The sequence below is a fragment of the Erigeron canadensis genome, chromosome 3, assembly GCF_010389155.1.
Source record: "Erigeron canadensis isolate Cc75 chromosome 3, C_canadensis_v1, whole genome shotgun sequence".
In the NCBI taxonomy this organism is placed as follows: Eukaryota; Viridiplantae; Streptophyta; class Magnoliopsida; order Asterales; family Asteraceae; genus Erigeron; species Erigeron canadensis.
The window spans coordinates 14,065,518-14,137,606 of NC_057763.1; the positions used below are offsets into that span (position 1 = coordinate 14,065,518).

The 72,089-nt window shown below is 34.2% G+C and overlaps 7 protein-coding genes across 8 annotated transcripts; 1 reads left to right on the top strand and 6 right to left on the bottom strand.

Annotated features, from left to right (window-relative positions):
* Nucleotides 1–1,015: 1,015 nt before the first annotated feature.
* On the bottom strand, nucleotides 1,016–3,113 carry LOC122591530 (protein FAR1-RELATED SEQUENCE 5-like). Its single transcript, XM_043763794.1, has 5 exons — nucleotides 2,862–3,113; nucleotides 2,516–2,760; nucleotides 2,159–2,415; nucleotides 1,422–1,845; nucleotides 1,016–1,136 (listed from the first exon to the last, which is right to left on the bottom strand). Exons 1-5 carry the CDS (start codon nucleotides 3,111–3,113, stop codon nucleotides 1,016–1,018), a joined length of 1,299 nt encoding a protein of 432 aa, XP_043619729.1.
* Nucleotides 3,114–11,393: 8,280 nt separating this feature from the next.
* LOC122591531 lies at nucleotides 11,394–13,172 on the bottom strand. The gene has a single exon (XM_043763795.1). It carries the CDS (start codon nucleotides 13,170–13,172, stop codon nucleotides 11,394–11,396), a length of 1,779 nt encoding a protein of 592 aa, XP_043619730.1.
* Nucleotides 13,173–16,637: 3,465 nt separating this feature from the next.
* LOC122593954 lies at nucleotides 16,638–17,387 on the bottom strand. Its single transcript, XM_043766428.1, has one exon. It carries the CDS (start codon nucleotides 17,296–17,298, stop codon nucleotides 16,798–16,800), a length of 501 nt encoding a protein of 166 aa, XP_043622363.1. The 5' UTR covers nucleotides 17,299–17,387; the 3' UTR covers nucleotides 16,638–16,797.
* Nucleotides 17,388–23,232: 5,845 nt separating this feature from the next.
* LOC122590679 lies at nucleotides 23,233–31,598 on the bottom strand. Of its 2 annotated transcripts, none has more exons than XM_043762862.1 (9): nucleotides 28,662–31,598; nucleotides 28,138–28,316; nucleotides 27,573–27,644; nucleotides 27,344–27,487; nucleotides 27,095–27,258; nucleotides 26,849–26,996; nucleotides 24,428–24,550; nucleotides 23,656–23,743; nucleotides 23,233–23,566 (listed from the first exon to the last, which is right to left on the bottom strand). In XM_043762862.1, the coding sequence occupies exons 1-9, from the start codon at nucleotides 31,519–31,521 to the stop codon at nucleotides 23,385–23,387; spliced, it is 3,960 nt and encodes a 1,319-aa protein (XP_043618797.1). In that variant the 5' UTR covers nucleotides 31,522–31,598; the 3' UTR covers nucleotides 23,233–23,384. The 2 variants fall into 2 exon arrangements, with proteins under 2 accessions (XP_043618797.1, XP_043618796.1); XM_043762861.1 differs by having other exon boundaries at nucleotides 27,344–27,496; nucleotides 28,662–31,597.
* A 3,736-nt stretch (nucleotides 31,599–35,334) lies between these two features.
* On the bottom strand, nucleotides 35,335–37,382 carry LOC122592411 (probable E3 ubiquitin-protein ligase RHY1A). The gene is made up of 3 exons (XM_043764627.1): nucleotides 36,975–37,382; nucleotides 36,093–36,208; nucleotides 35,335–35,757 (listed from the first exon to the last, which is right to left on the bottom strand). The coding sequence occupies exons 1-3, from the start codon at nucleotides 37,128–37,130 to the stop codon at nucleotides 35,457–35,459; spliced, it is 573 nt and encodes a 190-aa protein (XP_043620562.1). The 5' UTR covers nucleotides 37,131–37,382; the 3' UTR covers nucleotides 35,335–35,456.
* A 15,462-nt stretch (nucleotides 37,383–52,844) lies between these two features.
* LOC122591532 (protein phosphatase 1 regulatory subunit 37-like) lies at nucleotides 52,845–53,276 on the bottom strand. The gene has a single exon (XM_043763796.1). The coding sequence runs from the start codon at nucleotides 53,274–53,276 to the stop codon at nucleotides 52,845–52,847; it is 432 nt and encodes a 143-aa protein (XP_043619731.1).
* Nucleotides 53,277–64,149: 10,873 nt separating this feature from the next.
* On the top strand, nucleotides 64,150–64,735 carry LOC122593946. The gene has a single exon (XM_043766418.1). The coding sequence runs from the start codon at nucleotides 64,208–64,210 to the stop codon at nucleotides 64,652–64,654; it is 447 nt and encodes a 148-aa protein (XP_043622353.1). The 5' UTR covers nucleotides 64,150–64,207; the 3' UTR covers nucleotides 64,655–64,735.
* Nucleotides 64,736–72,089: the final 7,354 nt, after the last annotated feature.

Here is a 72,089-nt window from a genome sequence, read left to right on the forward strand (position 1 = left end):
AGACTTTACCTTTATCATACAAACAGGTGTTTATCCCTCTCTGTCATTCATCACATTTCTATTTGTTGGTTTATGATCTAAGGAAAGAACCAGCATTCCACATAATCGACAATATGATTCCTGGAAATGTCAGAAACTTCAAAGGAAAATATAAGAAGGTGACAACTTCTGTGGTAAGTATAAATCAACCCTCGTCTTTGTTATATCTGACATTAACCCTAATCTGTGGTTAGCGATATAATAGCCTTTGGGTCTGATTTAAGAATGTATTAGGTTCAATAATTGCCACAACAGTTTTATGTTTAAGTTTAGTGGCTGAATTTTGATATGGCATACACTTCTTTTGGTAATACCCAATATAGGCTGTACTTTCATTTTGATAGTTTTCAAAAAATTGTTGTATACAACATAAACTGTTCTCGACTCACTTAATGAATGTGAAAAATCCTTCTGCTCAAGTTGTTAAAGGTCTTAAGGCTACACAATTTAGAGTCACATGGAGTACAAAAGATAACTTTGTGGATTGTGGCGTGTTTCTCATGCGCCACATGGAGTCATTTAAGGGACAATCTGAGGATACATGGAACTGTGGACTTCCGGTTGAGTCTAAAGACCAGAAATATGTCTTGTTGAAGTTGAGGGTAAGGTGCACTGCCAATCTGAGGATACAAGATACTGACACATGAGATTAACAAACATGTTGCATTGATACTACAAGATGCTAGAGTGTTTTTAGAAAAATATTCTCGGGCAGCAATAACACAACTTTTTCTAGGAGGTGGGGAGGAAAGGAAGCGTAGAAACTCTGCATTGTCTCAGGAAATTGGTGCTTAAACTTTTTAGATTAATGTGTTTAAAAACTTTCTAGGAATCATGTTAAACTGTTAGCTTTTGTCGTTGAATCGTGTTCACTAGACTTGTGTATTTGGATGCGTTTAATAGACTTGTGTATTTTGAATGTGTTCAAAAGTAGTCGAATGTGATAGACTTTATGCAGTTGAATGATTATTACAATTTAATGTTGTACGATGTCTATATACTGAATTTGTGTGAAATCAAAGTTGATTGTCCAAAACCTTTGTTTCAGACCAGGTGTGGAATTTATGTGCAAACCAACAGCCCAGCAAGGGGTGGTCCTGCCAAAATATGACAAAATTTGACAACATTACAGAAATGTAACACATTATACACATATTCAAGCATGTCACATTTTGCAATATAGAAACAAATACACATTTTCAATCACTTTTGATTGGATATAGAAAATCATGTTTGATTGGTGAGTACAAATATTTAACCAAGTATAAATTTGTAAATTGTAAAAATTCTATCAACCAAGTATAAAATCTGCATAATAAAAAAATAATAGCAATAAAAAATAGTGGCTTGCTAGTTGAACGAGGACATATGAGAAGTCATACTCCAATTCGCTTTTTGTTTCTTTCTTCCACAAGTCCTCATGTTGTGATCTGTCCCTCCACATGCTGCAATTACTCTTTCTTTTGTTGCTTTCTTTAAGCCCCTTTTCTTTCCCACCCATCAAACGTTTGTCTCTGTAGCACCCCTTGTATGTGTCTACTGGTGGGTTTTTTATTCTATTTGTATCCGGCTTTGAAACACCTGTCATTTTTTCTATGATGTCATCTTTTTTCTTTGAGGGTTGTTTTGGCATTTCATCCTCAACTTTTTTCTTCAAGTCTTTCACTTGTTCCAGAAATTCTTCGAGCTTCTTTTCACCATTAACAAGTAGATGCAAGCAATCTTCAACAACCGAGGTTACATCAGTAACCAACCTTTGAGTACCCATATTTGCATTGTCGAATCTGTTTTGTCTCGATCTCAAATCTGTGGTATGATGCCTTTCATCCATCGCCTCATTATATACTGTGTAGGTATCTCTTCTACATTATTGTTGTTCAAACCCACAAAACGATGTCGGCATAGGATACCGTAACGAAGGTAGTGTCTACAAGTACACATAATCGATCCATCCTGCCGGTTATAAAGTACCTTCATGGGCAGAAAATTATTTCAAATATTTTTTTTTATTAACTAATCATATTTGATTGACTAATCATATAGCATGAATCTGTTTGTGTTCAATCATATCTATACATATATTATTCCGTTTTTAATTGTGCATAGAGCAGAAACATACCTTGTATTTGTATCACATTTTTTCTAGTATCTAATGCTTTCTTCTCCAATTTTTCATTAACAAGATAAACTTTACAATCGCCCTCGATAGTCATCTGATCAACTGAACATGCATACAATGAAGCTTCTATCTCTTTCTGAACAATCTCGAAAACTGTTTTTGTGTATATTTTTGAAGCATGCTTTTCAATTTTCAGTTTGGTGCACAATGTTCGGCTTTTTTTGATGTCATCGGCATCCAACTTCTCTTGTGTCGACCTTTGCTTCAACATTGCAGATTCAAAACCACTCATAAAGTGTACCAAATTTGCTCCTTGCCTTGTGAAATGTGAAAAAAAAAGCATTTTCACTTTCTGACCTTGAGGTTGTTCTCATCAGACCGAACATTGGAGTTTCTGTAAAGTAAGCAGGTATCCATTTTGATCTAATTTGGAACATATACTTGAACCATGTATCATTCTTCAACGAAAAATCACTCTTCAATTTATCCCACTGTTCCTCAAAAACATGTGGCTCAATGTACATATTCCACACTATATTGTCAAACCTCCTCTTAAAGTCTCTTTCTGATTCTTCTTCAATACTTGGAATTGCCTCTTTAACCTGTATCCAATCACATTTGATTGGTCATTACAAAAGCATATTTTACAGAGATCCAAACATTAATCACTACTCAATCATCTTTGATTGTTAAAGTAATTTACCTTTATTTGCAACTTCTGAGTTATGTGCCACCTACACAACCTATGCTTTGTTGTCTTAAACACACTTTTTATTGCAATTTCCATCGATTTATCCTGATCGGTTACCATCATTGTTGGATCTTTATTAAATGACCTCATGAAACAGTTTAAGAGCCATGTGTAGGTCTCCGCCTTTTCATCTCTAATCAACCCAGCAGCAAAGGTTACACACCTACCATGGTTGTCGATTCCAGTAAACGGAACGAACATCATGTTGTACCTTTTGACAACAACAAAAATACAATCATATCTGATTTTTATTTTAAGCCCTAATGAAACTTTTATTTTCCAATCACATTTGATTGATCAATATGTTCATAAAAAATAATACCTGTTTGTTCGGTATGTCGCATCAAACGACAAGTTGCATAGAATCAACTTTTATTTGATTAGTCAGGTTATTTCAAGCACAAAAGCTATATTCCTATATAAAATAAACTTTGATTGCAAGCGTAAAAGGTATATTCCTATGTACAATCAACTTTGATTGGATTAAGCATGTTATTTCAAGCACAAAATTTACATTCCTATGTACAATCAACTTCGATCTGATTAGACAGGTTATTTCAAGCACAAAATTTACATTCCTATGTTGAATCAACTTTGATTGTAAGCGTAAAAGCTATATTCCTGTGTATAATCAACTTTGATTGGATTAGGCATGTTATTTAAAGCACAAAATTTACATTCCTATGTACAATCAACTTTGATTGTAAGCGTAAAAGCTATATTCATGTGTATAATCAACTTTGATTGGATTAGGCATGTTATTTCAAGCACAAAAGCTATATTCATATGTACAATCAACTTTGATTGTAAGCGTAAAAGCTATATTCCTGTGTATAATCAACTTTGATTGGATTACACATGTTATTTCAAGCATGGAATTTACATTCCTATGTACGATCAACTTTTATTGGATCTATGCAGGTTATTTCAAGCACAAAATATACATTCCTATGTACAATCAACTTCGATTTTATATACAATCAACTTTGATTTATTATGTACCTGTATTGTCTTCTTCCTCCTCGGCAAATATCCCTTCTTCATCTTCAATAATCTCATGTCGGAAACATCATGTTCTTTTGATTCCAAAACTGATTCTTCTTTTGATTCCATCACTTATTTATTGAAGATTATCAACAACGATTATGTCAATACTATAGATGTAGCAACCGTCGGAGAAATCTCCAGGTTTTGAAATATGACCGCCGGCCGGAGTTTCTATTGCCGGAGGTGTGTGTCGCAACTGGTTTTGATTTGATTTCATGATTGATTTGATTTTTAGGGTTTGATTGGGGCTTGTGTATGCTTTATATAGTGTTGGCGAATATAGCAGGTTAATTTACCACGGTATCCCTCCCCGTGTTTTTTCTAATTCTAATCTGGACCTTATATTTTTGTTGATCTAACGGTTGTAAAGAAGCCCTTGATTTCCAGACATTTTAGTGGATCCCTTTGATCACAACCCTATATACCATATATATATATATATATATTTACAAACCAGAAAAAAATAAATGAAAACATCTATGTGGCCCCACCTTTCCTCCGTCCTCCAACTTCTTGGTGGAACATTTTTGCTCGGACACTGGACGCGGGACGATGGGTGTCCATAGCTGGTCCGCGTCTTCAGGCCTAGGGACGCTTTGGATGACTCCCTATAAGCACCGGCCTTACTGCCCATTTGTTTCCAATTATATTCTTCTTAAATACGTGTTTTTTCATTTATAATATCATGTAGTTGTGGATATAGTTGGGGTTTGTTGATCGAAACCATGGATACCATGATGGCATGATATCTTCTTGAGATTGAGTTTCGTTGTTGCTCTTTGTCTTCTCACAATGAAAATATATATCCACTCGTAATTCTATTAGAGATTGGACACAACTATATGTATATAATCATTTCATGATTATTACTAATAGGAAATAACTAGTTGATTGCCATATTCCAAATTTGGATGAAAAGATAAGTAAAAACCTATATCTTCTGGGTTATATTTTAGAATCATATCGAATCATACATGGTGAAAAATAAAAAGATTATCGATAAGGATACATTTTATACATAACATGATCGTTCAGGTCATCGCATTAATAAACATCATATATATTCTCCCTTACAATTGGTCTCTAGTAGAGAACCAAATTTTGATGGAACTTAAAGGATGACTGGGTATTTATATACTAATACTTATGTTGATTGTCAGTTTGATGAGAAAGTATTCTCAGTCTTAAGGGGAGAGACAAGAAAAAGAAAGACTGGTAATACATCAAATAAATTAATAATGCATCACGATTATCAAATATTGACCCCAAAAGTGGTCACATATGAAGTCCAAAATATTATAAATTACTAGATGCATTCAAAGATACAAATAGAGTGACAAAGTCACATAAACCAGCATCAAATACGCCTGCTCAAATTAAACGTGGGAGGCCAATCGATTCCAGAGACAAGAACCCACGAAAAGAAATTAGCAAAAACATAGTTGTGAAATTCTCAAACATTAATGAAACCTCTTATTCCAAGGACATACATAATACCAGAGGAAAACATAGTCCTTGATGAAATAACAATTCCAAAAATGAAAAAATGAGATCTCCATACATATTGGTGCACTTTGGAACTGAACAACACATGCATGTTGACAATATATATTTTCATATGCTATAGCAACAAACATAATAAATACGTATATAAAACTCTGGACATATGCATGCACAGAGATGATTGGCCCAAAATGGCAATAAGCCATAAAATTCGCTCAAAAAGCGAAGTATCTTTCGGACCTATATGTCGCACACCCACAGACGTCGAACCAGTAGGTTATAAATGAGTGATTGAATTAAAAAGAATGAGATTATATAAGGCACGATTAGTTGCACAAAGTTTCTCTCAAATCCTGGGTAATGAGGAAACATATTCTCCTGTAATATATGCAACAATAAATAGATTTTAATCGGCCTTACAATCTCTGAAGGACTTCATATGAAACTACTTAGTGTCATTACTACATATTTATACGGGAATGTAGAAAATGAAAATTATATAACATGCCTTGGAAGTGCACGGACTCATACTTTGATCCAGTTCGAACCTGTCTTTTTAACTGACAGTAGTATAACTGTTTTGGCGTGAGTTGAAACATGAAAGAGGTGCATGTGATCAATATAAAGCTTTTATATTATTATTGGACACAAGAGTTAGGTCTACTCTATCAAAATAACAAGTCCCAACTAATCTAATAAAACACATATTCGATAAGTGTTTGATGATAAATCACATATTCGATACATGCAAAATTGAATCAATTAAGAAGACCCCAAAGACCATTTATGAAGACAACGCTGCTGGTTGCACGAATCATATTAGAGAAAGCTACAGAAAGAACAAACTCTAGCAAGCTACATCAAATGAGGGACAAATATACAATATCTCAAGTCAAGTGAGAACCTAACTGGCTATTAACAAAGTCAGTAGCTACAAGCAGTTTCAAGCAGTTGTCACATAAGATCGAGCTTCGAAGATTGAAAGACCTTTGCTGAGTTTAGGGGGAGCATTATACACGTTGTACTCTTTTTCCCTTAACTAAGTTTTATCCCATTGGGTTTTCTTAGTAAGGTTTCTTAATGAGGCAACACAACTATGTAGTGATATATATTTGAGGGGGAGTGTTAGATACAAATATATATTATGTAATGACTAATCTACCCTTAGCTTACTCCATAAGCTTTATGTACACTATATAAGGGTATTAAGATACACATAAACATAAGGCTTTCTATGCCACCATTGTCTTCCCTATCTTCTATATTTTATTATCTTGCCTTACTATCATATTGTATTGGTGTGTTTATGATAACATTATTGATCCAAGATCATATATTTCCTAACAATGTTTTTTTTTTAAATTAATGAGCAAATTTTCTTTTGTCGAAGAGGTCTATCAATACAAACATTGGTTTCTTAAAATCCATTGTCTCCTTATTCCTTGTATCCCTCTCTTCTTTCACTTTCAGGTTTCTTGTTTGAGGAAGAGGTTCCTATTTACTACGAGTACTATTCTTATTACAAATTATAAATATAATCTTGTATTGTAATCAATAGAATTTTGTATTAACATATAATAAGATGAATTGAAAATCCACAAAGAAAAAAAAAAATTTTGAACGGCAAATTTGGATCACCGACGGACCATTGAAATTTGATCGTGCCACATGGGTACCACCCGATCATATCATCATTAGGCAATAATGTCAATACAACAATTTAGAAGAAAACTCATTAAATATGAGAAAACCCTCTACATGAGATTCGAACCTATGACCTTTTAGTCTCTAGGTCTTATCCCACCACCAAGAGCCATTAGGTTATTAAGCCATGGAGAAATCCACCAGTAATGTATGGAAAAAATTGATTGAAATGAAAACTCTAAAACAAATGTTAAAAAGATATGGATTAAACTTGTGTCTAACACAGTAACACGACCTCTTAGAAAAACGGATTAATGGATGACAACATCGGAGATATATAGTAGATAACCTTTGATAACCTTTTAATGTGGATTAAACGTTAATGGATTACTTTTTGTGTAGTACTTCCACCAGCACAATCACCATCCACTGCAGTAACAACAACTCCACTATTTTGGGTTTTCAAGGATTTTTCACGGTCTTTTGTATGGAAACGATAACCTTTGACAAGGTAGCCCGAATATCTTTTCACAAAACTTTGGGGACCACGAGCAAGCTGTTGGTGCATTTCCAGGTGACAACATCATTATAGAAGTTTGTCTTGAGTCTATTGAATATGTACTTGTAATAAACGTTAAGTTTTCGCGTATTATAAAGTCAACCTTGACTGTTGACCAAGTCGAGCTTGACCTTTGACCAGGTCGAGGTCAAGGTCAAGTCAAGGCTTTGGCCCGGTCCATGTTTAAGCCTATATATATAGATGTAAGGTTTAGGTTTCAAATTAGAGAAAGAGAGAGAGGGAGAGAGTTTGAGTTGCAACTCAAAAATCTTCTAGTTTTGTTTTCTCTCATACTCTTGCACTTAGGAACTTGGTATATACTTGTAACTGCATTTACTGAAGTAATATACGGTTCCAGTTTATTCATATTCGTGTTCGTATTGATATATTGTTGTTGATTGCTTTTGTATAAGATTTTCCGCACTTATACATTAGATACTTAATCTTGTTAGATCCGGTGGCAAAGGGACTTACAAGTGGTATCAAAGCCAACGGAGTTATTCTTTTGGTTCGGGATTAAGGTATCAACAACAATAAAGGTGGTTCATTTCGATTCTTCAAAGTTTTTTGATGAAAACAAGCTTGATACGTCCATTCGCTCAAGAACAAGCCAAACTCGACCTCGAACACGCTCCAAGGTCGAGCTCGACCTCACTCCAAGCTCGACCTCTCTCTAAGCTCAACCTCGACCTAACCCTAGCTCGTCCAAACACTAGCTAGACCTCCCAAGCTCGACCTCGACAACCTAAGCTCGACCTCGACCCTTTTTCTAGCTCGAGCTCGAACACCCTCCTAGCTTGAGCTCGACCTCCTAGCTCGACCACCATTCTCCTAGCTTGACCACGCTCCTTCCAGCAGACTCGACCTCCTAGCTCGAGCTCGACTCGACCTCACCCAAACTCGACCTCAAGCTCGACCAATACTAGTCAAACTCGACCTAATTTTGTTTTGACCATAACTTTCAAACCGTAACTCCGTTTTTGACGATTCAAGCGGCCACGAATTCGTAAATGAGTCTAATTTCCAATGGTTATGGGAACATCACTTGACCTTGACCAGGTCGAGCTCGACCTCAAGCTCGACCTTGACCTCCTACTAGCTCGACCAACCTTCTGGTATTTTGTGTTCGAAGAACTTGTAATTTTGATTTAGTTTTGGTCTAAGCTTGTTGGAATATTGAACTTGTAAACTCTTTGAGTTTTGGTTCGAATTCTGTAATAAAGCAGTAGACTTGAAAACTTGATCAACTTTAGGTTCTAAATTTAGACAACTCGAATCAATGGTGGCTAGAGTTCTATCCTTTATAGAAGATTCTTAGAAATCTTAGAAGGAATTCAAGACCAGGCCAAAAAGGTTGTTTTGGCAAGGAGCTACTGTGTTATCTCTTGAACAATTGTGTCATGATGTTGTTTTGGAAATGAGCTACTGTGTTATCTCTGGATAGCATATGTGAACAACCGTGGGATGAAGATGAGATTGGGAGATGTGTTGAAACCAAAAACAAACATATAGGCTGTTTTAAGAATTTTGTAGAGAAAAAGGAGGGATAAAAATTTAAAGCTTCCATGTTTTCTATGCAAAATTCTTGGATGTTCGTAGCAATGAAGATCATGGTGTTTCGACAGGGTTTAGTCATGGTATCTTTTTGGCTTTGAATCTGTGTGACATGTGTCCGACCTAGTTTTTGGATCAAAGGCGCATGATTTAAGATTAGGTGATTCAAATGAATCAGATGAAGATTGAAGACCGTGATTGAAAATCCGAGTAAACTGTTTATGATCTTTGCTTAACATGTGTTTGGGATTTTGTCGAAAAGCTTTTGTGATAAAGTTAATCATTTGTAGCCGAGTAATTGAAAATCAAACCTTTATTTAATGCTAATGATGTAGAGATGATTAATCCGGTGACTAGTGAAGAGGTTGCAGATTAAGTGGTTCTCTATGTATTTTGGAGATGCTTACCTTGAGGGGGAGAGTTGATATGAAAGACTTCAGGTGATTGGTGGATTCATGAAGATAAGACAAAGTCAGACACTATTGGTTGAAGACAGATCTTGTGAGTGCTACATATCTGAAATTCAAGTTACAGAATTTCTTATCGTTGTGAGAGCTGATTAAATTCGATGCTGATTGTTGGAGATTCAACTTCTTTATCATATGCCGGTTAAGCTTGAAGATCAAAATAGATTGAGCGATGTTATTTTGCATAATGTCCGGAGTGATGATATCCAAGTTGCATGAGGAAGCAATGATGTTTGTATTACTTTGAAGTGATGATGTTTGACATGATAATATTGCTTGGAGCTTAATTTGGATGTTATTGTTCAGCGGGAGAATTACAATCTGAGTATTGGATTTGTTAATTGTCATTAGGATACAGAGATTTTGCAGTTTGAAGATCAGTATGCAGCGCATAAAGATCAAGTCTTACCAAAAGAAGACATAATATTATTAGTTAACGAAAGTTTGTTGATTGCAGATTTTTTAACTAATGATTGTCATAAGTGATTGCAATAGTCAAGGACTGCTTGATTGGGCATTTCTGTTACTATTTCCATGCATTACAAGTGAAGACTTTGAAGATCGATGAAAACTTCTAAATGTTGATGTCAAGGGGGAGTCTGTTGGTGCATTTCCGGGTGACAACATCATTATAGAAGTTTGTCTTGAGTCTATTGAATATGTACTTGTAATAAACGTTAAGTTTTCGCGTATTATAAAGTCAACCTTGACTGTTGACCAAGTCAAGCTCGACCTTTGACCAGGTCGAGCTCGACCTTTGACCAGGTCGAGGTCAAGGTCAAGTCAAGGCTTTGGCCTGGTCCATGTTTAAGCCTATATATATAGATGTAAGGTTTAGGTTTCAAATTAGAGAAAGAGAGAGAGGGAGAGAGTTTGAGTTGCAACTCAAAAATCTTCTAGTTTTGTTTTCTCTCATACTCTTGCACTTAGGAACTTGGTATTTACTTGTAATTGCATTTACTGAAGTAATATACGGTTCCATTTTATTCAAATTCATGTTCGTATTGATATATTGTTGTTGATTGCTTTTGTATAAGATTTTCCGCACTTATACATTAGATACTTAATCTTGTTAGATCCGGTGGCAAAGGGACTTACACAAGCCACTTAATTTCTTCTGTGACCCTTGAATCCTTTTGATCTTCTAAGCGTGCAACCTATGGAGGGTTATCAAAAAGCACCTTAAGTGATCATAAAAAGGTACCAGATATTTTACAGGTCAGAATATTTAGGCCTTGACAAACAGGTCGGAATATTCAGGCATTAACAAACAGATCGGTTGGGTTATGGGTCAGAATGACACTAACAATAGTGTACGGTATGGTTGAATTACCCGTTTTTGAAACCATTCACTAAAGTTTTCACAATGAATCTTTTGGAGTTGATTTTCATTTAGTCTTCGTGCACGATTCTGCCCCTTAATGAAACTTTTGTGTTCCCTTAAAATAAAAGAAAAACAATTTAACATATAATAAAATCTCAAGAAAAAACTGAAATAATTAAGATATAAAAGTGACTTACTCTCGAAAAGGTGTGATTGAGTTAACATTAAATAACACATAACGATGTGCTTGTTTAAGGGACCTCTCATCGATATCAGATTTAGGGAATATTTTCCTCTTAAAAACTGATTGAGAATTCTCACGTTGCCCCAACGGTCGTCCAGGCCTAAGGAAGTTGGATTCCTCTATCTCATTTTGATTGTCATCATCATCGTTCCTTACTGGTCTGGAAAATAAGGTCTCTAACTCCAGACAGATATCTTGAGCAGAAAGTTAAGCTTTCTCTAGCTAAGTACCCTTCCGCTATTGAACCTTCTGGGTAAGCTTTATTGTTTACATAAGATTTAAGAGTTGAAAGGTCCCTTTCAATAGGGTACATCCACCAAAACGTCATAGGTCCTCCAAGTCTTACTTCTCTAACCAGATGGATCACCAGATGAACCATGACAGTAAAGAACGAGGGAGGAAAAACTTGTTCCATCTTGCATAATGTTATAGCAGCTCGAGATTCAAGAAACTTCAGATCATCTTCACTTAGGTCCTTTAGACAAATGCGCTTGAAAAAGTCACATAAGTCGATGAGAATCATGCTAACATGGTCGGGCAAAGTTCCACGTAATGTTATTGGCAAATATTCTTGCATCAGCATGTGGCAATCATAACTTTTCATCCCCGTTAGCTTCCTATCTTTTAATTGCACGCAACGAGAAATATTAGAGGAATATTCATCGGGAGGTTTAATAGACTTCGGAAGTTCTAAGAACAAATCTTTCTCGCCTCGTGTCATTTCATAACATGCTTTTGGTAGATAAATATTATTGCTTCGAGGATTCTTTTTAGGGTGAAGCTCCTCTCTAATGCCCCATTTCTCTAGGTCTAGACGAGCTTTCATATTGTCTTTTGACTTCCCCACTTGTCCAAGCAAAGTCCCGACAATGTTGTCACATACATTTTTTTCAATATGCATGACATCCAAATTATGACGCAACAACAAGTTCTTCCAGTAAGGTAACTTAAAGAATATGCTCTTCCTTTTCCACGGACTCTTTTCAGCATTGTCAACAAGAAACTCAACACAGTCTAACTGATTGAGACAAATAACCCCAGATGGTGGGATGGGAGGATCTCTTAACTCCTCATATCCATCAAAGGATTGAGTATCTTTACGTGAACAATGATTTTTATGCAAATATCTTCGATGACCCATGTAACACCACTTCTGCCCGTGATCTAGCCATCTTGATGACTTATCAAAAGCACATAGAGGACATGCATATTCTCCCTTGGTGCTCCACCCAGAAAGGTTGGCATATCCTGGAAAATCGGAGATTGTAGAAAGAACTGCTGCCTTTAAATAAAAGTTCTCCTTCATAGAGGCATCATAAGTTTTAACACCGACATCCCACAACTCTTCTAATTCCTTGATCAGAGGTTGCATGTAAACATCTATTTTATTCCCAGGTCCTTTCGGACCGGGAATTATCAAAGAAAGAATGAAGTTCGGTTGTTTCATCACATACCATGGAGGTAGGTTATATGGAATGAGAAAGACAGGCCAAATACTATAGGCTACATTCATCGTCCTATATGGATTAAAACCATCACTTGCTAGGGCCAAACGAACATTACGAGGATCATTTGCGAATTCAGGATATTTCTTATCAAAGTCTTTCCATGCTAATGCATCAGCCGGATGTCGCAACTTACCATCTTGCACTCGCTCAAAATGATGCCATTTCATGAGATCAGACGTCTTTGAGGACATGAACAATCTTTGAAGCCTCGATTTTATGGGAAACCAACGCAAAATGTTCATAGCCTTCTTCTTTTGTAAACCTATTCCATCTTCTGGCATATCTTCCATGGTTTTCCATCTAGAAGTTCCACAAATAGTGCACGTCTCTTTGTCAACGTTATCATCCCAAAACAACATACAACCCTTAGGACATGCATGAAATTTTTCATAGCCTAATCCTAACTTGGCCATGATTATTTTCACAACATGGACTTTTTTAGGTAAAAGGTTTCCTTCGGGCAACAGATCTTGAAGAAACTCCAGGATCACGAATTAGGGATCGAGAGTTTCTTATTTAGATAGTTTCTTTCATGACTCCTTTGAGATTTGAGAAATATATTATAAATTAGTCTTTTATGCTTTTGGGATTTTTTTGTTTACGTATGGTATAAAAAAGGTTTGAAGGGAAATTACTTTTCCTGACTGTATTGAGGTAAAGTCATAAAAGGTAAGAGTCACTAATTGTCATGTTTATGTGGAGAGTTATGAGCTCAGATTTATCTATTAAAGCTGTAAAGGAATTCATTATGACCTCTCGTGACTTCTGTAACAGGTATGTCTTTCGTTGTTCTAAATGGATGCCCTTAAAGGTGAATATATTTATGTGGAGAGTTAGTATGAACCGGATTCCAACTTTTGAGGCTCTTAAAAATCGAAACTGTGTTTTTGGCAATGGTCTTTGTGTTTTATGCGGGGATTATGAGGAGTCAGTGGAGCATCTGTTTTGTGGGTGTGAATTGGCTAATATGGTTTGGACGTTCATTAGCTCCTGGTGCAAGGTATCTTCCTTCTTCGTGTTTTCGATAAAAGATCTCATTGAAATACATGAGAACGCGGGTCTTGGAAAGAAAGAACAAAAAGTGTTTAAAGGTATAATCATGGTAGCGTGTTGGTGCATTTGGAAGGCAAGAAATGATAGAATGTTCTCGAACACCCAAATCAAGATTGAGAAAGTTGTACAAGATATTAAATCTTTGGCCTTTCTTTGGTATAGATATAAAAAGAAAAATGTAAATATTAGCTGGAATAGTTGGAGTAGATTTAGCTTGATGTAATTTTGTTTACTTGATGTATTGTTTGGTATCGCCACTTGGGTTGATACTTGGTTAATGAAGTTTACTTTTCAAAAAAAACAATGCAATAAATTTTTGCTTTTAGGTGGCTGGACTTTCTTTTCGATCTATGAAATTCCTCTGGCCAATCCAGCTTTTAAGTTTACACCCAGTCGATACTCGATAGGCTCGTGGAAAGTGACTCAATGAATTTTCATAATTACGCTATAGATACTAAACCATTTGAGATATCATACAAATTAACGTACAAGTGAAAAATTTTTGTTGATATAACTTTTAATAGTGAGATGATTAAAGCTAGGCTCCAAATCGAGAGATAATGGAACTATATGTATGTTGCAGTGCCACATTGATATTATAACGATATTTGCAAAAAGTGAAATGTTCTCAAAGAATTGATACAAATATAACTTAAAGCTATATCTATTTATCCAAATCCAGTACTTGTACAAGTATAACTTAAAACTGAAATGTTTTCTTCGTAGAAAAAAGATTCTTCCTACATGTATATATAGAAATGATGATGATCAAATCTGTACTAAGTTGTCCACATGGGACCCCGATTTGAGGTAGTCAATCAAACCGTTGGCAACTTTATGTTAACAAGTTAACGTTAAGTTGTTTCTTCCAACTCATAGACTTCGTGTATTAGAAACTCATTTAATTGTTTTGTATGACCTGCATATCTTTCTATATAATAAAGTAGAATTGTTTTTTAAAAGTATTTTTAGAAAAATTATTATGTGTCAATATCACATATTGTTTAAAAAGGTCTTTTTTTTTATTTATGATGTCATATTTAAAAGAACAATGCTTATTTAAAATTCCTAATATTTGGAAAATATATATATATATATAATGTGATGAAATGCCTTTTATTTCTTATTAACGAAATGTGTATTATTATTTTATATATCATTGTATTGGTCGATTCATTATGTTCATATCAAGTTATAGTATTTCAATAACAAAAATTACATACATTTTTTTTATATATTTTTTGTTTGAAAGTTTTAATTAAAATGCCCGGGTTGAATCCGGGTTATCTTTATCTTTATATATAATAAAGGAGAATTGTCTTCTAAAACTATTTTTAAGAAAAATATTATGGGGCAAGTTTATATTTTTCTTCAAAACGATTTGATTTTATTTATGATGTCATATGTCATATTTAATATTGTAATATTTCTAAAAATAAATAGCTAGCTTATTAAATGTTTATATTAAATTTTTACTTTTTGATTGTAAATTTCTTTTTTATGTCTTATTGATGTAATAAGTGAAAAGACTATTTTCCTAGTGATTTTAAAAGGTGTCTGGTATCCCAACTAGACTTTTGGTAATTCAACCACACTATTTGCAGCGATTATCGCTGCAAATAGTGGTGTTTTGTCTATATCCAACTATTTACAGCGATTACTGACAGCGGGCTTGCTATTACTTTGCCAGATTTGTCATTACACACAGGAGGGCCACACTATTTGCAGCGACTATCGCTGCAAATAGTAGTTGTGGTCGAGATATCAAAAAACAATGGTGGGGATACGGGTTGCGTTTTTAAAATTTTGAAATATTAAGCAGCGTAGCTGTTAACCTACACATTTCATTAAAGAGACGAACAAAAATATCGGTTAGATCTCTTTGCATTTGAGGTATAATGCAACGCGTGTTCGACTTCGTACATGATAGGTCTCTTTTTTTGCGTTGCGTTAGGATATCCTTTCGGATTTTAGTAATCGTCGATATGTTTGTGTTGTTTGTATTGTTGTTAATTATTATATTTTTTTTTGTTTTGTTTGTTGGATCTACACTTGTGTGTTTCTTACTAACATTTTTAATTGATAGAATGAGAAATGTCATTGTAATATAAAATTACTTGAAAGTCTTGAAACAAGTTAGATTTGAATTAAAGTTCTTCTATTCACGAACCGAAGTCAAATATAACCAAACTGTCAATTGTGCCAAAAAGCTAATACGAACCTTGAAATTCTTTCATTTTGGCATCTATAGGATCAGGATGTCAAATTGTCAATTGATAAATGAAAATTGATATTGGAAGCTTGGAACCAACAAGATACATCCAGGTCATAAATTAAAAATAAAAAGAAAAATGATTTTCAAACCAACAAGATACATCCAGGTCATAAATTACTACGAGTATATAATTTTTAATATTAGAAAATGATAATGCAAGCTGTCAAATTAATGCCCCATTACCAATTCTTGTTCCCCACTAGTTTCCTTGCACGCCAGCCAATTTTGAAAACAAGCCGGTGTATTATTATATTAAACTTAACTAGCCAACAACGTCTATCATCTAACATCAATATTATATTATTCTTATAAAAATTGCTAAAATCCCTTAAGAAAAAGAATAACCTATTTTTTACTGTGTTAGCTCAATAGGCTCAAAATTATTAAGATATTGTGTACGTGTTCTTACCAATTATTATAACCCTATAAAATCAACCAAAACACAAATACAGTAACACTAAATTGATTAACTTTATTAGCAATTATAAATGTGTAACTTCTTTTTTAACAATCAAATAAAATACGAGTATAATTAACTGGTGCGCATCAATTAATGAGCAAGATCTCAAATCATCAATTCATAGAGAAAAACAAAAATATACATACATTTTATATGTCCAAGAAATTGATTAAAAATGAGGTATAGAACAAAACAATAAATCGAATATTCATGACCAATAAATCAAAATAAAAAATATAAAAATAAAAAATCATAATTTAGTAGATCTTGGCGGAGCAAACCGTGTAGAGAAACTACGAGGCAACAAATCATCATCTTCATGAATATCACCATCATTAAAATTAAGTGCATAACTTTGAGGATCATATTGGAAAGGCGTATTAGCATTAGAAGACCTTGTTTTCGGCTTCTTACTAAATTTCCTTAGGAAATTTTTCCATTTAGGTCCAGCAATAAGCTCAGAATACTCTTTAACACTTTTGGCACGTCTCATGAACCACGTATCTTTATCAAGAAGGTCGCCGGATTGTTGTTGGTACAAGAATCCGGCTGTTTCGCCATCATGCATACGTGGGTTGTCAAAACAACAAAATAGATTATTGAAACAACTATTCGACGACGTTTCGTCATCGAAATAGATGTTGTTGTTGTTGTTGGAGATGACATCATCTTTGCCTTCATGTTCATTTTCCATGATAATTGGTGTAGTATAAGGGACATTTAAGGCTTGTAGTTCTTGTGGTTTGGACATTTTGTTTTGTTAAGGTTTTTGATTATTTTTTGGGATATGTTGGGAGAATGTATATTGTGTTGGTGTGTGTGTGTTTTTTATAGATAGTGTGGAAATGCGTGTGGATTTTGTGTGGGTTTATTTTGGGTGATGGGGGAAAAGTGTAAAAAAAAAAAATAATAATAATAATAATAATAATAATAATAATAATAATAATAAAAGAGAAAGAAAAGGATAAGTATGGAAAATTCGATAGAAACAAGTCAAAAATGGGAGGAAATGAGTGTGAAGGTCAAAGGAAATACCTTGAGAAACAGAGGAAGTGATCTTGATTTTGTTCTAAGAAGCTATTTACGATAAGGCAGAAAATATCGCGTTTTAAAACGAGTATTTAACATAACATTTACAAAAGATCAAACATTAAATCCCATATCTTTATTAATGATTTTCGAACTACTTCTTTATAGACATTGATTAAACTGCATTAAATAGCATAAATTTTCTTAATAAATTTTAGGGAAATACTAAATAAGGTGCATAAAAAAACTTATACCTTTCATATTAAAAACCCATCCCTGATTTTTATGTTAATGTACAAACAATTTATACACCTTAAACACAACCTTAAAGGTTAGTATTTAGCAAACCCCTAAATTTTAATACTATATACACCCTAAATCTAAACATAATTATTTCCTTACCAAAATCATCCTTTCTATATTGGAAAATGTTTTAATGTTTGATCTTTACCAAAATCATCTATATAGGGTAACACTCCGGTGAAAACACTTTTAAAATAAGAATGGTGAAAATACTTTTAAAATAAGAACACTTAAAAACATCATTTTGATGCAATAAAAATCCATAAAACTAACATAGTGTTTAACTAATTATCATTATTTAAGTGTTTAACAGCATATTGATCCATCAAAATCTAAAAAACCACATTTTTTTTTGTGCATCCATCTTGGATGCATATTCATCGATATGATGCATCCAACAAAAAACGAGATTTTTTCGATTTTAACGGATCAATGTGCTGTTAAACACTTAAATAATGATAATTAGTTATGCACTATGTCAGTTTTATAGACTTTTAATGCATCAAAATGTAATTTTTAAGTGTTCTCGTTTTAATTTCGTTCTCATTTGATTGTCATCCTATATATCTATATATATATATATAAAGGGAAAAGGGAATATAAGGCTGTCCGACACCTAAGCTTATGTGTGGAACCCTTCACATACTAATATTTTACTATTTATTGTTTAATGAATAAATGCATGGGCCCCCATGATTTTTATGGATTAAAAAAACAATATGTGAGTGTTCCACACCTAAGCTTAGATACCCGACAGCCTTATATTACCATCCCCCATATATAAATATAGGAGGACAATCAAATAAGAACGGTTTTAAAATAAGAACAGTGAGAACACCTTAAAAACATCATTTTGATGCATTAAAAGTTTCTAAAACTGACATAGTGCATAACTAATTATCATTATTTAAGTGTTTAACAACACATTGATTCATCAAAATCAAAAAAATCACGTTTTTTGTTGGATGCATCATTTTGATAAATATGCATCCAAGATGGATACACAAAACAAAAAACATGATTATTTTGATTTTGACGGATGAATTTATTGTTAAACATTTAAATAAAGATAATTAGTTATGCACTATGTTAGTTTTATGGACTTTTAATGCATCAAAATGATGTTTTTAAAGTGTTCTCACCGTTCTTATTTTAAGATTGTTCTCACCAAAGTGTATAAATATATATATATATATTAAAGCAGCAACGGATAAATAACTAACACCCCCACGCTTCCTATGGTTCAAAAATAGGACGAGATATTGTTCGTTAAGTTGGCAAGATTGGAATTCGTTTAACATTTGTATGTAGATATTACTTGTATCTATATTGGCCACTCATTTGCGCGAGTTGGCGAGTTGTGAATAAAAGTTACTTTTCAATATAAATAACTAACACCTCCATACGGATGCACTCACGTCGGCTAAACTTCTGGCAATACCCTAAAGGGTTTGCTCCCTATATGTTAGATGACTATAAGATTGCTAAAACCACTCACCGCATTTGCATGTGTTAGGATTCGAACCTAAAAGCCTACAAAATAAACTACATTGTGAAAAACCCCCTAACCACTAGGCTAACACCCCAAATGAAGAATTTATTTAACATCATTAATAACAATTGTATATTTTATATTATCAAAAGTTCACATTAAGTGTATTTAATGTAGCTAAATTATTGCATTTAGCAAAAAAGACCTGCTATATATACTCCATACTTTAAAGGCCCCTTATCATTATACTAGGTGCTTCATAATGCCTCGCGTTGCGGGGCCATAGTTATAATTTTTGTGTGTCTTGTTTTTTAAAGATAATACCATAACTTCTATATAATAAATTAATAACTATGTTTACTCAAGCAATAAAATGTTAACCGAAAACACCCAACTATCAAACTAAAGCAAATGAACTTAGAAAAAGAACATTAGAAAAAAAGGGTTTAAAAAATAAATATATGTAAAACGAATACGTTTAAAAAACAAATAACTTAAGAAAGATAAATATAAAGTACAAACACAAATAGCACCATAAAATTACAAAATAGATGTTTAAAAAAAACAAAATGTTAAAAAGTATATAAAAAAATATATAATACAAAACATCGAAACAATAAAAGATACAACACAATTTTTTTAAAAAGGGAAAATTACACTTTTGGTCTTCGAACTTGACACATTTTTCACTTTTAGTTACTAAACTTCAAAAATTACAAATTATACACTGAACTTGTCACTTTTTTTCACTTTTGGTCACTGCGTCAACTTTGTTAGCTTTTCCCCGTTAACTTGTCCCGATTCGTTAATTTTCATTCACTTTTCATCCTTCCCATTATTCCATAACTAAAATCGATAATCGGTCCAACTTCAGGTTTATATATTGTTTTGGCCGATTAGTGAAAATACATATTCATTTATTATGTTTTGAAACAAATTTTTTATGTATACAGTTACTATCTATTTGTTATATAGTAGTTTGATTAGTTGAAATAATTATTTTTTTTTAACGACGATGAAATAATTGTTATTGAAATTTTTATTTATAAAGATAGATTTATTTAGTGATTATGTTTGAATTTCGAGTCTTATTATGTCTATTTTAACCGTAATTCTTTTTTTTTATTATATAAACTTATATAGTTTTTCTTAATTCATTTTATTAACTATTAATAAATGAAAATAAAAATAAGATATTGTAATGTTTATCTGAAGTAACGTGTTGTAGGTTTTTCTGATAATCCATAACGCCTTATGATTTAACCATAAATATTTTTGTCTATGTTATATAAATTTGTTATAAAACATATAATATGAACTAATTTTTAAATATATTTTTCATTGATAAAATTTACACCAACTACTATATGTTATAAATAAAAATGTTTAGAGTCAAAGTTAAAAGTAAAAATATTTTAAAAAAATCAAAATAATAACATTTAAAATTGGATGAATGAGGTAAATATAAAAAAAATTAGGTAAATTACACTTTTTATCACTAAAGTTTGTCGATTATCGATTTTAGTTATGGAATAATTGAAAGGACGAAAAGTGAAAAAAAAACTAACGAATCTGTGTAACTTAACGGAGCAAAACTAACGAAACTGGGCGCAGTGACCAAAAGTTAAAAAAAGTGACAAGTTCAGTGTATAATTTGCAATTTTTGAAGTTTAGTGACTAAAAGTGAAAAACGTACCAAGTTCAATGACCAAAAGTGTAATTTTGCCTTTAAAAAAATAACCAAAAAAAGAAATGTTTAAAAAGCAAAAGAAAAAAAGAAAATATAAGACCAAAAGAAAGAAACAAAAGGATAAAGAAGGAAAAAATGCAATTCTTTGAATTTGGAAACAAAATACAACAAAAGGATAAGGGGGTTGGGAGTTCAGGAGGAAAAAAAAAACATGAGTGAAAAGTGTAACTTTTTAATCCAAAAAAGTAGCAAATAAAATTTAACAATGAGGGGGATGACCGAAGGGAGACCTGGAATCCATGACCTTGAGTATTTAAAATGGCGCCCAAACCACTTGTTCTAAAACCTTTTATGTTTTATATATCGAAAATCAAATATATATTCAGAAATTCCGTATAAAGACAAAAACTATTGTTCACATTTAATTGGCTTATTATAGAAGATAATTAGTTATATTATTTTTGGACTTTTATATAATATATAAGTTTTCTTTTTGTCATAATATTTAACAATAATATATAAAGATAAATATAAATAAAATTTATTAAAAGATGTATTGTGTTAGTAAAAAGAAAATTTAATGTAATGGTTAGAAAATAATAATAATAATAAAGAATGACATGATTAAATAAACAAATCTAAACGATGTTTAAAGACAATTAATTAACTAATGATTATATAGGATTATAGGTGTGTTCATAATATGTATGAGATACCTTTAGAGCAAAACCCTTCAATATTTCTTTTGCTCAATCAAAATTTTCTTTCCACATTCTGAAAACAATTCAACCCATAGCAATCAAAATTTCCTTCTTTAATTTTTCTTTCATGTTTCTCTCTTTTTCTTTATGTTTCCCACTTAATCAGTTTAATCCTACAATTTTAGATTTATAATAGACATGGCATTTCGATATAATTAATTTACAAACTTTTTGTACATGAAATTATGTGTGTTATGGAACTTGAAAAAAAAAAGAATGTATAATGAAGGATGTTCATAATTTTATAGCTAAATGTCATAAATTACACTTACAAAATAATGCATGAGAGATACTAAATATTGTAAAAATCGTTAATTTTCAATATGCATTTACTATTACGGATGAAAACAAGTTAGAAAAATTTACTTTTTTTTGTTTTGTTTCATGCTCATTGTTTTGATTTGTATCAAATATGTGAAGCCGTTGGATTCGATACTACTTACGTACAAGGTAAACCCGTATGAAATACCTTTTGGACTTTTGGTATCTTTGTTGTTATTGACAACGGGACAATATTACTTACCTAGTTGACGAACTCTCCCAGTCACACAATCTTGTATTTTTGGGGCTCAACATCAGTCAACAATGGTGACTATCTTAATTTTCTTAATTCCTATAGTAGGATAACTAAAAATAAAAGTTGATTGTGTGACAGGAATCGTTCAAGTTGAAGCTTTTGTCAATCACCAACATGAAAGACGATAATTTCTTGTTGGCGCCAACTTGTTCCAACAGCAGCTCAATTTATACTTATGGCTCCTGATTTTTATCCTAACAGTGGAATGATGGGGAAATGACGAATTGAATGCAGGTGGGAGACTTGTAAAGTAGACGATTTCTCCAACCTCAAATGACAGTAGATTGAATACCTTCTATAGAAATCCTGAGATGTTATGTGACGAGAGAGTGAGAGAAGGCAGTTGGCTGGTACTCCACAGGCTTCACACTAGAGATTTAGTAACTGTAGCCTATCATAATCGAACTTTCATCTTTCTGGTCCTAAACACAAAGGCATAACGACAAATTAGCATTCACTTCACAATTTTAGGTTCAACAAAGGCACAAGTCCATTTAACCAGAAAACTCTACTTTTCGCAGCTAATCTTCTGGTTTGCAATTCGAGTGGCTTGGTTAAATGGTTACTGGGCAAAAGCCGAACATGACAATGTACCACACCCATCCAACTGAACATCTCTTGCCGAGAAAACCATCCAAATCAAAACTTATTAATAGCATTACACAACATGCAAATTTCAATTCAGTACTTGTTTTGCCAGGTGAATCCTAAATGCAAACTCACATTCACATATCCAGGAATGTATCAAAGGTAGAGATGTAACCAGTTGCATTCATGTATTTGTGTGTGTGTGTGTGTGTGTGTGTGAGAGAGAGAGAGAGAGAGAGATGACCTTAAGATAAATGGCAACCCGGTTCTGTTTTAAGAAATAACACATTCTATGGTATGATAATCTGTTAAATTACCGTCGATAAATAACCAATATGAGGAGTAACTAAGAGAAAGTACTAAACTACGTATTTTGACCCAAAGGGTAGGATGAAAATTATTGATTTGATTGTACTTTTGGTGGAACCTTTGAAGTTATGGTACGTAACAGGTTAGCTATTTCCGTGAAGCTTGGCCTCTCTGATGGCTCAGCTGACCAACACCTCTCCATCAAAGATCTCCATTCAGGATCACATGATTCTGGAACAGGAGGTCTTAGGGTATTGCTCACAATCCCACCTGATTATTGGTGAACACAGAATATAAAAACAAAATACGAACACACATATATACTTGTATGAATATGTATATGTATGTGCTTGAATTACCAATTATTGCTCCATAATGCAAGTCGGCGTACGGTTCATCGCCAGTAAGTAGTTCCCACATGACAATGCCAAATGAGAATACATCAACCTACATGATGAAAGGAAAAGGAAAGCAAAGATCAACAAAAAAAATGAAGCGGTTAAGATTGCACTTGGTTTGTAGTTTGGGTTTTACTATGGGTGCGGGTTTGATAAAGTAAAAGTATGGGGAATGGAATGAATTTCAAACCCAACCCCCTTTAATGGGTTTGAAAAGGAGCAATGCTAGATTGACAAACTAATTACAAACAAATTTCTACAAACACAATTTTATGGACTTCATACCCATTTTTGATTCCCATATTAACAAACCAAACAATACCTATCACTTTCAATTCCTATTCCTTCATTGCCAAACTTCCAAAACCAAACAAACATACCCTAAGTTATTAATGCCAACATATCTTTTTAAAATGTCACAGTTACAAGTATTTACTTTAATTGCACATGATACAAATCAAACTTTCATATGTTCTGATACAGTCATCATTATTTTAAATTACCAGAGTTCATAATGAAATATTGAAGGTTTGGTATGTCCATGTGTATAAAGAATTGGGTAAAGTATATAGGAACAACAATTCAAACTTTGATGCATCCCAAGGAATTAAAGTACATGGTGTATCTATGTACATTCCAAGTACATCGGCATTATATTACTTAAATCTGAAAAAGAAAAAATCAATTGACCCATGAGCCAAAAATAAAATAAAGGTAAGAGATATGCACAAACCTTTTCGGAAACAAGACTACTGCTACCGTTGAGAAGTTCAGGTGCCATCCATGGAAGGGTTCCACGGACACCACCTGAGATTAACGTTTGACGCTTCACTTTTGATAACCCCAAATCTCCCACCTGATAATACATCACAAGAGACACTTTACTAATCACCATATCTCCCAAACTGGAGCAAATATTGTTAAGAGCCCTTAATTATGACATTAGTCCAGCAAGAACCCTCACAAATTGGTTTATTTCAGTAGCAATGTTATAACAAATATCCTTGCCAGACAAAGCAAACTATAACTATTCATGCAATTTGGTTAAACATGACGTTTTAAATGTTGCTTGTTGCATGGAAAAAGTTTATAATACTGCAATTTACTATACTTGTTTACAAATATTATAGTTATATCTAAATTTTATTATTAAAAGAAATTCTGTATGCACGTATCGAGTATCGGTTAATTAATCTTCTATTAATCTATTGATGAGCTGAAAAAAACATCTAGGGAATTCCACTTTGTTGCAAATATAGAACAACTTTGGACAAAGAATCCGTCAAGATGGCTTAGATTTGCACCTACGTTTTCCAAAAGTTGTCCAAAACTGATTATCCATATAAATTGTTACTGCTTCTTTTTGCATTTTTACAAGGAGCATTCTAAGTTAGGAATTGAAAGCTAAGCCGAATGGGCTCATAAAGGCCATCACTCATTAAATCCAATAAGTACTACAACATAAAACATCAGTTTAAATAAAAAAAACAGCCCTGAAGGGATCTGTGAACTGAAGCTGGAAGTACTTTTCAAGGAGAGTGTAAGAAATTAGTCTTGAAGCATCTTGAACTCAAAACCATATAAATACAACTATTAGCCATTTAAAAACATATTGAAAGATCTCAAGGAGGGTCCAAGTATTTGTGGAAATTAATAAGCAGGTCAAGAGTCATTCACAGTTTACCAATTAGTTTCTAGGGTTGGTCAATTTCCTTTTAACTAAAATTACCTCTGGGCTAGCCACAATGCGGGTGGTTGCCCTGGGACAAGTCAGCTCAAAGAGCGGGTGAGATACCTACATTGACCAAAACAAGAGAACATTTTTTTTTTTTTTTTTATCATTTTAAAGTTAATGATTAAGTATTGGTAGGAGTAACCAGCCAGGGTTTAGGGATAGATAAAATAAATTGGTTTTTGACATTTGGAAATGCCTTCTCGAATTTTAAGCATCGTCGTGGTTCTTTTTCGTCGCATTAATGACAATTCTGTTCCGCCCGTATCAATCAGTATCAAAGCACACGATTTAGGACCAATCATCTTTAATAAAATAAATAAAATATTTCTGTTCATCAACAGTAGTGTTCACAATAGGCACTGTTCACACAAATATATTAGCAAACTTATATTCCCTAAAACAATCTATTCCAACCAAATAGAAACAACAAACTTTGAAGACGGGTTAAAAAATGTCGAACACATGGTCACACAACAATCTGACATAGATAACCGTAAGAAAATGATTATAGAACGTTTTGTACAAGAGATGTGTCTCCAGATCTCGGTTGTGAACAAGTAAATGCATGGTAAAGATGAAGAAACAAGAAAAGGATAAGCGGCAAAAAAGAATGGTGAAGACAGCAACTGGAAGAAATTTGTAGTTTGGCAGGGATTAACAGAGAAGGGTAAAAATCGTGTTGTGGGATACGGTGTCACTCTAAACACAACCAGAAAACACAAGTTATTCCCAAATCCCAAAAAGCAAGCTTTCAGTGCACAAATAAAATACTCTTAAAGCACAGACTAGGGAATTATGTACTAATGCAATTTCAGTTGGGACTTGGGACATATGTAATTACCCGGATTGACTTTGAGTCTTCTGACATCGGGGGATTGCTTACTTTTCAGATAGTAAGCAATTATCATTTTTCTTTCTTATCTATCTAGTATAGATAAATAGAGTGTATCATTTCATACAGTATTGTTATAATGACCTCGTTAATTCATTCATAATAGTAATACCTAAGATTAGCAGCAGTTTAAGAGCCTTGAGCTCCAATATAATAACCAAATTTTTTCCAATGACTAAAGGTTATCAGAATTTCTGCATATGTGTAAATTAGGACTAGCACGGTACTCGCGTAATGCAGCAGTCGTGGCCGTGACGGTGGTCTGGTGGTATTGGCGACAGGTGATGATGGTGCGACTATTGGTGGTGGGTGGCGGTGTCGAGTGGTGTAGGTCGAAGTAAATGCCATTGATGTAGAGGTAATCAATCTAAAGGGGTAGTGGGATATTTTAAAAGATAAGAGACTAATGGTGTAAATTATGTCATTAAGCGTATAATGGTCATTTCGCATCTCTTTTTTTTCTAACTTTTCAACAAGGTTGTATAATCTTTATATAGTAGTATAGATAGATATGAAGAGCAACAAACCTTGCATATCGGACGGTGAGGATCGCGTAGATTGACAAGTAGGTTGTCACTTTTCAGATCGAAATGAACAATGTTTTTTCCATGTAGGTATTCCATTCCAAAAGCAACATCCATAGCAATCAATAGACGTTTACGCTTATCTAAATTCCTGATAATAATCATCCAAACTTTCAATATCCAGCACTATAATTTGCTTTTTAAATAACATTGTTGCTTCATATTTACCATAAATCTTATTATATGTACCTCTCATTCTTTTGTAAAGCCGTTCTTAAAGAACCATTAACCATATACTCTGTTACAGTAGCAACAGAGTCGTTAGGACCATCAAGTACAACCCCATAGAAAGCTACAACATTTGGATGATGAAGATCTGCAAGCTTGATTGCTTCATTCCAGAAATCCTCCCTCTGTAAGTAACACAAAGTTATAAAATGGGTATGCATATTTAACCAAGCAAATTGCAAAACGGCATAAGGTGAAGAGAACAAAAACCATGCGTTCTTGTTCTGAAGCTTTCCCGGCAAAACATCTGTCATTTATTCGTTTAATTGCAACATCCGATCCTCTCCACTTCCCATGGTAAACAGTTCCAAATGTACCTGAACCCAGTTCACGAAGCTCTTCGAGGTCACTGTTCTTGATTATCTTACAAAGCAAAGTGAGAAAAATCAGAAGATAGTATTGTGAAAGTGGACACCATATTAAAGATCAAATCTTATACCTGCAAACGACCAATTCCATCTGAAGCCGGAAACCCAAGATTTGTTTTTTCTGGAACCTTGGTTTTTAAACCCTACAGGGACAAAACACAATAATTTACACAGATGAAAATAACACAATGTGCATGAAAAGAAACTCTGGCAACTAGAGGTGGCAATGAATCGATTTACTTAAAAATGTGTCAATTCGGGTTATTTTTGTTTCTAACAAGTCCAACAGGTACAAAGTAAAATGAAATCACTTAAAAGCAGAAGGAACACATAGAGTGTACAGGTTTAAAGATTTAAATCCACAAACAAGGATGATCTATGCACAAGACATCCTAAACAATTTTATTCTAAAAATATTGGATTATTATTGAGACAACATAACTCTTCCAATCAAAATTTACAAGATAATTAATAAAAAACAAATCAATTTGAAGATAAATGTTTCAAGTCATCCCACCAAACCTATACCAAAAGTCCCCCTTTTGACCAGCTGACAAACCAGCCAATTTTTCCACCTCTGACGAAAATATAAATGATGTCCTTAGACAGCAACAAAAGGATATACAATCAAAAGACCTCGGCTTCAACTCCTGCATGCACATCTGCAATACTATTCTGAGCTTCACCACCCGGGCTGGCCTCCACGCCACGTTTATTTGAGTCAGGATTAGACGGCGTCGATGAATGGAGAACAGATGCGGCCACACCTTCAGCAACCGCCTGAAGTTCTTGTTTGATCAGCTCTTCTGCTGAACCTGTAGACAAAGTACAATGATCCACAGGAGTACTCAAGTAAGATAACCCATTAACAGATGTACCCACTCTGACTGGTATGATAATGGGCTGGAAGTTTCCTAAGGTATATTTGTTAAGCATATATATAAAAAAATATATATATATTTGAAGTGAAACAAATACAGTAATAATTTTTGAGAGCTTAATGATATCTCAAAAAATTAAACCATTTCGACAAACCTGTTATAACTTTTTACCTACAAAGGAAGTACTCCTTTGACTCATTACTCATCCGGCCCAATTTTTATAATTTATACCTCTACCCATCAGACATGGAAAGAGAGACAGCAAGATACAATACGAACCTATATCAGAATGACAATGTTCAGCACCAAATTTCAAATCCAAATTAGAACTTGGCTGGTGAGCTCCATCATCCATCAGTGTGTCTCCCCTGGGTGATTCTTCCTTGACACCATTACCTTCATTTTTTGCCATAAGTTTACTAGGTCTAGGTGGTGGAAAATGAGTATCATGTTGTAACATCCAAGGATCCTGATTGCTAAAAAGTGAGTTTGCGCCATCTTGGGTTTCAGGAACCCCATTAAATGGATTAAGGGAATCTATTAGCACATTTTCCGCTTCACTTTTTTGCTCAAACTGTAATGGGTAGACATTCCACTCACTAACCAGTGGGGTTCCTTCTGTTACACGAGCTGAGTCAATACCAGAAAATACAGGACCACCCTCGTTAGCATTACCACCCAAATTGTTTGCTCTAAATGAGTCTATTGATTGGATATCATGCAACCGTGGAGCCTCGGAAGTAATGTAATTTGCATCAAGAACCATTTGGGGTTTACCAACGGTGTTGTCAAGATTCAGCTCCCTGGGTCTATTTTCTAAGATGTCTTCTCGTGGTTTTTCAACACGAAAGCCAACTTGGTTATTGTTGACAACAATTTCTTGGGGGCGTATTCGTAAATCTTCCATTCTCGCATCTATTTGCCTCAGATTATCATATGTCAATCCGGATTCTACATTTTCCTGTTTTGAAACAATTAAAGCAATATTACCGGAATGGTCCCTTGGAGACTCGTGAACCTGACTATCTGAAGTTGGTGAACTAACTCCAACAGGGTTCAACTCACCAACTCGTTTATTTACCACTTGCTCTTGTTTTGCTTGATATTGAATTGGCATGGCAGATTGTTGAACTGGGCTTTCATGGCCACATGAGGGGGCTTGATGGACCATAACACCATAAGGACTTGATACCACAGTATTCGGTTGCATCATTATTCTGGTGTCCTCTACTCTAAGACTGTGATAAACTGGATTCACATCAGAAACCGTTGATCTAGGGCTTTCTTTACGTTCTTGTGCCACCGTATCCGAATGCGCATGGGGCAATGCTTTCTGACACATAATGCAACCATCAAATCTAGGCAGTTGCTCAGGGTATATTAATTGTTGAGTGGGTACCAGATTATCAGAAAAAGGCACGTGTTCCGGCGGAGAAATCTGATTCCAACCATAAGATACAGGAATTGTTGGAGGAGATATTTGAGTTTGAGGCTGAGGTTGAGGCTGGTAAGTATTGTAGTTTTGATCATAAGAAAGATGAACCCTGTCGGGAAAATGTTCCATTCGAACCTCAGGTTGCCTTACAATTTGAGGAGCTGAAGGCTGAACAGGAACCGGAACAGGAACTGGAACCGGAACTGGTACCAGATTTGGATTTGGATTTGGATTTGGTTTGAAACTAATATGTGAAGGAGGAGTTATAAACTGTTGCGGGCTGACTCCTATTCCAACAACATTATCATGGAGTTGGGGTTGGGCATAGACAGGACCAATGCTGCTCATAAACTGAGACTGGTACCCCATTTGAGGTGGCGGCACCTGTATATACTCTGTATGGCCGAACGTCCCATGGCGGGGATCAACATAAGTCTGGACATAAGATGGCGCCTGAGGAATAGTAGCTCCGGTGGGTGGCAAGTCATATCTCAATGGTGCTGGTGGTGGCTGTTGAACATGGACAGGGACGGGCATTTGCAAAACTTCCACTTCGTGATCAGATTGACAAGGTGAAGCTGGAATAACAACGGCTTTAGCAACAGGAACACCGGTGGCTGAACTGCCAGCAGGAGATATTACACCACCAGATGATATACCAGCCGCCTCATTTTGATCATGTCCGATACTATCCACACCACCTTCCGTCCCGCTCAATTCTGAATTCTGAGTAGAAGAAGCGCTAGCCATACTTCCCTTCATACCCATAACACCAGCAAAACCAGTAACACCGCCATAAACATCCCCAATTCCATTCACCGCCTCAACATATTTCTGCCCACTATCTTGTAAATCCTTAAACCGCATAACACTAGAAGACTCAAGATCCGAAAACAAAAACAGCCTTAACTTAGCCGAACCATCAGCAGACCTCTCGACCAACTTATCATACTCATCCATCATATTCTCCAAATCATCCGGTCTTGAAACCGTTACAAGTGAATCAAGATCCTCATCAGGTAACTGATACTTAATAACAACATTCCGTCCATACGAATCAAACATCTTCTGAATCAACTCATCAAACCCCACATCTCTTCTAACACTAATAATCCTAGTATCCCCACCAACATATCTTAACATCCCGTCACTCGGTCTAGGCAATATCTTCCCACCATAACTACACAAAAACTTAACTTTCCTCCCCATACCCGACTCGTCACTACCTTCCTCACTAGCACGATCCGATACATTACTACCCCCACTACTAGCAACCGTTCCTAGATTCGGATTATAACCACTCGGACCTAAACCAGGACCAACACTAGTATTAACGCTCGCGCTATTACTAATGTTACTATTGGGAGTAGTAAATCCATAATTAGGTACTAATCCGACACCGCCAGTAGTAGTAACGGGCAGTGGCATACGTGGCAACCAACTAGTTGTAATAGAGGGAACTACATTAACATTACCATAACTCAAACCACTAACGTAACCGGGATCCGGCACGACGGCAGGTGCCGAAGCCGGATAATAAACCGGGCTACTCGTGACAGGTTCACGGGGCAAAGGATTAGAATTAGGTGCAACAATGCGTGGTTCATCAGCACTAATTGGTCTAGCTAATTGAATTGGACGCAAATTATTATTATTTGGTAACACATTATTATTATTATTGTTGTTATTCTGATCATATGCCATTATTTTATCTAACAATTATCCAATAATAATAGTAATAACAAAGAAGATCTAATAATAATGAAAAATATAACTCAATATTTGTAATTTCCAGATATTAACAATTGTTTGGAAAATTGATTAAATAATTGAGTGATTGATGAGTAAACATAAACCCTAGGAGAAGAAAAGTGTATAGAAATGAATGGGAAAACCTGAAAGAGATAGTGTGTGTATGTGTGTGTGTGTGTGAGGCGGTGAAGGATTTACCAACAATTGACAGGCGTCCCGTGCGTATGTATATGTTTCTCTCACATTCAGACAGTGAGACCCACACACACTTATTTATTCAAAGATGGATGGGTTTTCTAGATAAACATGTCATAATAAAATAAGGGAAAATGTCTAGCATACATAATTTTCACGGAAGAGGATTGCTTTAAGTTCTTCCAATTTGACTAGTCACCTTTGATTGAAAATTAAAAACCAAAATTTAAAGTTAATGATTGAATCTTAGCCTTTACTTTTCAATCAAGGGTCAAGATCCTCCCAACTTGACTAGTCAGGTTAGAAAAACTTAAGGGAATCTTCATCTGATTTTCACACATCTTATTTAGTCTTTTTTTAAGTAATAAGATTTATGGAAGAAAGATGATATAAATTAATGTTTATATGAGGTTAACAACATCATATAAGTTATAAGTTATTCCTATAAAATAAAAAGATAATAAATTTTTAATTTGATATAATAATCATTATAACCACTTAATGTTTTATTATGATATAATATTTATAAATCGAATATTACAAGGGTGAAAACATTAAATGCGGCTGAAGTTAAGTGACTAAAATAATGATAGTTTTTAAAATCAAGTGATTAACTCATTCAAGATAGAAATTAGATGGTTAAAATAATTATTGTTTTAAACTTTTTAAAACAAGTAAAGACCCATAAACTCATAAGCTCATGTAATATGTTTAAAAAAGAAACTAATATATGGGGTTGACGGGTTGGTTTCGGGTTAAATATGTCACATGAGTTTATGAAATGTGTGTTATTACGGGTTGAATATTGTCAACCTTAGTTCAGTAAAAAGTTTAAGAGATAAAAACACTAACTCGACTAAACTTTGACGTTTTAACCATTTTGAAGAAAAGTAAAGTTATTGGACGTGTTGGTTTCAGATCATACACGTCATATGGGTTTATGGATTGTGGGTCATTACGGGGCTGAATTCTGTCAACCCTATATCAGTTGAAGGTTAAAGTTTACACTAACTCGGATAAAGTTAAGTACTTTTATCGTTTTTAATAAAAGTTAAGTGATTAAAACAATAATGGCTTTAAAGCTATCTACTTAAATCGTTCAAATTCAAAGTTAACTAATTTATACAGTTATTGTTTTAAAGTTTATGATTATATTGTTTGGAAAAAAAAAACAGTTAGGTGGTTAAAATGATAATTATACCAAAATTAGGTTATTAAAACGTTATTAACCCTAAAAAGAAAAATTAACAATCGGCATCAGCATTTCTCTCTTATCTTTATCTAAGAGAGTAATTCTCTTTTTTTCTTTTTCTAAAAAAACAATATATCTGAATTACCACTTGTTTCTCTCACTAACTTAAATATTTTAATCTAATATATTCACCACCATTGTTATCATCAGCCTCTCTCCACCACGCGTCACTGCCACCATTACCACCCATCACCGCCACCACTACTTTCATCGTCGCCACAACAAGACCGTTTTCGTTAGCATCATCGTTGCTACATTGCTCAGATATGTGTCCAGTAATCTTGAGTACATTTATGTCAAGGATTGACTTATACGTGATTAATACTACACTATCAGATATTAATGGTTTTTATCTTGAGAAAAAAAATCTGTATCATGATCACCCCGCATTGACTTATTATTAGCTTTTTATTGATATAAATGACAATGATTTGATTGCTATGAATTTTAGCAACTTTTTGTAAGCTTTTAGGTTGTTTTTAACAGTTATTAAAAGTTTTTTGCCTTTCTAATAACTTTCTACTTCTCATTTAATTGCATAAGTACGTCTTTATAGGTGTCGTTGTTAGGAAAATATGTTGAAAGTTTAGAGTTATTTACGTTGATTGTGCCTCCAAGAGAGAAATGACACCAATCGATTCAACAGAAGACATTAAGCAAATAGAGCGATAAAAGAACATATCCTTTATCATGAGCAGCTTCATAACCTATATTTATTTGATCCATGACACCAAAGTACATCATATATAAAACAATTAAGTTACATGAAATTAGCGGACTTAGAGGTCATACTCTCCCATATCCTATGTAGTTCCGTTATTAGACATACATATCCTTTAAAGTTCAATGAACTTCATAGTTAAAAGTTAGACAATTTTTAACACTTTGATTAAAATCAAATGTCAAGATTTAAAAATCAAGTTTGAATAATGACCTTTGATTTTAACTTAAGGGTGAGATCTTTTTAACTTTACCTATAAAATTCAATGAATGTTAGAGGATCCATATCCTATCTTAAAGTAGAAAATCAATTGTTATATTGTCGAGATCACCTATCGTAGGCTAATTATTTAATTATGATATATGGGGCTAGGGGTTATGTATTATAAAACAAATATTAAAGTAAAATAAATAAGACAAGATCTTGACCCTTAGAATTCAAGTGTTCAAACATCTCGCCGGAAAACTCATAAGACAATATCTTATACACTCATATTTGTTAGCCTGCAAGAATTCAAACATCTCGCCGGAAAACTCAAAATCGACATTTTCACTCTCGTTTCTTTGAATTGAAACTCAAAATTTGCACCAAAACACTCGAAATTAAAATCCGCACAAACCCTAACCAACATAAATACGAATTACAATTTTCTGGTAATTGAGGGGTTAGCGGTTGGAATTTTTTTAAGAAAAAATTTTTGTTCTTTTTTTTCCAATTAAATTTTATTGGTTTTCTTTTTAGAGAAAGAAACAATTTTAAAGATTTGAGTATGAGAGAGAACCAACTTTGAATATTCGGTCAACCATGTACCAATTTTAAGAGTTTGTTGGTAATATACATCAATAAAAAAAAAGGTTCAATGGGCAACCATGTATAAAAGGAAAAGTACATTAGTCATCCAGTGATTAAACCTGTCGTTGTGAATCCATGTTAGTTTCATTAAACGTCCACGTGGTTGCCACGCCATTAAAAAGGGTGATTACCGGTAATATGGGTCAACCGTGTACAAAAAAAAAGTTTGTGGGTAAACCTTATCAATAAAAAAGTATAATGAGCAAACGTGTACAAATGAAAAAGTACATTAGTCTTCCCGTGATTAATCCCTTTATTATTTGTTTTACTTTAATACTTGTTTTATTTTACCTAAAACTCATGGGGCTAGTCATCTTTATTGTTGTAATATAATTAGATGCACAACTGATTTTCCTAGTTTTATCTTTATTTTAATATATATAAAAGACAAAGAAATTTTGTTATAAAATTCTTTTGCTAGCATGACATCCGTGAAATGCGATAGTAGTGGAGGCAACGAGGTCTCGTGGTGGCAACAATAGTATGATGACGACGACTATAAGTGGTGGTGATGATTTCGCTTTAGGAGTGGAATAATGAGAAATAACTTGAGATTCAATTTCGCAAAGTTTCATTCATGTTCTCACCTAACGTTTAATTTAAGTGGTTATTACAAGTCATCGTGTTTAACTAACTAACATTAGTCATGGTATTTTACACACTTTTCTAATAATAACCGTTTTGAATTTGTTCACTATAAATTTATACCACGAAAATATATTTGTAGAAAAAAGCAACAAAACACTTTAATAACTCGATTTTTTCCTTCCTATGGGACACATTAAGCAATCCTAAAGCGAACACGATCTTCTTTTTACATACTCGATATATTATATTTTTATAACAAAGATTGAGCAAATAATAGGATCAGTTGGAACAAAATATAGTTGCTCTACAACATGGGCAATGTGCATTGCTCTCTAGCCAAGGTAACAAACAGTCTGAATGAAACCGATGGGTACAAGGCAAGAGCGATATCTTCTCGCTAGCCTTATATTGATCCAAACAAATTGCGCAATCATCTTGCTTCGATGTCTTCCAACTCAACCCCATTCTTCCCCATCTAAGCCTCTTTAATCCGTTCTTTTTCAACACAAAATTTTCCATCACAATAGGAGTACTAGTTGTCCTCCTTCCACCACCACTTAATCTTTCTTGGCCATTATTTCTGTACAAAGTTACATAATATAAATCTAAAATAATAATAATAAAAAAAAAGATCTTAAGACAAATGATGATGGAAAGTAAAGATGTCGAAGATGAAATAATTAATGAAATTCATGTCTTTGAGTTAATTACATATCTAAATTTGTGAACTTTGGGGCTACATATATTATTTTATGAAATAGGTATATTCCATGTTTATTAATTTAATAAATAAATAGGTAAAGAAAGATTTGATTTGTTTTCGGATATGTCACATGGGCATGTTATATAAAAACTAAAGACTGTCGTATAAATGCTATATTTGTGATTTTGTGCCAGAACATTGGTAATCTATACCTTGAAATATCTTGTTTTAGGTGACCTCTCAATCTCCCATCTAGCCTTTCTTTAGCTTCTCTAGCTACCCCTCCTAACTTATAATCGTCATCTAATTGATTCACCATGCTTCTTTGCTGAAAACAATAAAAATGATTTTAAAAAATTACAAAATAATTACAGCAGTAATATTTACGCACACCACTATCTATACTCCATTAATAAGCAAATTACCTAACCCCCTTTTAACACCTCTACCTTTAAAATGTCTTTTATGCCCTCCTAATTTACACTACCTTATTTTTTTCTCCATCACGCTCATTACACACACATACGTTCAGCCGATTTCCGATTTTCTCTCCCTCCCCCCTTCTCTAATTTTCTCCCCCCCATAAACACCATCCACCACCGCCCCAAATACCACCATCCACCGCCGCAATCCACCTTCTATGTACGCTATCCCCAATAAACACCATCCACCACCGCCCCAAAAACCACTATCCACTACCGCCGGCTTATTTTTTTTCTTTTTCATCGCCGCCGCCCCACAAACCACCATCAAACCACCGACGTTTTTTTCTTATTCCCCGCTGCATCGCGCGGGTACAACGCTAGTGGACCTTAAGTTTAGAATGTATGAAATTGGTCATTTTGTATAGCACTATTCGATGTTATCCACCAAACAGAAGGTTGTAAATATGTAAATTTTTTCAGTCGAACCTTTTTATTTCCTTCAATCAATCAAGATAATTACTATAGGGAAAATATGTTCGATTGTCCGGAAAGAACATAACAAAAAGTATATAGTATTTCTTGACAATTAACCCATATGTATATGATATATAAATACACTAGCCTTTCTAGCTACAATAATACATTGAGATATATGTTATTAGTTCTTACCAAGAAAGAAGTAGGTGTAAAATGGGTATCATGAGAAAGTTGTCTAGTGGATCTTAAAGATCCATACCCAGATCCAATAACAGCAGTTGATGGATCACATGAACCATGTAATCTTCTTCTTCTAGCAGTTTCAACTCCAGGTAACATACCAGCCATTATTAGCTAGACGAATTGATATGATAGGAACTCTATGATATGATATGCCTAAACAAAAAGAATGAACATATTCACATTATTTTTTGATATGTTGTCTTACTTTTAAAATTGACATCATAATAGAATAGATATCAAAACAAGGAAGTTTCAAGGAAAGTGTTACATGACTTATGTATTTGGAGTGTTTATATATAGTGGGATAAATAGATGAGAAAGTACGTACAAATTAGTGAAGTTGAGTTTGTTTGATTATATTGTGTCAAAGTTTCGTGAGAAAAGAGTCAAAAGAAGGAAAAAGGTGAGAAGGTTCATCATGTGTATGATAATGGGAAGTGAGTAGTGATTGCACGAAGAAGAGCATGTGCCAATCAAGAAGAAGAGGATGTAAAGGATGTGGGCTATGTGGTTAACCAAACTTTGTGGTTGTGGTGGACTAATGGGTCTACTTTTGAATGAGTACCAAACTCCTTCAATTATCACATATTTAGGAGGTGTTTGGTTTAAGAATTAGAGATATCATGTGGATTTTAAGTAGAAATAGGAATGGGGTTTTAAAGTTTAAACCAACCATTCTTGTTATAGGTTTACAGTTTGTCTAAACTAATTGGTTCGATAATTGGCAATTTTAGAGTCACTAACCAAACATGTTCAATGGTTTTTTCATTTCCATATCTATAACCTTTAATTAAGATATCTGATGTGCAAAATCGAGCTTTAAATTTATAAAATTAAAACCATCCAAAAACTTAGTACTACGCACTTACGGGCAGTGGACCCGATCGTTTGTAATATAGTTAAGAGGTAAGTCTGAGTTCGTTCTCAGGGATTGGGAAATGATTAGTTGCTTGTGAAATGGTTTGGAAAACGGGTGTTGCTTCGAAAATCCTCTTGACAAATAAAGTAAATGGGTTTGCAAAATAATTGCATAAACTGGAAAAGATTTCAAACAATATAATTAAAAGTCATCCACCTTGACTTCCCTCAACTTCAAATGTGATTGCATTTAATGAAGAACAAATTCTCTAGAGTTTAAAGATAATCGTGACAAGATTAAGATACTCACGTGGTACCACCAATCGTGAACAAAATATCGAATCACCTAACTGCTAGTCGAATTACCCAAGCCGGTACCACCAAAACTAAGACAATGCTTCTAACAATCAGTTTTATTAACTATCAAATTATCAATTGAACCTATGTGACAATAGCGTGGTACGACCAACCGATATCAATCACGTTGACAAAATTAATCTTTTCTTAAAATGATATTCACTATCATACCATGAACTAGTGATAATTACTTATAGACAAGTAACCGTTTTAAAAGCACATACACATTCAACTGGTACCACCAACGAAGAATCATATGCAACCAATATCAAAATTAATTAATGAAAAGAATTAACATCGTCAAGATCACAGAACAAGGATAATTAAATAAACCCTTTTGAATTAAAAATATTGCAATCACATTATCCGTCTAGTTTCATCAAGGTGGATGATTAAACGTTTAGCCACTCATGATCAATCCACAATAATTAATAAAATAGAAGAGAAACATGATGTATCAATCGTTTGAAGAAAATAAATTGCAAGACAATAAGTAGATACGATCTAGATGGGTGCCCGTGAATCTTCAACGAATCCGCCTAAGAAATAATCTTGATTGGAGGAAGAAGAACCCTTGTAGAACAGCTCCTAGAAAGATTTTTGATAGCCAATTTTCGACCTAGGGTTTTCTATTTATACTCCTTCAAAATCTGATGCAAAAAAAAGGCAAGTCTGATTCTCCCGTGCACCCACTGCGGCACAGTGGGGTTGAGACTTCCTTCACTGCGGCGCAGTGAGGTGTTGTTTGACTTTGACTTCGGTTGACTGCGGCGCAGTGGCTTGTGTATCCACCACTTCGGCGCAGCCAGTTTCCACGGCCTCCTTTCTTCTTGACTAGACTGCGGCGCAGTCACCCCTAGCCATCTCCACTGCGGCGCAGTGGGGGGTTTGTCCATTAATTTCCGTGGATCAAGACTGCGGCGCAGTAGGCATAGCCTCCCTCCACTGCGGCACAGTCATAGCTTATGTAAGACAAACTTCTTTCGATCTCGAATACAAGCCGAGCTTCGCCGTCTTTTCCACTTAAATCAACTCTCAATCATACAAGTCAACTTCCGGGCCAATAATCATCCGAAAATGTACCAAATGAACGCGTATCCTGTTTAGAGCCTGTAAACACTAACGAACACCATAAACGCGTTAAATGCATACAAAAACGACTTAAAACATATAGTAAAATGGCCAATAACGATGTGGGTAATGGGTATAAATTAGTCACATCAATATCCGGCTACAATAGAGTCACTTTCTTTTATTTTTACCAAGCTATCAAATATTTACTATTAATCAATATCAGGCTACAATTTAGTTTTTTTTCTTCTTCTTTTGTTCTTATCAAAGTCTTTTTTTTTTCTTCTTTTGTTCTTATCAAAGTCTTTTTTTTTTCTTCTTTTGTTCTTATCAAAGTCTTAGAGACATAGTTTATGTTTGAATCTATTTTACAGTCTTCAATCCTAGAATAACTCAAGCCTTATAAATACCCATGACTTTTTGAAGATAAAATCATTTGTGGGTTATTTTTGGTCATTTTGGTCAATTCATGGTCATTTTGGCCTTATAAATAAGGGATAAGTATTCTGGAATGTAACAAACTTTGAATGAATATCTATAATAGGAAATAATTAAAGTTGTGTGTATTGTATGTAAACAACTTTAAAAACTGTTTATTGTATGTAAGAAAACATACGTGGCAACCATATAGAGGTGCCACTTGTCTAATTTTAAGTGGTTGAATACATTTTCTTACATACAATAAACATTATTTTTGAGTTGTTTACATACAATACACATGACTTTAGTTATTTCCTACTATAGACATTCATTCAAAGTTTGTTACATTATAAGATACTTATCCCTATAAATAACTCAAGCCTTCTAAATCGTGGTCATTTTTGGCCTTATAAATAACTCAAGCCTTCTAAATCGTGGTCATTTTTGGTCGGTGTTTATCTTATATAAACTTTCTCAAAATAAAATCAGGTTATACACTCAATATATAGAAATCAGAGGTAGAAGGACAATAAGTTGGCTGCTAATATTTTTTATAGCAAAACTAATTAAGATGATTAAAAACTACATTCATAGATCGTGAAGTCATAACATTAATGTATATGACACGTGTCGCTGTTTGTATGGAAAGTCTTAGGATCTTCCTAACTTTCGAATCTTTGGTCTTAAGGAGATCTAAGAGGGCGTTGGATATTTCCTGAACATGTTTTGTAGTCCTAGATTCCTAGGTGGTGAGGCAGCAAGCCAGCAATCCGAAACTTGTTGCATAAAATTGGAAAATGATTGATCTAACTTAATAGATCAACCTAATGATCAACCTAATAATTATTACATATGTTAAGTGATAAAAATATTAAGTTGATTATTAGGTTGATATATCAATACTCAAATTGTTACCTGCCAACTCTTACCAAGGTTGCGGATTAGGCTTTTTTCCCCCTCAAATGGCATGATTAGGCTTTTTCCCCCACAAATGACACGATTAGGCTTTTGGGCTTCAGTGGTAATTGGGTTTGGGTCTATTTAAGGCTTATATCATAATATAAATCTAAAGTATTAAATTCACTAAAAATATAATAGGTGTAAAATGTAAATTATAAAGTTTTCTATTCAATTATTAATAACGAAAATAAGTTAATTAAATTTTTTTTTTTTATGTTTTTGTTTACTAGACAAATTTTTTTTTTGACCATTTTGTATTTGGGACTCAAAACTGTAAAGTTGTTCCATTGGAAAATTTGTGTTGCCTAAAACTAAAACTGAGGTACAATTTGCCCAAAACCTTGATGGGGCTTCATGTTTATGGTTTCAGTTAGTCTGGTCCAAAAAAATCCGAAGAGTGGGATTGAGATTGAGATTGAGAGTTTGAGATCGTGATTATCCCTATCCGGTTAAGGCTTCCACTCCGGTGGATCTAACCCTATTTTTCACTTTTGGGCCGGAGGTCCCTTCCATTCCGGTGGATCTGGAAGCAGCCTCTCTACCTTTGAATAGGGGTAAGGTCTATCTACATCATACCTCCCCCAGAGCCCGGCTTATGTCGGGATTGGGTACCTTGTTGTTGTTGTTAGTCTGGTCCAAAAAGGCAAAAAATGGTAACGGTCTTCAAATTATCTATAACACATTGGCGTTGGTGACCATAAGATCAACATGACCATGTGTTATTTTTGTTAAACTTGTCACTTTTATATCCATATGTTTTTTTCCCTCACTTGTATATTCATATAACTTTTTCCCATATATTATAAACTCGAAGACGCAATGTTAACTCTCGTGTATTCACATTAAAAAAAATTTCTATTTTAAACCGTTGGTTTTCTGAAATCAGAATTACATGGGCTACCAGTGTCATTATTCGCGTGACCATCATCTGTTAGATTAAAGGACGAAACGTGACCATTATTCGCGTATAAAGGACTACCAGTGTCATTTTGAAGTTAAAAAGATGAAACGTGATTTTTGGTAAAACCACAAGGACGATTTGTGAAATTAACTCTTTTTTTAATGATAAATCTATTTTACATCAACACTACTGAACTTTATTTATTTATTAAGTTATTAATTGAAGTCGTCAATTTCATCCGTAGAAATTAATTCGATCAAGAAAAGTCCAAGAATTTTCAATGGATGAGTTCATCAACGTACAATCCTATTGCGCACAAACACTAAAGTAAATGGCATGTGACATATACTATGTACACGATAGTCAGACTAAAATTGTGAGCCAAACTTGGTACTACATATATAGTTGTATTACATATTTACTCCATGAAATTTTTATATCTATCAAGCTTGATCTAAAAGTTCAAGTTGTTACATTTTAAGTATATAAAAACAATTTGGTCCTTAACTGGTCAGCTTTGCCACTTTCATTTAATCTCGTTTTGTTTGTGTACATGACTCTTAATCTCAAAAGAAATTTCATCACGTTAAATATTATTAGAGATAAAAACGTTACTTTGTCAATATTATATGAAAACTGTTGGAGTGTGATCATGTTAAATAATAAAACGTATGTCCGGAAATAATTTAAGCCTACGGGGTCACACGAAATGACACGGTAACTTTATATTATTAATTAATATATTAAAGTAATATATTAATTAGTTTGATCACGAAATGATTAATTTAAATAATTTAAAGGGTTAATTGCATTTAAATTAATTAGAAGGAGGTTTAATTGTAAAATAAGATAATTAGGGTTGGACTCTAATTGGACTAAAAGGGCCCCGGTTTTTCTAGGCTCATTAGAGGCCTTAATTGACTTGTTTACCAAGTCATTATGCCCTAATATCTTCCTATAAATAGAAGCTTAAATCTAAGAGTTTAAACATTCATTCACAAAAAAAAAAAAACCTCCTCTCCTCTTTTCTTCTTTGTAACTCAGTCGAAAACATATATATATGCTACGAATTATGTTCCATTCATGGAACATAGATTTATCAATTAATTATAGTTCATAACATTAATTGTGGTCATATATATGTTTCGACGGCAACAAGGAATTTTGTTTTATTCCAACTAGTTGATTGACGGAAATAAACAAAGGTTTATAAACAAAGGGGTGTTTTGATCGTGATCGGGGTACTAGCATACGGTATAAAGGGTGTCTAGTGTGCGATCGTAGATGAGTTTTACTTTAAACCCTAACTAATAATAATTATATTATTAATAATATTATTGGAAGCTTTGCGCAAAGGTACACGTTTCGATTCTCTTCTTTGTTAATTAATTTGATTACATATACGTTTCTTTCCGCTGCGTACTCGTGAATTGTTATATGTTTATGTGCTCATATTCTAACAGTGGTATCACGAGCCACATATGTGATCTATTAATTACAAAGATTAAAACTTGAAGGGGGGTTTAAGGGTTGGTTGATTCTCCTTTTTTCTTCCTTTTTCTTTGAAGTGGCCGAAATTTCTTTTCTTTAAGGGGATTTCGACTTCAAGCTAAGGGTTTGAACAAAGGGTTGTCGGTTGATTTTAATTAGTTGTTAAATAATTAAAGGTTGTTTCTTATTTTAATTAATTAAAATTTCGGTCATTAGTTAAATAAAAATAAGGGTTTTTTGTTTAGTAAAATTTTAACCTAATTCAATGGAGATTGAAACCCTCAAGCAAGTTTTGAATTGTGAATTGACATGATTTATGTGATGAATTGCATGATTATGTTTATCTTGATTATTTAAAGTTGTTAAATAATAGTAAAATCACAAGAAATTCATGCAAAATTTATTATGATTTTACTGAATATATAGAGATATATTTTGCAAAGCATGATGATCCAATAATTAGGGTTAATTATTAGATAAGTATGTGACAATGTGAATTTTTCGTGTAAATTTTCTGGTTTGCGACAGTTTACTAAAAAATTCATATCTTTTAATTTGTAATGAGTTAGAAGTCGTGCTTTGGACAGTAGATGCCCAACACATAGGGCTACAATTTTGTAGTTCTGGTCAAAAGCTGAATCAGACCAAAAATAGGCTTAAACTGGTCGTGAAGCTACTGGAAATTTCCAGTCAGCATGTTTTATGTGTTTATATGTTAATTGTTAGTTATTTTGTTTAAAGGCTTACGCAATCAAGGTAACTTGATGCATGTGGTCCTCTTCTTCGGAAGGGGGAGCCGGGTTTAAACATATGCATAAACCATAGTAACTATGTTTAGGTGGCCCACCTTAACTTGTTGCTTGATTAAGTAGTTCGGTAGTTAGTAAGTTTATTAATTTTTGTATTGTTTATAAGTTGTATAAAGGTGATGCAAAAATTGGTTTTGAAAATAAACTTGACTAAGAACTATCGAAATAGAGATTTCATTAATAAAATTGGAGTCTTACAACCTTGATATACACCGGCTCACCCATTTGAACAAACTCTAAGAGAGGTATAAGTCGGAGTGCGCTAGCCTTCTAAAAGGGCGGGTTTTTAATTGCGTCCATCGCAAACCTTTGCCCTTGTGCTTCTTTGTGCGTTCAAATGGAGCTACCAAGCTCTCTTGTGTTGTAAGACTATACAAATAATTTTATTAAGTATTATGTTTCGAAGATTATGCATGAGTCTTCAAACATAAACTTTTGATTGACATCAAATGCATTACCCATTTAAAGTTAATTCAATGCCACCCACTTTGCTAAGAACACTTGCCAGTGCTTTTTGCTCCGCGTGAGACGTAGGCGAATTGTATCTCTTCAAGGTAGATTACCACTCGTTGTGAGACAGCGGTGGACTATCTACATGTTCTTAATTGGGCGACTTAAAACGAGTTAAGAGGTGAGACCTTAACCCGTGGCATAAGATGGGATGAAACATGTTTACAAAAGACTTAATACTGTAACACCCCGACTAAGGCGGAAACACAAAGTGCCACAGAATGACATGGTACAAAAGATTTAAAGATAAAACATCAATGTTAAGTTTCAAATATCATTCGAAATCAAAAGACAATAAGTTCAAGATGACATTTTAGAATCCATTACATAACCATAATCCATAATGAAAAACAAACTGTTCGCATTACAAGTCCACCGAATAACAAGCAACACAAATCCAAGTGGCGGTCCAAGCTAAAAACCTAATGCTCTAAACCTGAAAAGCATGAAGAAAAAGTGTCAACTACGAGAGTTGAGTGAGTTCATAGGTTTTTAACTAACATCCAATTTATATTCCAATATAAATAGAGATAATGAGACATAAAACTTCCAAGTATTCTTTCAAATAATCATCTCTAAAGCGTATGTTCAACTTATAACAACCAAACTATAATAATATCAATATCATCTAGCCACATGGGCATAATTCAAGTAAACTTTGATGAGTAAATGCTTGAGCCACTAATACTACCATTTTATCAAGTCCAACAATATATATAATTTATTTCATAGCACAAGCTGTCAATCAAGTGCCGTATTAATAATAATAGGGTCGTGCCATGGAGACGACCATTCAAATTTAAGGTAGCTAGAGCACCACTATGGTCGGACTGGAAGTGAAGGTTGTCACGAAGGCAACCAACCTTCCACCGTTACACTTATGGGTGGGTGGACGAAACCTAGTTGCGCAACTCTCTAACTACAGGCCTCCACTTTCGGAGTAAATAGTAGTGTACCGAAAGAAAACGGGTTGACAGAACTCAAGCTCATCATAAAACATTTATCACATTGAACATACTAAACAATTTCATTTCATAGTCATATTATCAAAAATCATTTTATATATATATAGATATAAAAGCAATTTCATTTATATATCATGCTTTTCACCCCGTTAGTTAAACACATAAAATAATTTGAAAGGGGGCTATGACTCACTTGTTCTGAGAGCGATAGAGGGCTGTTCAAGTGCGTGAAGTACGTCTAGTGGTGTCGTCCCTCGAGCAAGCCTAAACCATGGTATTTAAAATATACACAACGTAAGTGTGTGTTGCATGACTAGTAAACTAGATCATGAGATGTATGCTAGTAGACTTGCCCATCTTTGGTTGTGGCCTAATTATGGTAACAAAGTACATTATGTTGTTCACCTCATTTGGTTAGAAGACATTTGGCAGTGAAGGTCATTTATACGATTTTGTTCAGTTATTGAAATTTCGGTAGTTTAACTTTGTTTTATATATATTTTCCATTGTATACTTTGATTAATAGCAATGTTGGACATTTGTGTTCTTATGATATTAATGTTGATATATTTTACTGATTTATAATTATTTATTTAATTTAATATTATTAAATTAATTATTTATTTGTTTTATTGATTTATTAGTTAAATAATTCCTTATAATTATTTTTAAGTCCTTAATTTATCTCTAAAATTCATAAATAATTATGTATGGATTATTTACTGATTAATAAGTCTTTTTATTTGTAATATTATGATTTATACATTTATTTGTGCAGTATTTCTAATTATTTCATAATAAATGATTAATTAGTGATTTTTACTTAATAATTACTTTTAAATTGTATAGTTCTTGTTCCCTTGCTTACAATTATTTTTCCACAGTAGGTTTTGGTCACTTTTACCATTGATCATGTAGTTTTGATCAGATTCATGATTTATATAATTTATTAAATTAATTTATATATCTTTTAATTATCATTTTAATTCATTAAATCATAGAAATTTTTACAAATCACCACAAGAGCTTTGGTCCGAAAATTCCAGACCTTTTTGGCAATTTATATCAATGAAAATTCATATCAATTCAACCTCTCTTGTGTCTTGCTTAAATTGTGGATTCTATAACTAAAAATCGTTTACCAAAATAGTGATTTTAGCCTCATTTCTTAAGCTATAAAGGTACTTCAAAATGGATTTTCATTCTTAACTCAAATATTACAGTAAGTTCATCATATTTTGGGTGTCCGATTCGTGATAGTGGTGGTGGTGTGATATGTGTAATTTTGTGCTTTCGGTTAGTTATTATTTGACCTGAATATGTGATTTTTGAGCTAATTCTTGTCATGCATCAAGTGACTTGAATTTTATACATTTGATATATCATATTTCCAGTAGGTTTGTCATGATTTCATGTTCAAAAGATTATGGTGCATGTGTGTGCTAAAAATGCATTTTTCCATGCTTTCGGTTTGCGATTTCAAACATATTTTGCCTTGTTTTGATTCAAACTTGTATACTTGATACTTTTTTTTTAAATTTTTCAGAACATATTCATCAAGATTAACATATTTTTCAGTTAAGATAAGTCTCTAACCATCTCATAATCCAACAACAATCCAACCTTCTTAAATCTAACATGTATGCACTTAAATCAATACTTTTTAACATAAATCTTTATCCATCTACATGAAAGCATATTTTTATGAAATATTCCAGAAAATCCAGAAAATATGAACATAAAGATTGTATAAAACATGTTCTTCTCTACATGTAAAAAGATTTCCTTACAACTATCAACACAACCAACACTTTTTCATGCTAACTTTTATAGATCTAACCACACAACATAAAATCCATATTTTTATAAAATTTTCCAGAAAATATAACTTCATAATACATATTAATATGACCATCTTTCACAAGAAAACCATATCAAAAGCTATATAATATATATCTACACTTTTGGGTCTTTAAACTAGTTGAATCCTTGGATCTTTCTTCATGGATTCAACATGCATGAGCATGAAATGAAAGATCCTATCAACTTTGCCCTCATCAAGTGTATTTTTAAAAGAAAACATAAAGAAAACACAATCTTTTGATAAAACCTTTTTAATATAAATAAGAATAAGATTAAACTAGTAAAGAGAGGATGATATATACCCTTGAAGAATCACTTTTTGAAGATGGAAATAGGGCAGAAAAATCGTGGCCTATGATGCTCCAAAACCCTTGTTCAAGCCTTGAAACAACCCGTAAATCTTAGCCTACAATAACCCTTGCTTAATCTAGTTTATCCCTTATTATTAACAAGTGTTAAGATGGATTTTTCAGCCCTTGTTCTTGTTTTATTTGAGCCGAAAATAAGAAGGAGAAAGGAAGAGAAGAGAGTTTTTCTTGAGAGTACAAAAGTTACTATGTGAAGAGTGTGTTTTTGTTGGGAGTTTCAAGAGTATTTTTTGTGTAAAGAGAATTTGAAATGGGTGTGGGTATTTTGTGTCTTGGGGCCGGCCAAAGAGGGAGAGGAAGGGGTTGTTTACCCTTTTTTTTTTTAAAGTTAAGTGTATAAGTATATAGGTTGTGTGTATTTATTTTGTAAGAGTAATTATAATATAAGTTGATTAGTTTTATCTAATGTATGTGAACATATATGTATATATGTAGCCGTGTGTATGTATGTAAGTATGCATTTTCTGTTTTAAACTTGTTACATGGCCTATGAGTTGCATTCTTGCATTTATTTTAAACATATATATATATATATACTTATAGATGTTTAAACACTTTTATATGCTTTATGAGTTATAAATATTTTAAGTTGTTCATGACATTTTTATGACCAAATATTATTTAGTTGGATTGGTGGTACAAATTGTTGGACATTTATAAGGATTTTTAATTGTTATCTCAACTTGTGAGACTTATATTATTATTTATAAATTAATTGATTATCAACTAAAAATTTTTGTTCAATGGCTTTTTATTAAATTGAACTTGACACTAATAATAGCTTTAGATTACAAGTTTAGGGGCATTATCTACTAGCATCAAGTATAGTATGGCTTGCGGGAACATAGACAACTTAACTAGCACGTATATATAATATTTGAAAAGTAGGGTTGTTACATCCTTACCCCCTTAGAAGAATTCCGTCCCTGAATTTGAATTTGCTTGGGGAGTAAGTGCGGATATTTCTCACGTATGAAGTTCTCACGTTCCCATGTAAATTCGGGTCCGCGTTTCGTATCCCATCTAACTTTAACGATAGTGATCTTGCTTCTTTTAAGGCGCTTTTCATCGCGATCGAGAACTTCTATGGGCTCCTCACGAAATTGGAGCTTATCTTCCACTCATAGTTCCTCGAGTGGAACTACTTTCGAATCATCCGCCACGCATTTCTTCAAATTTGACACATGCAAAGTATCCCATCTAAATAAGATACCTTCATCATCCTTGTCAAACCTCATTTCCATACCACACAATGCTTCATCCTTAATGTTCTTCCCTTCAAAGGCCTTTACTTGGTCTTCTAAGAAACGATCTCTTAGAGACTTCTTACTTGTAAGTGGCTAATTCTTGCCCTTGGCACCTTAGTATTCACCTTCCTACTAAGTGCATCGGCAACGACGTTTGCCTTCCCCGAATGATACTTTATTTCACACTCATAGTCATTTAGCAACTCCATCCATCTCCTTTGCCTCATGTTCAACATCTTTTGATCAAAGATGTGTTGCAAGCTTTTATGGTCAGTGAATATGGTGCATTTAGTGCCATAGAGATAATTTCGCCATATCGTCAAGGCAAATACCACGGCTCCCAACTCCAAATCGTGTGTTGAATAATTCTTCTCGTGTGGCTTCAATTGTCTAGATGCATAGGCAATGACCTTGTCTCTTTGCATAAGCACACATCTAAGTCCTTTATTCGACGCATCACAATATACTACAAATCCTTCCATTCCATCCGGCAAGGCTAGTATTGGTGCTTCACACAACATATTCTTAAGTGTTTGAAACGCTTGCTCTTGTTCCTCACCCCATTCGAATTCTCTCGACTTTTGGGTCAATTGAGTCAAAGGCACCACAATTTTAGAGAATCCTTGAATGAACCTCCTATAATAGCCCGCTAACCCTAGAAAGCTACGCACTTCCGTAGGTGTCTTGGGCGTCTCCCATTTCTTGATCGCTTCTATCTTAGCCGGATCTACATGGATTCCTTCTTCGTTCACGATGTGTCCAAGAAATTGGACTTGTCGCAGCCAAAATTCACACTTAGAAAACTTAGCGTATAACTTTTCATCTCTAAGTAACTGCAAGATTATTCTCAGATGTTTCTCATGTTCATCCTTACTTCTAGAGTATATCAGAATGTCATCAATGAATACTATCACGAATTTGTCCAAGTATGGCCTACAAATTCGATTCATTAAATCCATGAAAACGGCAGGCGCATTTGTGAGACCAAATGGCATCACCAGAAACTCGTAATACCCATAGCGAGTTCTAAAAGCCGTTTTAGGTACATCTTCTTCTCGTACCCTCAACTGATGATAGCCGGATCTAAGATCGATTTTCGAGAAATGCGACGCTCCTTGAAGTTGATCGAACAAATCGTCTATCCGCTGAAGTGGATATCTATTCTTGATCGTCAATTTATTCAACTCCCTATAATCTATGCACATCCTCAAAGATCCATCCTTCTTCTTGACAAAAAGAATTGGAGCACCCTAAGGCGAAGAACTAGGTTGGATTAAACCCTTATCAAGCAATTCTTGCAATTGCTCAGAGAGTTCTCGCATTTCGGAGGGCGCTAACCTATACGGTGCTTTAGCTACGGGGGCTGCCCCGGGAACTAAATCAATCGTAAACTCCACCTGCCTCGTGGGTGGAAGTCCAGGTAGTTCCTCAGGGAACACATCTAGAAAGTCCCTAACCACCATGACCTTATGAGGGTCCTTACTTTTTACTTGCTTATCCACTACTTGTGCCAAGTATGTGTGATATTCTTTACGTAAATATTTCCTTACTTTCATAGATGACACTATCTTGGGTTGGACTCCCGCCCTATGGCCTTGTATTATAAGCACTTCATCATTATCTAAGGGAACTTTAATGACCTTTTCATGGCAAAGTATTTCAGCACGCATTTTAGACAACCAATCCATTCCTACTATCACATCAAAACTTCCTATCTCAATGGGATTCAAGTCTATACTATAATCTTTCTCGTCTAAAGTTAACTTACAATCAAAAATAATTTCCTTAGTCCTATACTCGTTTCCATTAGCATATTCAACATAGTAGGTTTCATCAAGCTCACTAGGTTTCTTATCAATCATTTCCTTAAATTAAAAAGAAATAAAACTTCTTTCGGCTCCAGAATCAAACATGGATGCATAGACATTATTTAACGGAAACGTACCTACGATGACATTAGGGTCATCACGTGCCTCATTTGTTCCCATCGCATACACTCGTCCTCTTGCTTGACCTCCTTGATTCCCGCGGTTCTGATTTGCATTGTTTCCTTGATTCCCATTGTTCGCTTGATTCCCTCCATTTCCTCGGTTCACTTGATTTCCATTGTTGCCTCGGTTTACTTGGTTCCCACGATTTCCAACATTTCGAAAATTTCCACGGTTATTGTTCAAGTTTCCACGACCTCCTTGAGCTCGTCCCAACCTAGGGCAAGCATTCCTCCAATGATCGGTACTTCCGCATTTATGACATACTCCTGGGTTTCCTCCAACTCTTGCCCCATTGCGGCAAGTGGCAGCAACGTGTCCCAATCGGTTACAAATCGTGCAACGCCTACACTCACCAAGGTGGTTGTATCCACAACGATTGCACTTTGTAGGCTACCCACGGTTCGGGTTGGGGTTAACTTCGGCAACACCATAGTTCCTTACAATCTTTTGCCTCTTATCCGGCCCATTCCCCTTACGACCACCAAATCGGCTTCCTCCTCCTTGCCTTGAACTAGTGTAGTGGGGTTTGCTGCCGTGATCATCAATCTTACTTCCGGTACCAATCCATAAATAAACCTCTCAACCTTCTTGGCCTCAGTGTTCACCATTTCAGGCACTAGCACACACAACTCGTGGAAATGAATTGCATATGTCTCAAACTCCATTCCTTTCATAGCATGATTCCAGAATTCTATCTCCAACTTTTGCACGGCTGGCCTAGGACAATACTCCCGCTTCATCTCTTCTTTGAGCTGCTCCCAAGTCAAGGCATTCATCACGGCTTGACCCCTCGTAGTGACTTGGAGGTTCCACCAAGCGAGTGCCCTTCCTTGGAGCTTGCTAGCAGCAAACTTAACACGGTCGGCCGGTGCACAATCAATGATGTTCAAGATGGCCTCCATGCTTTGGAACCATGTGAGCAAACCAACTGGACCTTCCGTCCCATAGAATTCCTTGGGGTTGCACGAAGTGAAAGTCTTGTAAGCATTTCGATCATTCACATTACCTCCTCCATCTTGTCTTCGGGCCGTGTTAAGTGTGGCGGTCACACTCTCCGCAATTCGAGTAGCGATGGCTGGCATAACGGAGTTGATTTGTTGAGAAATGAGGTCGCCTAGCTCGGTCCTCCTTCGGGCCTCTTCCTCTTGGCGCCTAGCCTCAACATTCGTTTCTTCACCGGTCCTTTGTGGTGCCATGTCTCTACAAAGGAGAACATAGTTTAGTCATTTGTATATAGGATTATATGGCACAGACCCGACTCACAACTTTCGATCTCACACGTGTTCATTTAAGTTTCTTAGTGTAATAAGGCCTCGTTTGTATGCATAGGTATACATATATTTCTAAATTCATTTTCCTTCCTTTAATCACAACTACTTATTACTATGAATTACAAATGGTTGGGTAAGCTTAAAACATGTCAATCTTGTTTTTGGGCTGTTAGACAAATTTTTCCAGAATCTGTGTACGAACTTGGAGCACGAAAATGTGGCTCATGATGGACGAACTGGGCAAAACTCATAAAATATAAAATGTAGCCCCATGAGTTAAGTTTCACCTCCAACTAGAATCAGGTCAAAAGACCAAACAGAACTCCAGATATGGCCGTTCTACCAAAATGGTCAGAACTGATTTCCTGCTGTAACTTTCACTTTGCAACAAGCATAACTATAAGACATAGAGATTAACACATCATATAATAGTGAAAAGGCATCAAGCTTTCATTCCAATAATCCAATATCAGTTTACAAAATTGCCATATGCCAACAAACACGTGATCATAGTCACACAACCACAAACAAGTTCAAATAAATCATAACAAAGTACAAACATTGGTCTACCAAATAAGTTTATGAATAAGACATCCTTAGGGTCATTTCCTAAGCACAAGAGCCACAACAATGGAGCAAAGGGCTGCAACAATGCATCCCATCATGAAAATCACTTCGTTGATTCGGCGTATTCCATCTATAGCCATCCCCGCTTCATCTCCCATTTGGCGCATTATTCACAACGCCCTTTCCATCATCACCTCTTGTGTTCTCACCCGAAACCTTGCATCACGTAAGCCATTGGCAATGCCCCACACTCGATCTCTCTCCTCCCGTGTCATTCCCATAGGAGGTGGAGGTGGCACCCCAAAAACGCGACGTGGGAGGTCTTCTCCATGTCTTGGGCCGAAGTGAAAAGGATGATAGCGAGGGAGGCGCGGGTGGAAGTATGGGTCATGGGCTGGAAATCGCCCATCACTTACATTCACCACCACATTTTGTCTTGGTGGAGGAGCCCTAGGAGCTGGTGGTGATGGTGGAGGAGAGGGCGAGCGGCGTACGGGTTGACTAGAGGCAACACGTTGACGGGTCCTCCATTGGTTCAGACTCCTCCTCTTGTCGTGAGGGCTGTTGGGAGTCCATTGTGGGCTCTGTTTCCTCCCTTTCATGCCTCTCTTGCCTTTCTCGGACCATGTCTACAAACGCGTAAATGTCTTCTGCGTGTCCGGGAGTTCTTGATGTTCCGCTTCTTTGTGACATATCGTTTCCTACATAAGTTACATAAAACATAAGATGACGACTCCCAAGCTTGACGACCGAGCAACGACATGACCATTCACAACTGACGTATACCAAAACTACTAAAGATCAACTACTAAATATACACAACGTAAGTGTGTGTTGCATGACTAGTAAACTAGATCATGAGATGTATGCTAGTAGACTTGCCCATCTTTGGTTGTGGCCTAATTATGGTAATCAAGTACATTATGTTGTTCACCTCATTTGGTTGGAAAACATTTGGTAGTAAAGGTCATTTATACGATTTTGTTCAGTTATTGAAATTTCGGTAGTTTAACTTTGTTTTATATATATTTTCCATTGTATACTTTGATTAATAGCAATGTTGGACATTTGTGTTCTTATAATATTAATGTTGATATATTTTACTGATTTATAATTATTTATTTAATTTAATATTATTAAATTAATTATTTATTTGTTTTATTGATTTATTAGTTAAATAATTCCTTATAATTATTTTTAAGTCCTTAATTTATCTCTAAAATTCATAAATAATTATGTATGGATTATTTACTGATTAATAAGTCTTTTTATTTGTAATATTATGATTTATACATTTATTTGTGCAGTATTTTTAATTATTTAATAATAAATGATTAATTAGTGATTTTTACTTAATAATTACTTTTAAATTGTATAGTTCTTGTACCCTTGCTTACAATTATTTTTCCACAGTAGGTTTTGGTCAATTTTACCATTGATCATCTAGTTTCGATCAGATTCATGATTTATATAATTTTATTAAATTAATTTATATATCTTTTAATTATCATTTTAATTCATTAAATCATTGAAATTCTTACAAATCACCACAAGAGCTTTGGTCCGAAAATTCCAGACCTTTTTGGCAATTTATATCAATAAAAATTCATATCAATTCAACCTCTCTTGTGTCTTGCTTAAATTGTGGATTCTATAACTAAAAATCGTCTACCGAAATAGTGATTTTAGCCTCATTTCTTAAGATATAATGGTACTTCAAAATGGATTTTCATTCTTAACTCAAATATTACAGTAAGTTCATCATATTTTGGGTGTCCGATTCGTGATAGTGGTGGTGGTGTGATATGTGTAATTTTGTGCTTTCGGTTAGTTATTATTTGACCTGAATATGTGATTTTTGAGCTAATTCTTGTCATGCATCAAGTGACTTGAATTTTATACATTTGATATATCATATTTCCAGTAGGTTTGTCATGATTTCATGTTCAAAAGATTATGGTGCATGTGTGTGCTAAAAATGCCCATGCTTTCGGTTTGCGATTTCAAACATATTTTGCCTTGTTTTGATTCAAACTTGTATACTTGATACTTTTTTTTTAAATTTTTCAGAACATATTCATCAAGATTAACATATTTTTCAGTTAAGATAAGTCTCTAACCATCTCATAATCCAACAACAATCCAACCTTCTTAAATCTAACATGTATGCACTTAAATCAATACTTTTTAACATAAATCTTTATCCATCTACATGAAAGCATATTTTTATGAAATATTCCAGAAAATCCAGAAAATATGAACATAAAGATTGTATAAAACATGTTCTTCTCTACATGTAAAAAGATTTCCTTACAACTATCAACACAACCAACACTTTTTCATGCTAACTTTTATAGATCTAACCACACAACATAAAATCCATATTTTTATAAAATTTTCCAGAAAATATAACTTCATAATACATATTAATATGACCATCTTTCACAAGAAAACCATATCAAAAGCTATATAATATATATCTACACTTTTGGGTCTTTAAACTAGTTGAATCCTTGGATCTTTCTTCATGGATTCAACATGCATGAGCATGAAATGAAAGATCCTATCAACTTTGCCCTCATCAAGTGTATTTTTAAAAGAAAACATAAAGAAAACACAATCTTTTGATAAAACCTTTTTAATATAAATAAGAATAAGATTAAACTAGTAAAGAGAGGATGATATATACCCTTGAAGAATCACTTTTTGAATATGGAAATAGGGCAGAAAAATCGTGGCCTATGATGCTCCAAAACCCTTGTTCAAGCCTTGAAACAACCCGTAAATCTTAGCCTACAATAACCCTTGCTTAATCTAGTTTATCCCTTATTATTAACAAGTGTTAAGATGGATTTTTCAGCCCTTGTTCTTGTTTTATTTGAGCCGAAAATAAGAAGGAGAAAGGAAGAGAAGAGAGTTTTTCTTGAGAGTACAAAAGTTACTATGTGAAGAGTGTGTTTTTGTTGGGAGTTTCAAGAGTGTTTTTTGTGTAAAGAGAATTTGAAATGGGTGTGGGTATTTTGTGTCTTGGGGGCCGCCCAAAGAGGGAGAGGAAGGGGTTGTTTACCCTTTTTTTTTTAAAGTTAAGTGTATAAGTATATAGGTTGTGTGTATTTATTTTGTAAGAGTAATTATAATATAAGTTGATTAGTTTTATCTAATGTATGTGAACATATATGTATATATGTAGCCGTGTGTATGTATGTAAGTATGCATTTTCTGTTTTAAACTTGTTACATGGCCTATGAGTTGCATTCTTGCATTTATTTTAAGCATATATATATATATACTTATAGATTTTTAAACACTTTTATATGCTTTATGAGTTATAAATATTTTAAGTTGTTCATGACATTTTTATGACCAAATATTATTTAGTTGGATTGGTGGTACAAATTGTTGGACATTTATAAGGATTTTTAATTGTTATCTCAACTTGTGAGACTTATATTATTATTTATAAATTAATTGATTATCAACTAAAAATTTTTGTTCAATGACTTTTTATTAAATTGAACTTGACACTAATAATAGCTTTAGATTATAAGTTTAGGGGCATTATCTACTAGCTTCAAGTATACTATGGCTTGCGGGAACATAGACAACCTAACTAGCACGTATATATAATATTTGAAAAGTAGGGTTGTTACAATTACCCCTTTACAGTGTTGTTGTAAGTCCCATAATTCTAGGAGTTGTATGAATGCAATTATCGATTCTCGATTACCTTTTGAATACCGTCATTTCTAGCAGATCAACTGATGAAATGATTGTATGTCAAGTTGGATCCTAGCCTTAGTGAAAGTAATTTGTTAGATGAATTTAACAACGGTAAATTACATTTCTTAAGGAGTAATTATCGAAAATACCGATAATTGAAATTTTTTCTGTTTTGAAGATGGCAACAACAAATCCTTCTCAAAACATACACCAATCGGCTTTCAGGTCGATGCTAGAAAGGAAAAGACTTTCTGGAGCCAAACTTCAATGACTGGTTTCAAGTCATTGATGAGTAGATACCATTGTTCCGGAAGCGAATGCTTCAACTTGAAAGTTGGCTGCATACAATGCTCAGTACGATAGTCACAATGAGGTTGCTTGTTTAATGTTGGATAGCATGAATGCCGACCTTCAAAAGCAATTTGAGCATTCATTTCCATGTGATATGCTCACTGAACTCAAGTCTTTGTACTAAAAGCATGCCGGAGTGGAGTTGTTCGACCTAGTTGATCAACTTCATGACTTGCGACACGAGCATGGAACATCGGTTAGTCCTCAAGTACTCTAGTTGAAGAGGTACTCATGGGAAATTGGAAAGGTTAAACTATGCTTATCATCTGCATATTACTATTGGCATGAACCTAAAAAGTGGATTTTTTAGGAGTTCGTGCGCAATTGTAATATGCATAGCATTAGTAAAACCACAGCTAAACTTCATGTCATGTTAATTGAGTATGAGAAAGAGCTTCCAAGGAAATCTGCTACATCCCGAGTTCTTATGATCAAGGGGGTAAAGGTTCGGAAAGCAAAACAACCGTAAGCTAAGGGCAAGATTTTTGGTAAGAGAAAACAAGTTGTGTTTGTCTCAAAACCTTAAAAGACCCTTTTGGCAAAAGGAGCATACGGCTAAAGTATCTAGCTGAGTTTAACGTGAAGAAGAAGCAAGCTGGTTCGGCAAGTGCTTCAAGTATCTTCAAAATTGAATTATATGCGTTGTTATACAAATAATAATTCAAAAGCAAAGAGTCGAGTTTAACTTGGACTCTAATTATATTTGACATAGTCATCTTGTTTAATTTTGTCAAGAAAGGCATTTAAAGACTTCAAAGGGACGGTGTCTTCTAATCAAATGATGAATCATTTGATAAATGCATGGTTTTGACATTATCATTAGCAAGAAACGCATTGGAAATCTTCATTATGAAGAGATCTTACAATCAAATGATGAATCATTTGATAAAATGCGTGTTTTTGGGATTGTCGTTAGAAACACATTGGAAATCTTCATAATGAAGGGATCTTGAAATCAAATGATGAAGCATTTGATAATTTTTTTTTTGTTAGCAAGAAATGCATACTTCACATTGAAGGGATCTTAAAACCAAATGATGAATCATTTGGCAAGAGATTGTTAAATCAAATGATGAATCATTTGACAAATGCATGCCTTGTGTTTTCGGCAAGATGACAAGAAGACCTTTTCCGCATAAAACCGGAAAGGGCTAAGAAACTACTTGGACTAATACTTTGGATGTATGTAGCCCATTTAGGCATGTGTCAAGGAAAGGTACTAGCTACTTCATTTTGTTTTAAGAATGATTTCAGTCATTATGGTTATGTTTAATTCCTTAAACATAAACATGAAGTCTTCGAAACAATCAACGAATTTAAAAGTGAAGTAGAAAATCAACTCAATAGAACCATCAAGATTCTTTGTTCGGATCGAGATGAATAATACTTAAGTCAAAAGTTTAAGGATCACCTAAAAGCTTGTGGATTTATCCTAGAGCTTACTCCTATATAAGGGTATATGTGAAAGGAGAAATCGAACCTTGTTGAACATGGTGAGATAAACGATGAAACTTAAGACTTTCCCATTTCATTTTGGGATTATGCTCTAGAGATTGCTGCATGCATTCTCAATATGGTTCCAACCAAGAAGGTTGACAAGACACCGCATGAATTGTGGCATGGAAAGTGTTCCTAAGTTGTCTTACTTAAAGGTATGGGGATGTGAGGCACTAGTGAAACGAGACACGCCCGACAAACTTGAATCCAGATCTGTCAAGTGCATCTTTGTAGGACACCCAAAGGAAACGATGGGTTACTACTTCTACTTTCCTACCGGAAACATTGTCAAAGTTTTTTTGATTTGCTGAGTTCCTTGAAAGGAGACTCATATCTCAAGAGGACAGTGGGAGGATTGTTGAACTTGATGAAACTCAAGACGATGAGTCAACTTCTGTAAGTACTGGCAAATCTTCAACTTGGGGGGGAAATGTTCAAAGAGATGAATCTCTATGTGAACTATAAGTTGAAGATAATGCGATTCCACTTCATAGGTCCTCAAGGACAATACGTGCTCGTGATTGATTAAATCTTATGATTGAGTCTGAAGAACACATAGTAGGAGATTTGAATGAACCTCCTAATTTCAATATTGCATTATCAGATCCGGAATCCGACAAATGGCTGGAGCTTGGTTGATCTTCCACCAAATGGTAGAACCGTTGGGTGTAAGTGGATCTTCAAGAAGAAGACCGACATGGATGGAAATGTACACACCTATAAAGCTCGTCTTATGGCGAAAGGTTATACCCAACTCTTTGGAGTTGATTATGAGGAAACCTTTTATCTGGTTGCGGACATTAGAGCTATTAGGATCATCTTAGCCATAGCAGCGTACTATGACTTTGAAATATGGCAAATGGATGTCAAAACCGCTTTCTTGAATGGTTTTCTAGACGAGGAAGTCTATATGGACCAACCTGAAGGTTTTGTCAATCCAAAACATCCCAACAAAGTATGCAAGCATCAAGGAGTTGGAATAAAAGGTTTGATGAAGAGATCAAAAAGTTTGATTTTGTTCAGAATCCTGATGAGCCATGTGTATATCGCAAAGCTAGTGGGAGTAATGTTACTTTCCTTGTCTTGTATGTCGATGACATATTGATAATAGGAAATCACATTTCAATGTTGAAAGACGTTAAATCTTATCTTGGAAAGTGTTTCGCTATGAAAGACTTGGGTGAAGCAGTATTCATACTTGGAATCAAAATCTATAGAGATAGAAGTAAACGGTTGATCGGATTAGGTCAAAGTGCGTATATAGATAAGATCTTGAAGAGATTCAAGATGGAAAATTCTAAGCGCGGGAATTTGCCTATGCAAGAAGGACTTAATTTATCTAGCAAGAACGGTGCTTCTACACCTGAAAAGGTGGAGCGTGTGCAAAGAGTTCCTTATGCTTCGGCGGTGGGATCTATCATTTCACGCGGAAAGATGCACTAGACCTGAAGTTGTGTTTCGCTCAAAATATTGTTAGCCGATATCAGCAAAATACCGGAGTGGATCAGTGAACTGCTGTGAAAAGTATTCTTAAGTACATGCGGGCTACTAAAGAATTATTCTTGGTGTATGGTTGAAATCCTGATCAAAATTCAAATGGTAATAGAATTTGTGATGTTGGATTTTATGACTGATGAAGATGTTTCAGGAATATCAGTCGGGATACGTCTTCATTTTAAATGAAGAGACGATGGAATGCTTTAAGCTAAAAGCAAACCACAGTTGCTATGGATGTGACAGAATCTGAGTATGTTGCCGTCTCAAAGAAGACGACATGAAGGTTGTCTGGATTAGAAAGTTTATTTTTGGATTTTAATATGATAATCCTCAAATAATACACATATGGATTTGTACTGTGATAATTCGGGAGCAATTATCATTTCCAATGAGCCTGGGGTTCAGAAAGGTGCCAGACATTACCTAAGAATATATCACTACGTTCGTGAGCAAAGCGAATTGCGTGAAATCAAATTACTCAAAGTTCACACAGATTATAACTTGGCGGATCCTTTTACAAAGGCATTGTCAAAGGGAAAGCTCAACAAGCATGCAGAAGGCTTAGGTCTTAGATATTGCTAAGTTATATCATGTAAATCTGTGATTGGTATTTGGATAATGGGATGTTAAACAATTGTTATTTTCAATAAATGAATTTTTATACGCGGTATAAGTGGTTTCATTTTTATAATAATTGTGTCCTATATTTGCATGTTTAAATCCATGAATATTAGTTGAATATTCTAAACGTCTATTGTCGATTAATTATATGGGAATATAATTAAAGTAAGACAATTATGAGAGATTGGTGAAAATATTTAAGGGAATATTTTGAAGATAGTGGATCGTAGCAAACTCACATGATATTCAAAAGGTGAATATTGGACTTACCCCACAGAACGAATTATCATTTTATGGATCGACGTCATTAAATGAAATTCGTGAAATGGTTACTTTATTTATCATTTGACTTGAGATACAAGTGAGTTATGCATGTGTGGATTGCATTTCTTGATATAGTTCCTAACTGTCCTGAACAAGACAGTAATAAAGGGCTATTTTCAGAAATGTTGAGAAACGACATGGCCAGACACTTGTAGTCAATATAGGATTTGTTTCTTCAATTTGCAACTGAAGTATGATACCATTTGGGCCCCTCGTTGATTAATTAAGATGTTTGTATGACCATACCCAAATCAACTCAAGAGGAGGTCTTGACTAATTTGGTAATCTTGATTAATTGTAGAAATGAGAAACATAATCATTAAATTATGAAATGACATTAGTCCATATTCATAATTAACAAAGGTATCTGAACAAAGGGATATTAAAGACTAAATCATTTCAAATTGGCAATTTAAGAATCTATTCTTAAATATTTCCGGGAGCATTGGCGTGTTGCTAGACACTAACCAATGTTATTACTTTTATAAATAACATGCTCAAGTGAGAGCTGTTGGAGTGTGATCATGTTAAATAATAAAGCGTATGTCCGGAAATAATTTAAGCCTACGGGGTCACACGAAATGACACGGTAACTTTATATTATTAATTAATATGTTAAAGCAATATATTAATTAGTTTGATCACGAAATGATTAATTTAAATAATTTAAAGGGTTAATTGTATTTAAATTAATTAGAAGGAGGTTTAATTGTGAAATAAGATAATTAGGGTTGGATTCTAATTGGACTAAAGGAGGCCCGGTTTTTCTAGGCTCATTAGAGGCCTTAATTGACTTTTACCAAGTTATTATGCCTTAATATCTCTCTATAATTAGAGGCTTAAATCTAAGGGTTTAAGCATTCATTCACCCAAGAAAAAAACCTCCTCTTCTATTTTCTTCTTTGTAACTCAGTCGAAAACATATATATATGCTACGAATTATGTTCCATTCATGGAACATAGATTTATCAATTAATTATAGTTCATAACATTAATTGTGGTCATATATATGTTTCGACGGCAACAAGGAATTTTGTTTTATTCCAACTAGTTGATTTACGGAAATAAAACAAAGGTTTATAAACAAAGGTTTGTTAATCGTGATCGGGGTACTAGCATACGGTATAAGGGGTGTCTAGTATGCGATCGTAGGGGGGTTTTACTTTAAACCCTAACTAATAATAATTATATTATTAATAATATTATTGGAAGCTTTGCGCAAAGGTACACGTTTCGATTCTCTTATTTGTTAATTAATTTGATTACATATACGTTTCTTTCCGCTGCGTACTCGTGAATTGTTATATGTTTATGTGCTCATATTCTAATAAAAACAATAGTTAAATTTTCCTTAAAACTTTATTTTCGCATATATAAACACTTAAAATAATGAAACTGATTGAAGAAACACAAAGATTACATATGAGTACAGGTGATTCTTAACTTAAGAATCTTAAGGCATCGAGCTAGGTACTCGTATTCTGAAGGTGAGAGCAAAAAGCTAGGATCCTTGGTATTCGTTGGCCCCATTTAACTAGCATGTGATCCATTTTGACCGAGCCCATCATCATTAACCAAAAGTGTTACTTAACCTTTCTGATAATATATATACAAACGACTACAAGTTGATCTTCTCTCTTAACTTGATTTTCTATTTCTGTTGTAGGTTTTGTAATAAACTTGAAATCAACATGAAATTTGTGATTGACTCTTAGGGCTTATTTATATTATTAATCACTAAATGACTTAATTGATAAAAATGACTGAATGGATAATTAATGGTTGCACGGATTAAGTTAATACAATTGTTATTTGTTTATTAAGTTAAAAAAAAAACAAACATATTTGATAACTTAATGAATTAAATGTTAGAATATGAACACATAAATAACCATATAATCACGAGTAAGCGCAACGAAAGAAATCGAAACATATATGGAATCAAATTAATTAACAAAGACTAGAATTGAGTCGTGTACCTTATGCAAGCTCCCATAAAAAATAATAACAAGATTATTATTAATGCTTAGGGTTTAAAGCAAAACCCCTCTACGATCGCACACTAGACACCCCGAACAACGTATGCTAATACTCGATCACAAACCAAACAAACCTTTTGCTTGAACCTTCAACTTCAAAGTCGAAACCCCTCAAAAAGAAGTATTTTTGGCCACTTCAAAGCAAGGAAGAAAAAGGAGATAATTTGCTTATGTGAAAAAGTATATGAAAAACCAAGAATTAAGCCTCTATTTATAGGGCTTAATTAGGGTTAACATATATTGGAAAATAAGCAACATAAAGGCTTAAAAAAGCCTCTAATGTGCCGTCCGCCTATATGGACTTTAGGTCCAAGTCCATTTTTCGATTTTCACATTTTAATCCTTCTCTTTAATCAATTAAATATAACTAACCCTTTAATTATGTTTAATAAATCATTTCGTGATCAAACTAATCAATATATTACTTGAATATATCAATTAATATTATCGAGTTAATTATCGTGTCATTTCGTGTGACCCCGTAGGCTTAAATTATTTCCGGACATGCGATTTATAATAAAATGATCACACTCCAACATTAAATATTTTTAATTAAGATAAAAAACAAACACTACCTTAGACCACTTACAGTGGTCACTCAAACCACTAGTCGTGATTAGCATCGTATCACAAAAATTTAATTTTCAACTATTGTTTTTACACAACATTCTCACCTACTACTAATTAACCACTACCATGAGACTAACCAATTTTTTATTACCACCGGAAAGAGTGAAATATATGTAAAATCGTTATTCGGCTCCTAAACATCCCACCACGTACAAGCCCTACCCAATAATGTAGGCTCGTGGTCGATCAAATTAAGCCAAAACAAACGAACCACGAGTCTGGTTCTGACCATTACAAATAGTCTTACTTCAAGTCTACAACTAGATGGGCATCTATATAAAGAGTTAAATTCATATATATACCCTTAAATCACTAAGTATCATATTTATCCAAAACTTACTTTAAAACCATTGTACATCTTGTATTGGAAACTTGTAATTTGGGTATATATGATATTCAAGAAGTTTAGGAAGAGGATACATGATATTTGCCTTATAAAAAACTAGCATGGTATCCGCGTAATGCGGCGGTATTCATGTCGGTGACGGTGTGGTGGTGGGGGACGACTGTTGGTGGTAGATGCATTAATTGAGTGTGTAGATTATTGATGCATAAGTAATTGATGTAAAGAGTTAATGAAGTTATTTTAAAAGATAAAAAACTCATAGTATAATATAATCCTTAATAATATATTAAATATTTTTGTCCATGTAACTTAACTTTTAAAATGAAGCTATTCTATTTTATAATAATAACATAAATAACATATAAGTATAAAAGTATAGATTTACATATACAATAATAAGGACGAAATTTGTAATTAAAGTTTGGTCCATCACATTCCATTGTCGCACCTTAATTTGATATCCTCATAAAAATCATCCTCACAACAAAACGAACTCCACAAAACACAAATGGACGACACCCGCAAATTTTCTTTGAAAGATAAGATCAAACAATATCTTTGTTTCTCATGTTGCTTCACCACCAACAATCGCCATGAATCCCTACACTTCGAATCATCATCATCATCCAACAAGTATAATAATAACAATAATAATAACCCTCCTATGTTTCTCATATCTACATCCTCACAATGGATAAAATCGCGGGCTTCTGTTGACATACCAGAGATAAAAAACAAGTGTCGTAACATGCTCGGACGAATTGGTAATCAAAATCATCGTAGACGTCGGTCTTCTGCTGATTTTAGCTACGATCCTCTTAGTTATGCGCTTAACTTTGAAGAGGATTACGTTGAAGATGATAAAAATCATGGTAAAGATTTTTCAAAGAGGTTGCCACCTTCACCACCACAGTCTTCTAGTACTGCTCCTTTGTATCGTGATTCTGCTGTTTGATTAATTATTTAAGTAAAGTATATATATAGATAATGTTTTGGAATTAAGATGTGTAAATGATATCAAATTTTTTTTTTCTTTTTTTGGAGGATGTAACTGTCATTTAATTTGGAGATGAAGTTCACTACTTGCATGTGAAAACTTATATTTAGAAACAGTTTCTGTTCTTTTAGTTTAATTAATTTTATAATAAAAAAAGTTATCCACAGGTCCAACTGCTCAGAAAAAATTTATCCAGAATTACAATTAGTAATCTATAACGGGGGAAACACAAAGGTACATTTATCAAGCCCGAAATGCGCAAATTCATCAGCCTAATCATGGTTACTTTCTGATGGATCACATGGAAGACCAAAAATGAACGCACTTTCTCGAACAAAGCTCTATCTCTCTGCTACGCTGTAACACCCTACTTTATAAAAATGTGGATTTCAAAAAATTTTCAACTTTAAACATAATACCGTTAGCAAAATGCGGAAGCGACGTTTAAAAATCCCATTTGATTCCTAACGGAATCAATAAAACATAATAAATATCTCAAAAGGTGTTACCAACAAGTATCATTACAATAATTTAAATGAAACCCACAATTTAAACCAATAAAGTAACGACCAAACTACTAAATAATAGGTCTACTTAGATAAATACAACTATGGGTAACTAAAGCCAACATCCATAAGCTCCAGTAAAAGCTACCCATCTCACAAGCATGCTACCAAGTCGCCAATCAATGTTTAACCTGAGAGCACAACATATTTTCACAAAAACAAGTGTCAGCTATTAAAGCTGAGTAAGATAACATGTTAGTTTAATGAAAAAGATTGCCAATTAAATCAATTATAAAACAACTTATGCATATATATAAAGGCGCAACAACAATTATCAACACAATCTGCATAGTCAGAATGTTAAATCCTATAATGTGCCTAGCAATCCTCCATATCAACACTAGCTACTTAACTGCACAAGCAACACAATCAACGCAAAGGTTATGCCAAATAAAATCTGCACAAATAAGTTGTGTGAGGCGGCCACATAGCCAAACAGGAAGCCTCACACCCGACTAGATAGGTAGACCTTACGGGGTCCATCATTGTCGTTATGGATAGGCATAACCAAATTCATGAGTAACCCGTTACTACACTGGTGTTCAATCACTTCACCCGGAATTACTCTATCAACGCTAATTGGGTCAAACGGGAAACATGTACAGTGCCCCCAAGTGATCAACGCAGCACAACTAGCCTAAATAGGCTAACTGTGGGTTAAGCTTAACTTTTTCAACACAATGTTCGAGACTTATCTACACAAATAGGCTGCAACCAAATCTACTTATCAACACTAGGGCCCTTATCGTGCACGTGACATGACAACTTAAATCATGTCTAGTGTTCTATGTCAGCAAGTCCACACAAAATATTCACAACTCAAACAACAAGCTACATAAGTAAATCATGCAATAAACATCTCATTACTACATAAACATGCATGAACAATACCCCAGTCAACCTCCCTCATATATCCCACACCCAACATATGCATTAGATAATTTAAGCAACATAAAATGAGGGTCTAATTATCAAAACTTAGTTTTGTGGTATCCCTCATGTGTCAAAAGTAAGTTATCTTACCTCTATGCCGTCATGAAGAGATACGCCACGCTAAACAAAATATCCTACAAATACCGAAAATCCCACTAAATACTTGAACAACAATATTAACATATACTATTTAAATATGCTAGTTCCTTAGTCGAGTTTCTCGCACATACAAACTATACTCAAAATCACGACATTTGATTTTTTACTTTCGAGATTTGTTTAACAAAAGCGTATTGTCAGCCATAAGATTTAGTTATCACTACTACTACGTCTTTTCAATTCCTCATAACAATTATATATCACTGTACTAAGAAAATTACTTATATAAGGTGCCATCACTAAAACCAAACAATCTGAATTTTAATTTTGTATAAGACAAGTAGACAACTATCCTCATTCTATGACATTGTTATGACAAATATACAATATGCAAAATTATATAAAGTGCATGAGTTCCTTTATACATAATACCACATGCACATGACTGTCTAACAAGATGTCTTGATTTCATCTTCTCTACTAAAAACGTTTACATAAACGACACTTTACAAAAACTTTGAATCACACCTTGACAAAACAAGAAAGTCGACCAACCCAGTCCCTCCTTGAACCTCTAATGTAATAATAACACTATATTTGTTTTAAAACTATGAACAAGATATACCTTATAACGAACTCAGATTGAACCCATAAATCACACAAACAAAACTCCAACGAGACCTTGTCTTCTATATCATCATCCCTGACTAATTAATTCGATCTATCTCATAACATAATGGCGAAACCCGAAAGTGCCAAACAAAAGGAATTATCAATGATTTCTCCATTTAATTAGTTTTTCTTTATTTTTTTAGAACATGTAGTACCACTATATTATTATGATTGCCTTGTAATTAATTTTGTGGTTTGCGGCTGGATGAACAGAGAATGCTTATTCTCTTCTATTCGTTTTCCACGGCACTAGCGAGAGGGTCTAATTGATACATAATTACATATATTTTAGGTTAGGTTTATACTATATATAATCAGGGTTGGTTTATCCCTTAATATAGTTGAATAAATTTTATTAAATCTAACACTTCACACCCCTTTAAATTTATAAACAAACAGCCATCTTTAATAACTTCTTTTAACGATACTAGAATGAAACCCCGTGCGATGCACGGCCAGATATGTCGATTTGTTTGACATTTTGGCTAAAGATTAGTCCTCTATACATTAGTCCTTATCCTCATAGATTAAGTGCTAAAAATCATCTTTCATTCAACTTTAATATACATATATATATATATATATATATAGAGAGAGAGAGAGAGGGGAAAGCCCGTGCAATGCACGACATGGATAATAATATATTCGTTTACTTTCATGTCGTAGCAAGGTTGGTACAAATAGTTTGTTTCTTTTAAAAGTTGTGACCATTGCAACAGCAAAACATAGCAGCTATTATGTGTCATCAATATGTTTATAGCACAAACGTATGGAAAGCAGGAAAAAAGTACATAGATATAACAATTGAAAATAAAATTCCAACATGCCAGATTTAGTAGAACCATAGTGTTTTCATAATAAAGTGCACAACTCTTCCATCATGAATAAGTGTACCCTTTTCTTAAGGAGCCTGGTTGACATTATGGCTATCGTTGTTTCCCAGTTTCTCATCTCATTAGGGCATCTTAAAAGTACAGTCGAGCATATCTGGGTTGATCTCCTTCAGTGGGAAGCATGGCACCTATTCGATGATAGTTTTGCCCACTTATTCTAAATGTGTATAAACTTCTTCTACTATTTAAAGCATGGTTAATCTTTCCCCCTAACGATGTGAAGCAAACATGCTATTATATGTCCTAATCTATTCCTCGAATTTTACTGTTGCCGAGTTATGACAATCCAAAAATGACCTTAGTGGTTCAGGAGCTTCAGGTAACAGTGGCAATAACATTTTTCCATCATGGCAATAGGATGAGAACGTACGCTGATCAGACTCTGCGATCTTTTTCTGCTCTACGTACCACATGATTAATTCCCAATTCTGACATGTATATGTTGGTCTTCGCAAGTTCAACTAAGCTACATGTGCCCCTCTAAATGTAAAGCACATGGTAATAACAACAGATAAATGCATGTACAACATATGGATAAATTACAAATATACAATGACATCCTAAAAGGTATGTTAAAGATTTTATGTAATACATAGGTCGACCTATATATATTAATTTATATAAATCAACTTAACAACTAATTAAACCACAAAACGATAACCCTATTAAGCACATTAAATAAACTAATGCATTAATCTCCTAATTAACCCCACCTCATTGCTCTATACAAATATATATTGCAATCCTCATGTATAAATGTAATTAGTAAACAGATGTAATTAAGCACTTAAGTAACCCCATTTAGTACCCTAATGAATGAAGTGCTAAAGAAGCAACTTTCATTCAACTTTAGTATATATATAGATGTAGCATGCACTTGACACTATAGAGAACACATACCACTTTTTAACTAGCGTTAGTGATAAACATTTTATCGACATGGCATACTATTTAGGAAAACATATATCCACATAAATGACACACATTATTTTACTTAATAATTACATAATAACACACGTAAGACATACTATTACCATCACAATATTTATCTACATCAATTGTAAAACCACTAATTAGAAGACCAACTTTGACTAACGGTCAAGATCGATACAGTGAACTAAAAAATTCGGGATGTTACATACGCTTTCAAAGATCTCAAGACCCTTAGCTTCCAATGGTTAACCAACACCTCCCGAGCTTAGAGTGGATTGGACCAAATGGTGTTGCTTCAATATGTGACCTCTTCTCTGTAACTTTTTGGTTGTACCCCTGTTATCTGCAGTCCTGCACTTAGGCCGGTCCTTATAGGGCTTCCGCCCTGCGTCTGGCGGGAGTCCGACGCACCCCGTGGTGTAGACGTTATAAGCACCAGCCGCGTCTGACCCGCGTCTGGTGCTATACTTCTGTTTTTGGACGCACGGAAGTGTTCAAATGTGGGGCCCGAATCGAGTGAAAAGCTTGTTTAATTAAAAAACAAGTTTTTTTTAATCAAAACTAGCAACGGCTAGTTTGATGAAGACGCTCCTATTTAAACAATACCTCTTCATTTTTTAATTTTTTTTTCCTCCTATTTAAACAATACCATTTCACCACCATTTCTTCACATTTACTTCCATTTTCCAATTTCTTACTCAAAAACACATCTTCTCTCAACATTTCATCAATCAAAATGCCTAGAAGAAATAAAAATCTTGCAAACCAAAACCAAAACCAAAACCAAAATCAAACCCAAAACACAAACCAATACCCAAACCCTGCCTAATACCAAAATGTCATGGATGATTTTGAGTTGCTTCTAGATTTGGGACCCCTTCCACCAGTGGGATCTCCCCCCTCCATGTCATCGTCTAATATGGCGGGGACCTCTAGCAGCTTTGGTGCGATGAACCAACCATTTATGAGCTTGTTAGGTACGCCATTGATTAACGACTAGTTTCAACCATTCCTTTTGCTGCAACAGTTTAACCAATTTCAGGCTGTGAGTGGGTCCTACCAGAGGCCTGTAGGTGAGACTTTTTCACAACCGACACGAACTAGTGTCGCATCTGCAGAGGAAGAAGAAGTTCAAGAAGTTCCTGCACCGCCCAGGCGAGTGACAAAGAAAAGGGTGGTTGCAGCTGAGAAGGCGAAGTGGTCCATAGACAAATGTGTTTTGTTTTCCAAGGCATGGACACATGCTTCACAAGACTCAACTGTTGGTATTAGCCAAGATGAGACAATGTTTTGGCGTAAAGTTATCGAATAGTACAACCAAGACCCCCCAGCCGGAGAACGGAACAAAATTCAGTTACAAGGAAAATGGAACAAGATCAAGAGTACTACTAAGAAGTTTGAAGCAATTTTGAAGAGGCTGCAAGAGCATGGACGACAGAGCGGTGCAGATGAGAGACAAGTGTACAACCAAGCTCACCTTCAGTACTTGGAGGTTCATAGACCGCCCAAGTATCAGTTTGAGGCGTGTTACGAGGTGCTAAAGACTGTCCTGCCTTTTGGAAGGAACATAGTGTTGCCAGACGAGGCGTGGGTGATTATGTTGATTTGGGGCAGTCGATTGCAAACCCGGATGTGGAGACAGACTAGTTATTTGGAGACGACCCAATTCGTAGACCTATGGGTCATAATGTGTAACACCCCACCTAGGCGGAAACATGGGGCATTAATAGAAAAGCTCAACGTGACATGGAAATTAAGTAGAGGTGCTAAATGCATTCAAGGATTGAGCAATCCATACATAATTCAAGTACAATTACAAGTTACGGATCAAATAATGCACAAGGAGCACAACACGATCAATAGTTTACAAAAGAGATAGTTTAAATGATGGCTAATGATCCTAGGCATAACCCATGAACGGGTGCAATGAATCACGGATCCACAAAAGTCTAAGCTCAATCCTATCACATGCAAGACAATCATCCATCACATCTTTGGTTCACTTGGTTACCTGAAAAGTTTACTAAAATGCATCAACATAAAGTTGGTAAGTTCATAGGTTTTGACTATAAGAAACATGTGTCGGAATAACAACCGTTTAACCTTGATACGAACATAACTAGATCATTAAATGATCATATAACCTTGAAACCTTGATTTGGATCGGTAAAAAATCCCACAACCTTGAAACCTTGATTGGGTCATTAAATGATCTCATAATTGGGATCGTTTCACCAAGCCTTGAAACCTTGATTGGATCATTTAATGAACCCCATAACCTTGATACCAATGCATAACAACCATACAACCTTGTTTTACAATTCAATCGAACATATAACCTTGATAACATAGCCAAACAAGCATACAACCTTGATTGACAAAGCAAACGAACACATAACCTTGATAACATAGCCAAACAATCGTACAACCTGAATTCATAAAGCAAACGAAACACATAACCTTGATAAACTAGCCAAACAATCATACAACCTTGATTCACAAAGCAAAAGAAACACATAACGATCAACAAACCAAGAAAACACGTTGTACACTTTTCATGTAACAACCGTCTTAGAAATGTTCTAAATAAATTCTTTGAAACGTACTTTCGCCATTAGAACGACTAGAAAGTTCAATTAATTTAAGTTCTTGACGTACTTTAGACCTAAATTATGTGCTTATATGAAGGTCAATTTGATCTTAAATCTTGATTTATTTGACGAGTTCATGACTAAGTACAATGAAATATTAAAGTTCGGTTCGTAAACGTTCGTGTTCATAAAAGTTCTAGCTCAAAATGTTCGCAAATAGTCCTTGCATTTATTGAGATCATTTATTATGGGAAAGGTTTAAATAGAAGGAGAATGGAAACCCTAGAGAGAGAAACAATACTATTCATCTTCTTCCTTCCACCTCTCTCTCTCTCTAAAACACATAGTGCAGCCACCAAAAACACACACAAAAAGCCTCTCTTGATTTTGGGTTGTTAAACAAAAATTGTTTGTACTTTTAGCATCCTTGTGATAATCAAAACATATTTCTGGAATCAAATCTCAGGTAACAACAACAATTTATGAGTTTTTGATCAAATTAAAAGTGTACTCTTTCAAGTTCATGTTCTTGAGATTTGGTCCAATTTTGATGGAAAATCATGTTAATAGTTAATGGGTTTGTGTCTAAATGTGTTTAATAACATTTGTGTGAACAAATTTGAGTCATAACATGCTTCAATCTACAAAACCCATTTTTGAATATGAAAGTACAACTTGTTATTGAGTGCCATGACTTGTTCATGTG

Excerpts from the sequence above, each read along its gene's own strand:
- LOC122591532 (XM_043763796.1), bottom strand. The coding sequence starts at position 53,276 with ATGAAAGGGAGGAAACAGAGCCCACAATGGACTCCCAACAGCCCTCAC.
- LOC122593954 (XM_043766428.1), bottom strand. The coding sequence starts at position 17,298 with ATGTCCAAACCACAAGAACTACAAGCCTTAAATGTCCCTTATACTACA.
- LOC122591531 (XM_043763795.1), bottom strand. The coding sequence starts at position 13,172 with ATGGCCAAGTTAGGATTAGGCTATGAAAAATTTCATGCATGTCCTAAG.
- LOC122590679 (XM_043762861.1), bottom strand. The coding sequence starts at position 31,521 with ATGGCATATGATCAGAATAACAACAATAATAATAATAATGTGTTACCA. Across the intron at positions 28,317-28,661 it reads ACATTGTCATTCTGATATAG|GTTCAGCAGAAGAGCTGATC; the intron begins GTTCGTATTGTA and ends CTTTGTCTACAG. Across the intron at positions 26,997-27,094 it reads GCTTTACAAAAGAATGAGAG|GAATTTAGATAAGCGTAAAC; the intron begins GTACATATAATA and ends GATTATTATCAG.
- LOC122591530 (XM_043763794.1), bottom strand. The coding sequence starts at position 3,113 with ATGATGTTCGTTCCGTTTACTGGAATCGACAACCATGGTAGGTGTGTA. Across the intron at positions 2,761-2,861 it reads CTCAGAAGTTGCAAATAAAG|GTTAAAGAGGCAATTCCAAG; the intron begins GTAAATTACTTT and ends GATTGGATACAG. Across the intron at positions 2,416-2,515 it reads CTGATGAGAACAACCTCAAG|GTCGACACAAGAGAAGTTGG; the intron begins GTCAGAAAGTGA and ends GTTGAAGCAAAG.
- LOC122593946 (XM_043766418.1), top strand. The coding sequence starts at position 64,208 with ATGGACGACACCCGCAAATTTTCTTTGAAAGATAAGATCAAACAATAT.
- LOC122592411 (XM_043764627.1), bottom strand. The coding sequence starts at position 37,130 with ATGGCTGGTATGTTACCTGGAGTTGAAACTGCTAGAAGAAGAAGATTA. Across the intron at positions 36,209-36,974 it reads TTACACCTACTTCTTTCTTG|CAAAGAAGCATGGTGAATCA; the intron begins GTAAGAACTAAT and ends TATTGTTTTCAG. Across the intron at positions 35,758-36,092 it reads CTAAAACAAGATATTTCAAG|AAATAATGGCCAAGAAAGAT; the intron begins GTATAGATTACC and ends AACTTTGTACAG.